General features: G+C 39.1%; 1 protein-coding gene and 2 pseudogenes across 1 annotated transcript; 2 read left to right on the forward strand and 1 right to left on the reverse strand.

Annotated features, from left to right (window-relative positions):
* The first annotated feature begins 12,308 nt into the window (after nucleotides 1–12,308).
* On the forward strand, nucleotides 12,309–14,253 carry LOC135702231 (uncharacterized; annotated as a pseudogene).
* Nucleotides 14,254–26,972: 12,719 nt separating this feature from the next.
* Nucleotides 26,973–28,154, reverse strand: LOC135702210 (uncharacterized; annotated as a pseudogene).
* A 16,750-nt stretch (nucleotides 28,155–44,904) lies between these two features.
* On the forward strand, nucleotides 44,905–45,324 carry LOC135702232 (uncharacterized). Its single transcript, XM_065223272.1, has one exon. The coding sequence runs from the start codon at nucleotides 44,905–44,907 to the stop codon at nucleotides 45,322–45,324; it is 420 nt and encodes a 139-aa protein (XP_065079344.1).
* The last annotated feature ends 10,668 nt before the right edge of the window (nucleotides 45,325–55,992 follow it).

Consider the following 55,992-nt stretch of genomic DNA (forward strand, 5'->3'; position numbering starts at 1 on the left):
GAGACTGCTCGCATATACTTCACGTCTGTGTGTGATACCATACACAAAGGCTGGTATTTTGATTGACAGGTACTCTTGGTCAAAGTTAACACCAGAATGGATATCTAACACAAAACAAATCGGATGACGTGTGAAATGATGATGATGGTGGGCATCGAGGGTAGAACAAGTTTTATTCCATTTTTTCACGAGCTAGGTATGTCATTCTAGCACATAAAAGCAACCATTTTGCGATGTTGAATGCAATTTTCTGGAGTTAGATGTTCAAATTGTGCTGTTCAATGATTCTTGTGAGCCTTATTGAATGGAATCCAATTGAATTATTCATGACTCAAATCAGGCGTGAGCCTTTTCTTAATCAAATATTAGGTTGAAGAAATTTTGCGAACTTTCACATAATTTAGTTTTAGTATTAATGTGGTTTTTGCATAATTGCCAGTTTCTAATTAAAATAAGGGTTCTGGCAGCACCGTACTCAGCTGGTGGCAAAGGGTGCAATTTCCTGGCAAAATCCTGACGGGTGCTTGTACGCTGTACCAAAACATCATCCTCTGTTCAAATGAAACCTCAGACCATTCAAATCGAAACATCGAAATCGGTTTTTCGAATGATAGTTGCAACCGAATTACGGTTGTTTTGTAATCAGATGATGCTCCTTTCGAATACAGGATGAACATACGAAAAACGAACGGACCTCAATTGAAATAAGTAATACTAGACTGATGCAAAATTTTAAATTTTCGCTCCACGGTGCTCAAATGGTTCCAAATTGGGCCCTGATTAGCCTCCCAAAATTTGAACTCATTTAGTGAGAAACTGACTTGGCACAAACCATTTGAAGTTTATATGGGAATTACTATGGAGAAACCATAATTCCGGTTCATATCTATCTCAAAATTCACCAGTTCACTCTACTTTAAAAAATGATAGCTGAGCTTGTTGAAAATTTTCTCAGCTACAACTTTGTTAAAGAACACTTTTCGATCAAATGTAAGGAACAAAAATTATTACTGATTCAAGTCACTGATGTCTTATGATTATGCTCAATCAACTGTTCAGCAAGCAACATTGGTATTTATGGCGCGTAGAATAGAGGACGAAAATCATGGCTACTATGTCACAGTGCATAATATAGTGTTGCCCACAATACAGTTGCATAATCTTGCCATAAGATTGTCAATCTCTCAAACAATTAATAACTATTTCATTTGACGTTTGGCTGAAAAACGAATTCCCATAAAAATAGCAATAGAATTTGTTAACAGTACATTATGTAAAAAGGCTATAAGACAATGAACAAAAAGTTTTGTTTTCCCATAGTAATTTCCATATAAACTTCAAATGGTTTGTGCCAAGTCAGTTTTTAATCAAATGAGTTTAAACTTTCTGAGTTTAATCAGGACCCGATTTGAAACCGTTTGAACACTGTGGAGCGAAAATTTCAAATTTTGCATCAGTCTAACGTAATGCATATGGTATTGGTTCAGCCCCATAATGCAAATAATTTGAACGTCATTTGCAGATCTGAGTTGACAATTGAGGTGAGAACATAGTAATCGCTATCAGAGGTGGTATGAACATTGGTAGAGTGTGGAAACCGGAGATTGTCTAGGAAGTTTTCTCCACCAACAAACGATTTTTGTATCCTTGTTGGAATGGCTGTTCATGGCTATTCAATACGAAACTTATTTAAAGCATTTGAAAGTCATCCTATTCTTAAATTGTTGTCCTCTGAGCGCTGTAAGCTGTACAGCAAATTTTCAAATAAATATCATATTATTTGCATGACAGTCATCAGATGATGACGAATTCAACCATAAAGCAATCATCCGAAATTCGAAATCATATTGTTAAAGGGCTCGAGCAACGCAATAATCATTCGAAATATTGCGGATGTTTTCGTTCAGTGTTATGAATGTTCAGAAGAGATTTTCTTAGGGTAAAGTGTAGTAATATGCGCCATGGAGTAACATTGGCGGAGCTAATGGAAGTGCCAAAGAGGCCAGGACATAATTATCTAGCTCACCCCCAAGGAATTTTGGGTGATTTTTTAATCCACCGGTATTTTGTCAAGCAGGTGCGAGGTTACTTTTTATTTTTATTGATTTTAAGAAAGATTACCTTTATTAATGTTCCAGACAAGAATTTATATTATAAAAACATTTAATCGATAACATAATAAGACGTCTTTAGGCTCTAAAAATTGACCAAGAGTTCGTGATTTTTCTTTAACCTCCGGGAACTTCATAAAACTTCAAGTTCAGGGAAAATCTTAAAAGATAACGAAACTTAGTAGAAATTCTGGGAACTTCAAAGAGCTTCAGAAACATTCGTAGAAACTCAGAGAGCTTTGGAAAAGTTCAGAAAACTGCGTAAAAGTGGAAACTCTATTTATGTTTTGGGATCTTCGTGGAAGTTAAATATTATTGAATTTCAGGGAACCTCTTTATTGTTAAGTGGAACAGTTCAGGAAATTCCGTACAAGTTTAAGAAATTTCATACATGGAACTCAACGAGAAACGTAGAAGTGTAGAAAACTTTGTAGAAGTTTTCCGAATTTCATAGCATTTTGAGGAGCTTCATAAAACTTCATATAAGAGCAGGAAATGTTGTTGAAGATGGAAACATAGATCAGCCCATAGGGCTGAAAGTATTCTTAATAAAGATATAAAACAAACCTTCTAAGAACTTCAGAAATTCTCGCTTCAGCTTAAAGAACTTCGTTGCAGTTTGTCAGAGATCTTTTTTCAAAAAAGCTCAATGAACTTTTTGGAGGTTTTGGGAATTTTGTTAAATTTCAAGGATCGTTGCAGATGTTCAAAAATATTTGTAGACGATGAAGATCTATCCATGCCCTGTAACGTGGGTAGATCACCTTTTCGTGGTACTTTACGGGATGTAAGATCTACCACCGATTACTAGTCCTGACTACTTCAAACATGGGGAACAGGATTTTTCAGTAATCAAAGGAACACATCTTAGTCCTTGTTTCTTTTTATGTCTTGTAGATAGTGACAAGACTCGGCTTTGTCCACCGATGATGATCTTGAAACAAGGAAAAAAATAATTAATTAGTCTTCATCTATGTGATTCCTATTCGTTGTTCCCTAGTTTGAAGTGGTTAATACTAGGGTTCTGGTGCATGGTCATTATCGGTGTCATTCCTTAATTTTGTTGCTAAGGAATCCAATTTTGACTGACAAAGAGGCGCGCCTTTGGAGGGTGTTCCAACACTCCACAGGGTATAAATAGCGCGACCTTTCAAGTAGTGAGCCAATTCAAAATAGTTAGTTTCCACCGGTTGATAATACCCCGTGGGACGAATTACCCCTCCTTACCCTAATTTGATAGATAATAGTTCGATAGATCGAGTTTGCTTTTCGAACTGTCACTTTGAAGCTGGATTACCTCGACGAACCGATATGATACAGGAACATAGGCATGAAAATCATTCAAGCATTTACTTGTTTTGTTTTCTTCTTAGGTTGGTGTTACTGAGAATATAGGGACCTCCCTTAGCTCAGTCGGTAAAGGCACAGCTACAAAGAAAAACCATGCCGAAGGTGGCTGTGGCTATATCATGCAGCTATGTCATACATTTGTTTTTTTTTTTTTTTAATTTTGATGGGTGGGTGGTAGTTCAATCCATCTTTCTAAGCAAGATAATTAAGTCCTGAATCAATAAAATGCATGAATAAAACAATTTTAGCCGTATGAAGCAAACTCTTTTATTCTTATGACCAAATCATACAATAAGAGCATCTGAATACGTCGTTTCTGTTTCCGTTCTACTTACGGGATTATCTAAAAATTTCTACTGAGAGTAAACGGAACCTTTCTATTTTTTAAATGAGATTCTCCGATTTCCTGTAATTTTCTTTACGTGCTTTTTGATTTTTTAGAACAGTGTTGGAAAAATATCAAAAAATCAAATCTCACCAATGCCTTGAAACAAACGTAGACAAAAATCAACAAGCAAACATTTGCGGTTGATTTTGCAAGCTGTGATATCGCAGCTCGGAATATCAAGCTAACAAAACTCACCAAATTGCAAATCTCACCAAACTGTGGTGAGATTGAGTTTATTGATTTTTGCTTTAAGCTGGGTTTAGACTAAGCAAGTCAAATGATCATCTCAGTTGAATTCAAGTGAGTTGATCAAGTCAGCTGAATGGCATGGTTTACACGTTCAATTCGCGTTCAAGTCAGTTGAATTCAACTGGCTTGATCAATTGACTTGCCCTGTCTAAACCCAGCTTTACACCCGAATGCAATCGAAACTTCCATAGCGGCTGGCAGCAGTCTCTTCGTGTCCGCCATCGGTGTAGAATAAAAAGATATTGCAAACTATACTTTCTCTTTCTAAGAAAACGATGTGGAACGGAATCATGTTTGTATCGACTCTGCCCTCAGCTTGATTTTTCACGTTGTGTCTCGCAATTTCAAAGTAGCTTTTAAAATCAATATCAATCATGATACTTTGTTCCAATATCACGCGTGATAGTGATAGCGTATGAGAGCGTAAAAATATTATTTGATTGATGATTTTGCCAACACTGGTTCAGAAAAGCTTTGTAAATTCACTAGTATTCTCTTTGAGTACTTCGGAAATTTAAATGCTGAGATTTTCCAAAATTTCTTCACGGGTTCTCCAAAATTCTAATTACATAATATTTATCGCATCAATTCCTCGTGGAACTCATCGGAATCCATTGTTATGTTCATCATCTCCTGTTAGCATTCAATGGAATTTCGATTGGGATTCTAGGGAATCTTCTCTGGTGTTATTTGGATTTCATGTCTGTTTGAGAATGACACTTGGAATACTCTAGAATTCCATTCGATTTTCTATACTATCGCACTTGAGGTTCTTGTTTTATTGTTGGAATTCTCTAGAATTCCGCTTTGATTCTCCATACTAACTCTGATGATTCACCGAACGCCTTCTGGGATTGATTGTGGATAATGATATGGCCAAGTGAGTGTCGATAGCTCTTAGCCTTGACTATAGAGTTGTCAGAGCTTCATTTTTCTAAGGAGGCTTTCTGGAAAATTCTATGACTTTTAACAAAGTTCTACAAAGTTATGTGAACTTCAGAAAAAAATCTGCAAGCCTCAGGGATAATTTGCAAAGATCTGGAAGCTTCAGGAAAACTATATGAACTTCTACCAACTTTCTGAGAAAACAGCTGTTCTTTGAGATTGGGGCTTTCTATTCAGCATCAGGATATTTTTGTGAACTTCAAAGAAATTCTGCAAACCTGACAGAACTTCTGAGAATACATGTAAATTCTATGAACTCCAGGTTGTGGTGATGGATATGACATCGCCGGAAGTCGAGAAGAACAGTGGAGACTAAGCAGCACTGCTGATAAACAGTAGCCACCTGTTTGCAAATGCAAAAATGATGCGTAATGGCCTGTTTACATATACGCTGGTTCACTAGCGCAACCAGTTCAACCAACTAGCATGAATTTCAGTTGTTCCTGAAATCTCATGCTGGTAGATGCTGACGCCCTGTTTACACTATGCTGACTACTGTTTAGTACAGTTATCACACCAGCACAAGTGTATACACCCCATTACTGCTACAAAATAGGTATAGTGGACTATACCGAGAAAAAGCGGTTAAAGGACACAGAGGAGGCCAAGTGGCGGACGCTGCTGTAGAAAAAACAGCTGGAAAAAGCAAGGGAGTTTAGGGGCACGGATGAAAACGGAAGCTAAATTCGCCTCGAAGGAAGAGTAAGAAGAACTCATAAACTGTGTCCCTTTTTATATGTTAATGCAATTATTAAATTATTTAAATGGCTTTCAGCTCCATGGATACCTTTTGTACATGTGAGTCAAACAAATAATCTATTTGAAAAAAAAGAACTTCAAATTTTAGAAAAAGTACAGCAAACTTTAAAGAAATACTGCGATCATGAGAAAAGTTCTTCGAATGTCTGGAAAATTAAGCCATCTTCAGGGACGTATTACGATCTTCAGGGACTGGAATAGTTAATACTCTTACCAATAGATGTCATCTTTCAATCATGTATGTTACTGTCATTTGTCCAGATTGCAATGTTATTGATACCATGTCCTATATACAATAAATAAACACACACAGTATTGTCTGCTCCGCCATGGCAGTACGGCCTAAGTCATCATTGTATTTTAATCTTTATAACACAACGTAGAAAATCGGGTCATACCGTGCGCGATCAGGGACGTTTTACGAGCTTCATTGTCCTCCTGGTAAGTTCTACGAGTTTCAATAAATTTCTGTAAATTCTAGCAAGTTCAGCGAACCACTGGGAAAATATAATAACGTTAGGAATGTCCTGTGAACTTTAAGAAATATGTATCTGATAATTTCTGAAAAAAATATTTCTAAATTCGAAAATGTTCTGTGAACTTCATAGAAGCTCCTAATACACCCGGAAAAATTGAGGAACCTCGTAGAATTTATACGAAATCAAGGTAACATCCATGAACAGGGATTTGAATTGACATGTAGTTTCTATAAGCTGTCTAGTCAGATCGTCGGTAGAACAACTCCCTCTCCATTCCAGAGAAATACTAGAGGAAAACGAGATAAGCACCTATCATTGTTGATCGATTCTCATTATCGACTTTCTCTTTCGTGAATAACGAAACTGCAAATGCATTTCCCACCGAGTGTGTTAGCTCTGACGTAAGCTAACATCATTTTCTGTCGATTTTTGCTGCAAACAAAGTGAGAAATTTGATTCTGTTGCTCTGTGGTAAACCAAAGAAAAACGTCGATGAAGAGAATCAACATGACCCTTCTCAAATGTTTTGAGAGAAAGAAGGGATGATAGTGAGAATTCGTTTGCCATAGGGTAGGTGTTCCAGTAACAGTGCAGTATGGAGGTTGTGCCGGAATAGTGAGCAGGATCCGGATAAGATTATTTTTCAGCGGTAGCTCTCCTAAAATAAAGCATGTTTGCATATTTCAAACTTAATATATGCCCAAAAGTGACGGAAAATAATTAATTTTCCTTAAGATTTTCACTCCTTTGCACCTATAGTTGCGGTAGTGTTCCTATAACAGTGGAACCCATAAGAAACCAACGCATTCCACTATTATAGGAACCAAAGTTAGCAACTACCACAACTAATGGCACAGTGTTCCTATTTATGAAGGACAATCTTTCTAAAATGTTATGCAATTTTATTGCAATGTAATATTTTTCTATCAAAAAAGAAGGTTGAAGGCTATAGATTGATGTGTAAAAATTGTGTGTACATCGTATATTTATTTTTTAATTGATAAATTGGCTTAGTACCTCCACTACTGGCTCACCCACCCTATATAGTTCTCTTTTTCGCAAACATCATGAAATGTAATGAGGGCATCGTGAAAATAAAATAATCAATTAATAACTGTGGAAATGCATCTAGAACAGTAAGTTGAGAACACACAATAAGCTAATATGCCATAAGCGATATTCTGTAAGTTTAGAGAACATCAGGGAACTGCGTAAAAGTTCTAAAAGAGCAGAAAATGTTGTAGAAATTCAACTAACTTTGAAGTAGCTCAAGGAACATTGTTGAATTTCAGTGGGCTTACCTAATTTTGCTGAAGTTCTGTGAATGTTGTAGAATTTCAACAAATTTGAAGAAGTTCAGTGAAACTTGTAAAACTTCATCGAACTTTGTAGAAATTTAGCGAACTTCAGGTATTTTTTTTTTTGTTCATTAATTTATTTGAGCCGAGGATTCTTGGTCACTATGCAATACATTTAAAATTATAGTCAAAAGGTACAACACAATAAACACTTTATCTTCAGCTATCCAAAAAGCCTCCTCGAACAGAACTGGAGCCGCGTCCAGTGGTTTCATTGTATGGCAGCTACGCCATCGTGGGGCAAAGCGCTTCCATTGCAGCAATGGACGCAAAACGTGATCAACACTCACACACTCATCACGAAACGGTTGATTTCCAAAGTCGACGACGCATCGATTGAAAGCAACCTGGTCTATACAAGGTGTGGAATTGATGGCCTGTGCGTATTGGTGCAGTTCGTTTTTCACTCGGCTTTCAGTCGGCTTCGCACGATTTGCTTCTTCCGTACGCTCAAACACGCTCGTAGTTACGTCATAACGTTTGTTTCAATCAGCGTTTGCATTGGAAATTGAATATGAATTATAGAATTTCTGTATGAAGCCAACATTTATGTTTTTTCCACTGAATGTTGAGATAATGTATTGATTATTTTATTAGCACACTGTATACCAGGAAAAAGCAGCCTCCTGGTCAGTTTTTGCCCGTTTTCAAGTAAGTAGCTGCTATAAAAATACAAAACGGCTGCTGATATTTCCCGGATACTTTACAAAATCATACAAGCAAGAGCAATCATCAAGCAAACATATCTAGAATTCGCTGTACCTCATATTTCACTAATTTGCTTTCGAGTGCTATGACGTCGTGGTCATCCTCTCCAGCAATGTTTACCTTTTTCCCTCTACCAACACATACGTGAGGGCTAGATCTCCAAACCATGTATAGACCAGGTTGGATTGAAAGAACTGCTGATGAAGAACAATGAGGAGGACCGCACAATGGTTGCTGCCGAGAAAACAGACGATCGCGTGGCACACATCGAGAGTCGCCTGCTTTTGACAGCCGAGTGAACACTGTCAGGTATTTTTTGTTTTTGTTTATTTTGTACTCTTGGAGAAGAACTAACCGAAGGCTAAAAATCTTCTTAATAAAGAATTTAAAAAAAAAGTTTATTTTGTACGAATTCTGGAAAATTCAGTGTAGTTTCTGAGAGCATCGTAGAAATTCAGGAAACTTTAGAAAACAAAAATCCAGGAACATTCGTAAATGCGGCAACTATGAAAAAGTTTGGAGAACAGCGTTGACATTAAGTGAACATTGTTTAGAGAGAAAGCTAGAGGACCTTCTATTAATTTCTGCGTACTTAGTTGAAAATTATGGAATTGATATAGGGAAAGTGTGCCAGTTATAGCACTAGTGCTGCCCTGCTTGGTCAAACGGCCTAAGTCATGTTCAAAATATGTTTTTCCAGATTTTTCAACGTAGGAATGCAGAACAGAATTGTGTCTAACATCCTGCGGAGGAAATTTTGAATTTTATGATAATTTTGAGCTTTTAGGCCATATGCCCTATTGGAGGACCAGTAGTGCATAACTGTTATAATTCCCCTAGGTCAGGAAATTCCTAACTAGTCCAAGAAACTTCGTGAGACATCCCAGAAAATGAACGAGAAACGTCGAAGTACAGCAAACGCACCACGAAAAAGTGATCTACCGGGTTTCGGGATATCCTTGGCAGATACAAATTCTTAAGTTTTTAGAAAGCTCATTAAATTTCTACTAAACTTAAACGAATTTAAACAATGTTTCCTGAACACCTGCAAAAATCATCAAGCTTCTGGAAATCTTTCTCGATTTTACCGGAGTTCTCTGAACTTATTCCTAGTCCCGTAATTATTATGTTTCAAGCTCTTTTAATTCCACCAAAAGCTCAGATCATCTATGAACTACTCCAAATATTTGCTACCTTTTCTACAAATAATCCTGAACATCTAAGAACTTCGCTGTTAATGAACAAAGTTCCTTAAACTTCCCGGAAGTTCAGCTTATTGAAGGAGAGATCTATGAAAAACTGCTGCAAAGTTCTTCAAACTGATACGAAGATTCCTGAAATACTATGAAGTTCAATGTGCATTTTTTGAGTCGCTACGAATAAAAATCAAATGACAGTCCCTCAGTTACTCTCGCTGGATGTCAGATTATCCAAAAAGATTTCATACGATCTGGGAAAGTATTCAGAATAGCTTTATCGAATACCACAAATCGATTCTATTTGTCAAGGATAAACAAGGTATTTGAATTAAAAGGAAATTATCAACCGTTCTCTCGTTCTTTAAGCGAAAATGACGACTTCGGCAAAACATTTAATTATATTACCGTCGGGGGTCAAATAATGTCCGTCAGTACGAAACGATGCTCTGGAATGAATATGATGGCAAGGACGACTGCCGCATACCCCACTCTAGTTGTTCTGGATTTGATTCCAGTCAAGGTTGAAGTTGATCACCTACCGTCATTGGCCAACACGAGATATGGAGAAATGGACATTTAATCACTCATGTAAAGTGCACTTCATCCATTCTGATAATGGAGTTTTTCTGCTTGAAAGTTACACATATTCGCTAAAATACACCACACAATCATCCGGAAAAAATCCTGGAATCTTTAAATTAGGCTAGCAAAGAAAACGCAACTGAATCAATGCAAACGATAATTGATATACTACGTACGTCACATTGATAAATGGTAGATTGTGGTGTAACGTACCTAAGTGGATTCCGACAGGGAAACGCTAAAAAAGCCCATTGGTGCTAATTCAATCTTCCAATTGACGAGTGCTCGTTCGCTTGAACGAGCTCTGATGGAAGCTTTCTGCAATCATACGCTATCAACATCGGCGTGTTTGCTTTTTATCCAACCAACGCCGAATCCATCTTCCCAACTCCAACTCCCAACGCCACCTCCCTCGTTGCGTGTAACGAGACAAGGAACGGTGGATTTGTGTATCATGTCGTTAATAAGAAAAACACATGTATGGATGATGTGGACCGGGAATGAGGATGACTGGTAGTTAACCGTGCTTGGTAGGAAAAACACGTCTGAAGCTCAAACAACAAGTTGCAGGTTGCGTAATTTGATTTACGAGATTGCGATTTCCTTGATTTGTTTTTGCCTCGCTGGCTGACATGATCCGATGAGATTATGTGTGTGTGTGTCAATAATTGCTTCAATAAGCATGTTCTTGTTACTGCACATTGAACTCATTTTTGCAATCCCAAGCTGAAGTTCCAATTTCCATGCAATTCTGCTAGACAATTCAACTACTCGAATGCATCCTCCCCTTCCCACAATAAATAGTTATGTAAATTTTCCCGAAGCGAAAATCAACTAGATTACAAAAGTTTTCTATCCGTCCATCAGCTCGTCCTTGCCCACAGCAATGGAGTAATTTCTCCATTGAAAGAGTCTCGCACGTAGGAACAAGCTCTGAACACCCACCTCTCCATTGATTCGATTATTGGCAAATAATGCGTAAAAAGTTTTTTCTCGCCCACTCACCATCCTCTATTGAACGGTATTTTCATTCATCCTTTGTCAAAAAATTCCTAACTCAATCGAACCGGAACTGTTCCTGAATGGACCAAGCGATTCAAGCGTTTCCGAACACAACAACGAGATGGAAAAAAAATAAGACAATCGTCTCGTTTCGGTCCTTGTGCACCCTCGTTTTGGTCTGTTTTCCATATCGAAAACCGTAACTCCCCCCCTCTTTGCAAGTTCCGCCTCCGTCGGTGGATTCGGGTGTTCAAGTGAACGAAATTGAACTTACAAGTCGAAGCAGTTGCTCAACGTTTCTCAATCTAGGGGCCGCGATCCACGCGGTGGGGTGTTGCCGTTAGCAAAGTCACAGAAATTCAAATGATTTTTTTTAATCGAAAAATAAAACTGTTTTTCCTATATTTCTTTCAACCACTTAATCGAATTTTTCATTCATATATATATTTTGTTGTTACAAAATCATTAAGAATTTACAATCCCACTTTTAAGATTAATGGGTCATTATGGCGTTTCAGGGTTGTTCTATCATTTTATTTCAGGACTATTTTGCCATTTCAGGCTATTTATGCGATTTAAGGCGATGCTGGCTTTTGGAAAGTGTTGGCCATTTTAGCTTTGTTTGTATCACTTTTTGAGTTTTCAAGACTATTATAATATTATAGGAAAAATGGATGTAATGTCATCCTAAATGCCCCTAATTTGGACCCATACATGAATTCAGCAATCGACTAAATTTTCAATGGTGACCAAAAATATCCATAAATACCGTCCCAATGACGCATTCATCTACATAAAATTGATAAATAGCAAATTTTTAGCGATGGGCCCAATCTTAGATCCATAGCTCTAATGTTGGCCTATGGATCTAAGATTGGGCCCGTCGCTAAAAATCTGCTATTTATCAATTTTATCTAGATGAACGCGTCATTGGGACGGTACTAATGGATATTTTTGGTCGCTATTGAAAATTTATTTCATTGCTGAATTTATGTATGGGCCCAAATAAGGGGTAATTAGGCCGACATTACATCCATTTCTCCTATCATGTATTGAGAATTCCCAGCCCAAAGCGCAAACCGGTTCGACATGAGTGTTTCCGATTTAAATGAAACATTACTCATATGTTCGCTGCTACCAATAAAAATAATAATAATAATAATAGAAGCAACACCAACATGGAGTTAAGAACAAGAAGATTAAGACCAATGCGATCGCCCGAGGAGGGAGCCCCTACTGGAGCTGGTCCTGGGACGGGGGACAGACCGAGCAGCCAGCGGCTGGAGGAAGATGAGGTGCAAGAGCGGCCCTTCAGTCAACGGGCTCAGCCCGTAACTCACACGCGAGACCGAACAGGCAGCAATAGACAACACCAAGGCAATGCTGCACCTGCTAATGATGCTGTGGTTGACCGGCGTCAATCGCTCACTTTATCAGGCCGCCAAAGGCAGCGAATCATGTGGACGTGGGAGATGAACCAGTACGTGATGTGCTGCTACTACGTTTGCACGAGGTTGGAGACGGATATGTCCGGCAGATCAAGGATGCTGGATATGTTCAATGAGTGGTTCCCTCGATTTGCCAACCAGCTTGACCGGAACAAGTTGTATATTAGGCAACGAGCAATCATGTCACACAACTTGCTCGCACCGGCCGAGGTAGAGTGCATCAAGCTGGAAGTGCGCAGGGAACGATAGAGGGAAGGGAATGGATCGAGCGATACGTCGAGAAGGAGTTCTGTTGGGCTGGATGCATCACTTGCGAGTGAGAGACGTGAGTCGACTGCAGCGGTAAACACGTCAACGGAGGAGCCAACCGCTCCTGGACAAGTAGTAGACCAGCAACGACAGCAACTACGACAGTTCCAAGGGACGGATACCAAAACTGCAGTATTCCTACCGACTAACGAGTGCAGCAAGCATTCACAACGATGATATTTTGCCACAGCACTTGGAAGGCGCTGAGAACCTTGAGGACATGCAGTTCATAGTGTAGTGTGCAGCTATGGCCGTGGTACAAACGTTGGGATTGCGGACGTACCCGCAAGGAAACGGCGAAAGTCGTACGCGTCCCAACGCACAAAAACCCGCGTGGATGCGACGCCTGGAGGGCCGAATCGTCGCACTTCGGACTAAGATTGGACGGTTGACACAGTACAAGAGGGGAAACCGATCATCGAGGCTAGTTCGTCACGTTGCTGAAATTGTCAAGCCCGCAGAGCTCCATGACCTCACTGAAGCTGATATTACTGAGGTGCTCGACACCCATGTACAGCGGTTGAGTGCTCTTAATGAACGGATGCGACGTTATGGAGAAAGTTCGAAGCGGAAGAAGGAAAATCGAATGTTCAGCACTAACGAAAGGGAGTTCTACAACCACTTCCGTAACAACAAAACCGACTATAGTGAAGGACTCCCAGAGATTGGCGATGTAACACAGTTTTGGGCCGATCTGAGGGAGAATCCTGCTCAACATAACAGTGATGGGATGTGCTTGGCAGAGGAAGAGGATAGGAGTAATGGAATTGTAAGTATGCCCACGGTCATTGTAACCGCTCAGGATATTCGGGAGGCTACCCGGTATACCAGGAATTGGGCTACACCTGGACCAGATTTTGTGCATAACTTCTGGTATAAAAAGTTCACCTTTATCCATGGGCGGATGGCGGAATGCTTCAATATGGTACTAGAAAACCCCCAACAGCTACCAGAATTCATTACCAGAGGGGTAACCTATCTTCTACCCAAGGACCAAAACACGGCTAATCCAGCCAAGTACAGGCCAATAACATGTCTCTTGAGCCTGTACAAAGTGCTCTCATCAGTAATAAATTGGAAGATACAGAACCATTGCAATGTAAACAACGTTATGGCCGAAGAACAGAAGGGCTGCCGGCAAAACACTCAAGGCTGCAAAGATCAGGTCATCATCGATGCAGTTATTGTCGGTCAGGCGAGCCAGAAAAAGAGAAGCCTGAGCATGGCGTACATCGACTACAAGAAGGCGTACGACTCAGTACCGCATTCGTACCTTCTCAAGGTATTGCAGTTGTACAAGGTGCACGATGGAGTCATCAGGCTTATGCAGCACGCAATGGGAATGTGGGAACACCTAGAATTTTGACTAGAATGGGGTACGTTAATTGTTTAATTGGGACTAATAGGCTAGTCAAGTAGTGAGCCAATTTAAAATCGATTGTTTCGTGCCTTAGGCTAGTTCATCTCTATAGTTTCGTATTGATTGTTGCTAGTTCCTCGCTGTTAAATTCAACGATGCGTGATAATCAATCCTCTGGGTCTGCACGGACACCACTGTTGGAACCTCGGACTTCAGTCGATGACTCGTTTACACAAGAACCGGACATACGGCAGCTAGTACTACCATACAGGGTTACTTCCACTCACTTGCTATAAAAAAATGTTTTTCAGAATTATGAAATCATGAGATGGTATAGTGATAATTAGTACTTGTAAGTTACAAGATGAGGACGTGATGTATGTGTGACACATAAAATCTGTCAATATTGCTTTCAGTGCGTCACAATCAGCAATTTTACGACTCGTGAGTGCTCACTCTGAGTGAACGCTCACGAATCATAAGATCGCTTATTGTGACGCTCTGAAAGCAAAATTGGCAGGTTTTATGAGTCAAACGCATACTTTAAACCCTCGTCTCGTCACTTAAGAGTACAGCATATCATTATATCATCTAATGATTGCATAATTCCGAAAAATATGCTTTTATAGCAAGTGAGTGGAAGCAACCCTGCTACCATAGAGGTAACTCTAAGACTAGAAGGTCCCGAAATAACGTGCTCAACTTTTTCGCTCAGCTCTGGTACTCTCTTCGGTCCCAAGCTAATCGATTCACCCCTCGAAACATAGGAAAAACTTTCATAGCGAATCAAAACAAACATTGCGTAGTACTAGAATTTTGACTAGAATGGGATACGTTAATCGTTTGCTTGGAACCAATATGCTAGTCAAGTAGTGAGCCAATTTAAAATCGTTAGTTTCGTATTGATTGTTGGTACTACCGCTGCATAAGAAGGTGAATGAGAATACCAGGCATGTTGAAGAGTCCAAGCTGGCTGGAAACAGAACCGTTGCGCTTCTCTCGCAAATAAATGCGAAACTTGATGTCTTCGCCTCTCAAGTCAACATTAAGGAAGGATTTATATTCTGATACACGTGTACTTTTCGTCTAAAATTTCGACTTTTTAGCGATTTTTTTTTTCATTCATGTTACGATTATTAAAAAAAAGTTAAATCGATTAATCAAATTAATTGTTGTCAACCGAATTATATTTAGTCTAAACACAGTAGAGGTAACTCTAAGACCAGAAGGTCCCGAAGAAACGTGTTCAACTCTGGTACTTTCTTCGGTCCCAAACTAATCGATGCACCCCTCATAGACATAGGAGAAGGCACCAGCGCCTTATTTTATTTGTCAAGCTTACATAGCGAATCAAAACAAACAGTGTGTAGTACTAGAATTTTGACTAGAATGGGGTACGTTAATCGATGTACTTGGCGTCGACAGGCTAGTTTAGTGTGAGCCTATTTAAAATCGTTAGTTATCACCGCTTGACATTAAGCTTTCAGTAATGCTAGTTTTTATTTATGCTTCTATGCATTAACAATGCTGATATGCGGCATGCATGCATTATTAATGCTTATATGCGGCATGTATGCTTTAACAAAGCCGGTTTTAGGCTTCATGACAATATAAATGTCGAATTAGTGCAAATATCGAGGGGGACGACTCTATCTACGATGCAGGAACTATTCTGTTTTGATGTGGCTAGCTGCGCGTACGCTGAGTAGATAGAATGAAGATTTATCACGATTTTGAAGATTTCCTGCAAAAAGATCATGCGCGATGCAAGTAGATGCAAGAAATGAAAGAAGATTTTTCGCAGATTTATTCGCTGGTGTGAGATTTTCTGACCATCTAGAATTGAGATTTAGATGTGTCGCCCCCCTCGGCAAATATAGGGTTAATGCTTGATACTTTTGGTTACTTGGGTGTTTTGCAGCTAGTAACCAGTTTACACTCTTGCCAAAATTTTAGGGCATTACATCAGCTTTCTTTATAAAAAAAAAGTACAAAAATTTAAGACACGGTGTTTTGAGAAAATCAACGTTTTATGATTTTTACTATGCATTTACTGAGTAGCAATTTAGTTCGGATCAATGATTTTCGTGTAATGATGTTTTGAAAAAATATAATATATTTGCTTAATACGCTCTTTTCAGAAGTTACTCTTCATTCAAATCGGAAGGGGTCGAGACAAAACTGACATTATTTTTTGCATTTGGGCTGGAAATGCTGTATTTTGACGTTTCAAGAATCTTATGAGAATTGTAGCAACTGGTGGAAACTAACGATTTTAAATTGGCTCACTACTTGACTAGCCTATTGGTCCCAAGCAAGCGATTAACGTACCCCATTCTAGTCGAAATTCTAGTACAACACTATGATTGTTTTGATTCGCTATGAAAGTTTGACAGATATGCGGGGTTCGTGGATTTTCCTAAGTTTCGAGGGGTGCATCGATTAGCTTGGCACTGAAGATAGTACCAGAGCTGAGCCAAAAAGTTGAGCACGTTTCTTCGGGACCTTCTGGTCTTAGAATTTCCTCTATGGTTGTAGCTTTCAACGTTTCTTTAAAAGATGTCAGGCCAATCTAACGATTTTAATTGAGATTTGGAAAATTTCGAACCTATTCTAGGCGATTTTACCAAAGATGTAAGTCTAAGATCAGAAGGTCCCGACGAATCGTGCTCAACTTTTTGGCTCATCTCTGGTACTCTCTTTGGTCTCAAGCTAATCGATACACCCCTCGAAACATAAGAGAAGCCACGAGTGCCTCATTTTACCTGTCAAACTTTCATAGCGAATCAAAACAAGCATAGTGTAGTACTACGATTTTGACTAGAATGGAGTACGTTAATCGATGTACTTGGCGTCGATAGGTGAGGTGTGAGCCAATTTAAAATCGTTAGTTTCCACCGGTTGACTCTGCACCCTATATGGCGGGAAATAAATTCCACTATCGGTGCCTCTGGATGTCGACAAAGTTCGGTTGTATATTGGGGTAATTCTTCAAGTAGATCGTAGTGGTGTGCTGGTGGTGGGGGGGGATGACCAGTAGCAATTCAAGCCTGCAGAACTGATAAAATGATCATACTGCGGAATTCGAGAAGAGAAAAGAAACGAACCGGGTAGGCACGCTTAAAAGGAGCCCACAAGAATGTTTGTAGACGGCTAGGTTTTCTATGCACAGATGAACGAACTGCTGCAGTTGGTACGCCAATGGAGGAGATAAAGAAGCTCCAACAAAACTAATAAACGAACGGGAAATAAAAACAAATGGCAAAAGTTACGATTTTGGCTCTGCCGTTCCGCTGGATGGTTTTGCCTTCCGCTGGAAGCTTGATTGTTATTGAGGTCATGTGGCGAAAACACGGTTGGATTGTCAAAAACATGTACTTTGACACTCAAATCTGTTTATGCTAGATTTTGCCCTGATGCATGATGCGTGCAGCAGTTTTAATACTACTATATTTTTCATTGATTTTTTTGTGATTTTTTGAAATATGTTACATAAAATTTGGTTGCAATTTGAGATAACACAATCAAAAATAGAGTATCCTCCAAAGCCCTCACATATTGGGTTTAAGGTTATATGTGAACACCCAATCAGCAAAGATTTATGATTAGATCTGACGTGAGGGTTTTTCCAATCCCGTAAACCGTTTTCCGGTAGGATTTTCGATTTGGAAAATGCAGATACTAATACAACTAGTATTGACAAAAGCAACGTCTGCTTATCCTGCTTCCTCACTCGGTAGCAAAATTATGTAAATAAAGCTAGCAGAAAAACCGAAACTCACTGAGTAGATCATAGTCTCGTTCAATCTTTAAATTTGCCCCAAATCTTTGCCGAAATCCAATTTTGGTTCAATATCATTACGATGAGTCGAGAGTTTCTGTTTGCGCTCAGCACATATTTTCCTCCTATTTCCTATACCTATACGAACGGTTACCTTCGTCGAATTTTTTGTTTTTCAATTTTGCCGAAAATCCTTTCGACTTGAACTAGGGCTACGTGAACAGAAATATTCATGTTGGCAAAGTTGGGCTAATGCAAATGAGCTAAAACCGGCTTGGGCTGCCATGTGTACGTACACGTGCATGTATGTATGATTCGCTTTCAGGTGTACCGGCGAGGGGCGGCGAAAATATAGAGACACGCGAAACGTGTACCGGATTAGTAAATATTTCCGTTTTTAATAATCCACGGTACGCTTTCGCCACACAAGTGCTCGGTCGTGGGGTTGTGCTTTAATATGTTGCTGCACGGTTGATCAGACCGACTCAAAACTAAGTTGAATTGCCCTGGCATTGCTAGGAAAAACCATTCTAATGGGCGTAAAATCGATAGAGGTTTGACTCACTCTGTTAGTAAACTCCTAGACGGAGTAAAATGTTCATGGATTTTCGTCATATTTGAGAAATTTTTCCTGTTTTTCTGCGACTTTTTCCAGGAAAATTTAACGAACTTTTAAGTAAATGACACGTTCTTCCAGGTTATTTGAAAGTGTTATACATTTCCTATTAGAATTGATCAAGAGATTAAGATTTGAGTAACTCATCTGGTGAACAACTATGTTGCGAGACGTAATAGCCTTATGCACTTTTCAACTACACTACTCAACATCTGCTCACCAAAACTTTTTGAGCTATCCAGATCATAAACTCTTGATCAATTCTTATAGGAAAAATAACGCACTTGAAAAATCTACAATAATATTTAGTGGTAACTTTTAATTTGTTTCCACTTTTGACGAATTGAGTAGACTCGACTCAATTTTGAGTCGGTCTGATTGACCGTGTAGTCTGGCGAGCTGAGCTCTGTATCCGCTGACATTGTAATGACTAAAGTGGTTTGGATGTTTATCGAAGTTTCGTCTGACACAGTTCGCAGTATTACAATATCGGCGGGTTTGATGATCGTGGTCCACTTGACTGTTACAGTAGGTTAGAATGTGTATTTTAATGAATTATCAGATTTCACGTTAGGTTTACCACGACATCATTTACATTATTGTGTCGGTAGCACTAAATTTAAATTCGTAACTGAGATACTCGTAAGCTATGCATTTTTCATGAAGTTGACTCCTTCTTTAAAACATGAGTAGTTCTTTGACAGCCATTAACTAATTACGGGACATGATTTTTTAACTCGTATTGCTCATCAATAACACAATATAAAATGAATGTATCTTGCATAGCTTGAAGGGCGCAGCTACAAAGCAAGACCATGCTGGAGGTGGCTGGGTTCAATTCCCGGTCCGGTCTAGGAATTTTTCGGGTTGGAAAATTTCTCGACTTCCCTGGGCATAGAAGTATGATTCGACTTGCCACACAATTATACCAATGCAAAAATGGTACAGGCATCGAAAGATCTCAATTAATAACTGTGGAAGTGCATCTAGAACACTAAGCACGCAATAAGCTAATATGCGATATGCGAAGAAGAAGAAGAAGAAGTTATTTATTGTTGTTATTTATCATCTCACATCGTAGTCTTAATAAAACATTCAATTAAATATATGCAGAGATCTTAAAAGTTGTTAAGAAGAGTTTGTAGACATATTTAAATAAAAAACATGATACCCTTCTTGAAACCGTCTGCTTACAAATAACAATAGCTGCAATTTCCAAACTTACGACTGGATGCCTTCCTTCAGATAACAACTGGAAAGCGGTAAGAATCGGTAGAACTGTTGCAAACACATCGTTGGTACTTGAGCGTGTCGGTGATCATCTCTTTTTACCAGTGGTGGCGGGGGGACACACCTCACCATCCCTCACCAACGGGGGAGTTTGGTAAAGAGAGATTATAAAACCGATTTGTACCTTCATTCATAAAAGTTGTCCTTGCTCGCTTTCTACTCTCTATATAAACAATTTCACAGTGCCGTACTCCAACGGAACTATCAATTCTATACTTTCATCTCCTCATCTATCGTATAAAAATTACCACTTTAGTCTGTTATTTGAAATTAGCATCTTCAACTAAGCATATCATTGTAATTTATTTTTTATTTTATTATAATATAATATGATATGTGGTTTTTAGAATTTCGATTACCCAGAGATTCAATTGGATATCATCATACATTAGGTCAATGTTTTTAAATTGTTTTACCTTTGCAGAGTTTTGCTATTTCAAGAATTATTCATAGATACTTGTTTGTATAACTCTTGTATGCTCAAATAACCTCGACTATTTAGCAAATTGATTCTTTACATAAATTGTCGATTCATTCATTAGGCAAAGTTGAGTTCAATCATACCATGCAATTAAAATATTCATATATAGCATGAGTTTAAAGAAATTGAGTGCCGAAGATCGGGTTGTTTGTATTTCGATATATATATTGACGTCTGTGTTTGAAGGAAATACCAGCGATGGGTCGAAAAAGTCTACGAGGAGGCCGGTTGCTGTTGGTGCAACTTCACTTGGTTATTTGGCTGAGATCATTCATTTTTATTTATTTATACAGTAACCCCTCCCTATCGTTCGGACATCAATTCAGCTTATCGTTTACCAAAACGAACCTTCCTGCAAACTCTACCCTCTTACCCAACATCCTAGTGACTCCTCGTGGAAGTGCAGAGGATTTCTCGGCTTCCATCAAAGCGAGTGTCACGTCAACATATTCCTAACCATTCCTTTCTTGACCTGCGTTCGGGCGCAGCCGGTTGTTGTTGTTGTTGTTGTTGTTGTTGTTCTTTATTAGCGACCGTTTAACCATTTGGCCATTCGGGTCGCTTTTGATAAATTACAGTTTAAAGCTTAAAAATTAGTATTTGAATTTATCACTTCTTAACCTATTTCCGGTTGCCTTCTTGGATCTGGTCATGGTCGGGTCTTCCTTAATTAAACGTTGAGGACTGCTACAGATTTGGCAGCTTTGAGTGCTGCTTTCTTCCATTGTTTTCTTAGTGTGTTGATGATACCGATGATTAGCTGGATTGACATTATGACGAGGATAAGTGAGAGCTTCCAGTTCTGGTCTTCTAGGTATCCCGTATGGACTTCTTGATTCTCGATTATGGTGACGTCCTGGTCACCGTTTTGGGTGGTATCTTTGCTGTCTGCGTTTCCCATTGTATGAGTGCTGGATGTATGGTTGTACTGTAGTTGAACCGTGGATGATTTGAATATGACTGTTGCTTGATTGCCATTTGTCGGCTTTATAAGTATTGCATTTTGCTGACAGGTCTCTTCGGTGGTGAATTTTGTTGCGTTCTTTTTGTGTTGAATCAGCATAGGTTCGATGTTGATTGTGTTTGTTTATATTAGCGTATGGATTTTGCTTTCCTTCAAGAACTTGATTGTTTTTTCTATGGAATTTGCATCGTCTCCTAGTATTTCATGTAAAGAGGAGCCCAGGTGATTGGTTTTTCTTTCTGCGTCGTAGCGGGGACAATCGATTAATATATGCTGAACGGTAATGATTTGATTGATTCTTCAAGCTTAGCTTCAAATATGTTCCAGTTTGCTTTGTGCATTTTCCACCTGGCTGGTCTTGATATTTTGGAAGATATGGTGGTATCAATTAGAATTGGAAAGTGGTCACTACCGTGTTGGTCCTCGTGGATTGACCAGTTAATTCTGTTATCAATTTCAGCTGAGCATCAGTCCGCATCGTGCTCTCTTGCCGTGCGGATCTATTTGCTTTTTGCTGAAGGAAGTGTTACTACTACCTAAAGCTACAACAAATTTAAACAGCACTTTTCAGTGCTCAACCTGTAAAAAATTTCTACCTTGTTCAACTCTTATTCCTCTTCGATCCTTGTTTGGACCCTACCCGAGGTAATCCTTCTTGGATATCGATTTGGAAAATTCCTCTTCGATCCTTCAGATTCTTATAGTAATCTGCTTGGAAGTCGATCTGGATAAAAATTTACTGCCGCCATGGCGCCTAAACGCAAAAGAAAGGGGCAAACTCTTGACCCCCCTTCTGATGAAATTAATTTGAGTAATCAATTTGATTTGCTCACGGATGATGAGAATGATCCATCATCTAAGAAAAATTCTAGTAAACTTTCCCGGCTTAATGCCAAGAAGGAAAAGATTCCCCCTATTGTGATAACCACTACCGATTTCCATGCTCTTCGCATGGAACTTTTGAATTTCGTGAAAGTTAAGTTTTCACTACAAATTGGACGTCGGGGTGAATGCCGTGTATTGGCTGAAACCTTGGACGGATTTAAATGTCTTCTCAAGTATCTTACTGAGAAGAAGCACAAATTTTTTACTTACGACACCAAAACTGAACGTGTGTTCAAGGTTGTCATGAAAGGACTGCCCAGTGGTGAATCCCTGGATCAGATCAAAGATGAACTGGCAAAATTACTTGGAGTTGTGCCACTCCAAGTAATCAAAATGAAAATGAAATCCCGTCCTGGCGATTCGCGCAACGGGATTTGTAATGATTTTTATTTAGTTCACTTCAAGTCTAGTGAACTAAACAACCTTAAGGCCTTAGAAAAAGCTAGCCTTATGCTCCATGTCCGAGTGAAGTGGGAACACTTCAGGAAGACTGGAGGAAATTTCCAAAACCTCACCCAGTGCCGTAAGTGCCAGGGATGGGGTCACGGAACTAAAAATTGCTACATGCCAGCTAAATGCATGAATTGTGGTGATTCCTCTCACGCAAAGGACGACTGTCCTGTGAAGGAAGATCCTAAGAAATTTAAATGTTCAAATTGTGGTGAAAACCACAAATCCAATTTTTGGGAATGTAAGACTCGCAAAGCGATCCTACAATCTCGTTCTAACCGACAGGTAAGAAACGCTCCACGTTTCCGACCAGGTACAAATTCCTCTGCTGTTAACAACGGTCAGCGAGGAACAAATTCTACATTCGTACCCGTAGGTACAAATATCACCCCTGCTTCAAATGTTTCATCTGTACCTACTCCCCTCGCTGCTAACAATGTTCAGCGAGTTAATGGAGCTACCTATGCTGCTATTGCAGCGGGTAGAAATCAAAATACTAACCAACGTTCTAACGGAAATTTTGACAATTTTGACTTAGGGAGCATTACTGCCCCCAAAATGGAATTTTTACAGAATTCATTAATTGACATGATTTCTGATATGCTTAAATCTAACTCCATGTTTGATGCTATTCAAACTGGAATAAAATTTGCTAATAATATTGTCATGACTTTAAAATTCAGTAATGGATTTTAAAGCATTAAACATTTTAAATTGGAATGCTCGATCTCTTAAAGATAATGAAGACGAGCTATTTAATTTTTTGAGAGTTCATAACGTGCATATTGCCGTTATAACTGAAACGTTCCTTAAACCTGACCATAAGGTTAAGAAGGACGCAAATTACTTGATTTATAGAAATGATCGTCTTGATGGACCCTGTGGTGGCGTTGCCATCATTATTCATAGACGAATCAAGCATAAAATTCTTTCTTCATTTGAAACCAAAGTTTTTGAAACTTTGGGAGTTTCTGTTGAAACAAAATTTGGACAACTTACGTTTATAGCTGCCTATTTGCCATTCCAATGCGTAGGCCAGCAAAAGAATTTTCTCAAGGGTGACCTCCAGAAACTTACCCGTCATAGGTCTAAATTCTTCATTATTGGTGATTTTAATGCAAAACACCGCTCATGGAATAATGCTCAAAGCAATTCCAATGGTAATATTCTGTTTGATGATTGTTCTGCAGGTTATTACACTATTCAATATCCAAACAGCCCAACATGCTTTTCTTCTGCAAGAAATCCCTCAACTATTGATTTGGTCTTAACTGATTCATGTCATCTTTGTAGCCAATTGGTTACCCATGCTGACTTCGGTTCTGATCACCTTCCAGTAACTTTTGAAATATCCCAAGAAATAATTTGTAATCCCAACAGCTCTACTTTCAATTACCATAGAGCTGATTGGGAGCAGTATCGAACATTTATGGAATATAACTTCGATCCAAACATTCCTTTGCAAACCAAAGATGAAATTAATTATGCTCTTGAATCTCTGACTACTTCTATAGTTGAAGCAAGAGCTGCCTCAGTACCAAAATGCGAGGTTAAATTCGATTCAATTATAATAGACGATGATCTTCAGCTCTTGATCCGTCTTAAAAATGTCCGTAGGAGACAATATCAAAGAACACGCGATCCTGCCATGAAAGTTATCTGGCGGGATTTGCAAAAACAAATTAAAAAGCGATTCTCTGCCCTGAGGAACAAAACTTTTGAAAATAATATTTCTAAATTAGACCCGAGTTCCAAACCCTTTTGGAAACTCACAAAAATTTTGAAAAAACCTCAAAAGCCTATTCCAGCGCTTAAAGAAGGTGGTAAAATTTTGATCACAAATTTGGAAAAAGCTCAGAAACTTGCTAAGCAATTCGAGAGTTCCCATAATTTCAGTTTGGGTCTTACTAGTCCTATTGAGAATCAGGTTGCTCGGGATTTTCTGAATATTTTCTCTCGGGAAAATATTTTTGATGATACCTGGGGGACTGATTTGGACGAAGTAAGGTCTATAACTAAAAAGTTTCAAAATATGAAAGCTCCAGGTGATGATGGAATTTTCTATATCCTCATCAAAAAACTCCCAGAGAGTACCTTGTCTTTCTTGGTAAAATTATTTAACAGATGTTTCCATTTGGCATACTTTCCTGATAAATGGAAAAATGCAAAAGTTGTTCCAATTTTGAAGCCGGATAAAAATCCAGCTGAAGCTTCTAGCTACCGTCCAATAAGTTTGCTTTCTTCAATAAGTAAACTTTTTGAAAAGATAATTTTGAATAGAATGATGCTTCACATCAATACGAACTCAATTTTTGCAGATGAGCAGTTTGGATTTCGCCATGGGCATTCAACTACTCATCAACTCTTAAGAGTTAACAATTTAATTCGTTCAAACAAATCTGAAGGCCACTCAACTGGAGTTGCTCTTCTAGACATAGAAAAAGCATTCGACAGTGTTTGGCATGAAGGTTTGATTGCTAAATTGAAAAAGTTTAATTTTCCACTTTATATTATGAAATTAGTTCAAAATTATTTAACTGACAGAACTCTTCAAGTAAATTATCAAAATTCCAAATCTAATCGGCTACCTGTTAGGGCAGGAGTTCCTCAGGGTAGCATTCTTGGGCCTATATTGTATAACATTTTCACTTCGGACCTCCCTGATTTGCCTCAGGGTTGCCACAAATCTTTGTTCGCTGATGACACAGGCATTTCCGCTAAAGGAAGAAGTCTTCGTGTTATTTGCAGCAGACTGCAGAAAAGTTTAGATATTTTCTCTTCTTATTTACAAAAATGGAAGATTTCTCCCAACGCTTCCAAAACTCAACTTATAATATTTCCACATAAGCCTAGAGCTTCGTTTTTGAAACCTAGTAATAGTCACATAGTCACTATGAACGGAGTTCCAATTTCCTGGTCAAACCAAGTGAAATATCTTGGATTAATACTTGACCAAAAATTAACTTTTAAAGATCACATTGAGGGCATTCAAGCCAAATGTAACAAATATATAAAATGTTTGTATCCTCTTATAAACAGGAAATCCAAACTTTGCCTGACGAATAAACTTCTAATATTTAAACAAGTTTTTAGACCGGCCATGCTTTACGCTGTGCCAATATGGTCTAGTTGCTGCACTACCAGGAAAAAAGCACTTCAAAGGATTCAGAACAAAATTCTGAAAATGATTTTGAAGTTGCCTCCCTGGTACAGTACAACCGAAGTACATAGAATTTCGAATGTTGAGACTTTAGCACAAATGTCCAACAAAATAATTAATAATTTCAGGCAAAAATCGTTGCAATCCTCAATTGCAACGATTAATTCCCTTTATACTTAGATAAGATTTAGTTTTAGTTTTTAGTTTTAAGATATCAATTGTTATACTGACATGCAGGTTAAAAAACCTGTTTAAAATACTGAATTGCCAAGACATGAACAATGTAAAAACACTTAGATATATATCATAACAATTAAGGCTGGTACGTTACTGCAGTAACTGGAGCACCTAGGTTAAAATGAAATGTAATTTATTTTGAATTTGGAACAAATAAAGAGTTAAAAAAAAATAAAAAAAAAAAAAAAAAAAAAAAAAAAAAAGCTGAGCATAGAGTAAGGTCAATACATGTCGATGCGTTTGTCGAATGTATGAAAGTTGGGCTGCCGTCATTCAGTAGCATAAGCTCTTGTTCCTGTATTATTTCGGCGATCATTTGTCCTCTGCAATCATCTCTATTTGATCCCCATAGACTATGGTGAGCGTTGAAGTCTCCCGATATAATAAATGGCTTGGGGATAAGGATTATTATCTTCTCAAGTTCTTTTTTGTTAACTATCTGATTTGGTGACAGATATATGCTGCAGAGAGTCATTTTTCGAGGTAGGTTGATTTTTATAGCTATTGCTTCAAGACTTGTGTTAAGTTGAATTTTTGAGTATTTTATTCCATGTTTGATTGCAATAACAACTCCACCTTGTCCTGAAGGACGGTGGCAGAATAAGGTATCGTAGCCAGGTATTGAGTGTTCGTTTGACCTGTTTGTTCTTGTTTCTTGTAGACTGATTAGAGATGGCTTGTACCCATTAATCAATATCCGTAATTCTGCGTCTTGGTTTCTGACGCCATTACAATTCCATTGAATAATTTCGGTTGATTTTCGGTTTACTGTTGGATCCATTCTAGTTGTTTTGATGACGATTATTGAGTTTAGGGTTGCATGTCATCATCGCCACCCTCTTGGGAGCTGACATCCGATTTTTAGTTAACGTACTCAACCGTTTCACATTTTTTCATCTTATCGTTACCCTTCTTTTTCCTTGGGGGAGATTCGATGTGATTGCCTTGGCTCCTGGTGTGTTTTCCTGATGGTTTGTATCCGTAGAGTTTCAGTGTGTTCTCCAGTTTGGAATAATTCTCTTTGAGAATATTGAGCTACTTTTCTGCCGTTTTTCTTTTTTGTTTTTCTTCTCTGTAGGCATTAACTGCCTGTTCAAACTGGTTTTGAATTTCCATGAGCTTATTTTCTATCTCCTTCATTTTTTGTTCGAACTGTTTTTGCAGATCTAACCTTAGTGCTTCCGCGTAGTATTTCTTTTCTTCATTTAATTGTTTGATCTTCTCATCAAATTGTTGGGTTAATGCACTTTTAATGGAATCTGAATACGTGATTTTATTTTCGCTTTCCACTATTTTTCTAGCTTCCCAAAAGTTAATATTTCTGTCCACTTTCACTTTAATGGTAGCTACTTCTTTCTTGAATGCTGGGCACCCTTTGAAGAATACTCCATGAGAATCACCACAGTTAACACATTTTTCTGCATTTTCACAGATTTCATGGAATGCCTCACCGCATTTGATACACTTTTTTTCACTGTTACAGTTTTTTCCGATATGCCCGAACTTATAGCACACGAAGCACCTCAAAGAGTTCGGATACCACGGTCTTGTTTCCAACAGAATGTACCCAATTTTTACTTCTTTAGGTGGAACCATACCCTTGACAGTGAGGACAAAAATTCCAGTCGGAGTTTTGTTCTCATCGCGTCCTTTCTTAATCTGCCGAATTTCAGTTATTCCTGTTTTCGATAGGTCTTCGAGTAAGTCTTGGTCACTGTCAAACTTTATGTCCTGGCAAAAAACCACTACTTTGCACGAGTTAAGAGTTTTGTGCCGTACACTTTGGTGGAAATTCCTTGAGCCAGCTTTTCGATTTTAGCCAGGTTTCTGGCCTGGCTTTCACTTTTAACGTGGACGAGAATTTTCCCGTCTTTCGTTTTTTTTTTGCGCTTGCTACTTCCCCGCAGTAAGCTTTAATTGTTTTGTCGACGAGAATCGGAGAGACTCCTTGGAAGGACCCTCCTCTCCCCTTTCCATAACTAAAATCTTTCCACCGCCTCCACCAGAGGTTTCCCCCAGCCGGGGGAAACTAGGATTATTCATCTGGTAAATTTAAACCTCTGGGTTAGGTGAACAAATTGCACACCGGGTTTATTGACACTCGCGATTTGATGACTTATCACTTTGGCCGTTCAACCGCGCGTGTAATGTGACACCACTCGAGGGTATTTAATTGAACACAAGCGAATTAAAAACAGCGACTGTACTGAACCATGGTCAAGCTAATACTGGGCTCGGCCGTTGCTGGTATTGCCTAGTTTGAGATCACCAATTTTACACATTAAGGATGATTGCTAGTCCCAAGCATCGTCTATTGGTTCTCTGTGTAATTACAGCTGATCTGGTAATAACAGAGTAGCAACCATGGGCGGTCAATCATGCTCATGCTCATGCTCAGCCCGGACAAATTTACGTTGCACACATTTGATCCAGGAGATTCACCCACAGAAAAAATTCTTAATTTTAACTTTCGCCTAAAATCTCCCTTCGTTCAATTTCGAGCTATAGTTGGCATAAACAACGATATCGTTTACAAGCTTGCATACAATTGTGCTAATTTATGCGATATTGCGCTTTTATTTACACGAAATATTGCATAAATTTACACCAAGTCTAGCGTTAATTTTATGAAATTGCCATGAATTTTTCAAACGGTGCAGCTTCATACGATGGCCAAAGAACTGATGCCAACTCTAGTATTGCCCGGTAAAAAATAACCATACAATTACCATAAAATAAAAAAAACAATTACAAGCAATTTTATTGCCAACAATCGATCTAGTTGTGGGTATGTAATACACGAAATTTTAACATATTGTTATTACAATAGATGTACAATACGTCCCATATAGTAAGAGTTTTCAACAATAGAACTACAATACAATTAATGGTAAATGGCTCAAGGTTGTTCGGGAAACCGTGATTTTTGACCCCCTTGTTCTATTATATATTTCACCATTTACCATAGATTCTATTGTAGAAACAATACATTATATTGTAATTTTATCGTTGTGGAGAATACGATTTATTGTAAATACAATAAACTCTATTGTATGGTTACAATACATTTCATTGTACCTCTACGGTTTTTTTTTACGGGTAATCTAACTACACAGATAAAAATTCTGAATTTTAATAGTGATGTAGCGTTCATTCACGTAAACTTGTATTTCATTTCACGCAACCGAGCTTTTGAATACAATAAATGCTACATTGCATGAAATGTCTCAGAACTTTACATGATATATAATGTAAACTTATATTATATGTGACGCGCCATTTATGTGCATCATCCTGAGCAGAAATTTACACTACTTTTTCGAACTGTGTAGAGAGCACTAAAGAGCATGTAAGCAAATTGGATCCATCGATCGTATAGTTGTACAGAATAGGCTTTTTGCGACGCTGGTACCTGAAGATGCAACACTTAGATACATTCACTTTGAGGAAGCTGGAGTTGCACCAATTTCGTACTACGAGATAAATTTTCAGTCTAGTCGAAGTAGTTTGGCAAGAAGAATATCGTGGTTCACGGTGTCAAAAGCAGCCTTTATGTCGGTATATACAGCATCAACCTGAGCTCCATTGTTCCGATGTAAAAAGACGAAAATTCACTCAGATTGCTGTCCACCGATCGTTTGGGGTAGAATCCGTGTTGAGAGGCACTGATGTAGTTCCTGCAAGAGCTGAACAGTACTTTTTTTTTTCCTTGATTTGTTTTCCGTCGATCTTGTTTTCCGTGCTGAGCACCAATGCTACCGACGCCAGAGAGACAGCTCCCACACCTGGACCCTACCTATCGACCCATCAACTCATGAACCGGGGACCAACGGCTTTACTTCCCTTTCGATGGAAGGCGTGATCAGAGATGTTATGCCTCAGAACATCCCGGCGGCGCCAACTGGGATTGAACCCAGGCCTGCTTGGGTGAGAGGTAATCACGCTTACCACTACACCACCGGCGCCGCTCTGAACAGTACTTCATTGACGATGTTTTCGAGGCACTTAGATCAAGCTGACAAGGAAGTTATCCCACGATAGATAGAAATATCTGACTTTTCGCCTTTCTTGTGCACTGGAAGCATATGGGAGGTCTTCTTCCAATAAGAAGGAAACCATTGTTGCTGCAATTATTGGTTGAAAATTGCTTGAAAAAAAGCAACCAAAAGTTCACTAAACTTTTGCAATACACACGAAGGAATGCCATCCGGGCCAGGTTGATAAGACTGCTTGAGTTTCTATAGAGCTGATTCAACCGTCGCGGATTGCATACTGAGATGCACTTAGGAGGGGCATTTTCATACAACCAGGCGGTCAAAAATATTTCTATCATTTTTTCACAATTTCTGCTATTATTCTTGCTTTGTTTCATCAATATAAGGTGTGCGTTATCACTTTTCAACATTTTCACGACCAACTTTTGAAAAGGGCCTAGCTTTTGATTAATTAAAATTTAATTTTTACGATTTTATAACGGTTACAGTTTTAAGCTTGTTTTCAGAGAATAAAATCTATTGAACAAAGACAACCTACCATGGTTTTATTGGGGGAAACACCGTAAAAAATAAAAAATAAACTTTTTTTGGAAATATGTTTATTTTTTTTCAACAAATCTTCACTGTAAAAAAAAATAAAAAAAAAGCCATGATACAATAATCCAAATCAAATATGTTTCAACGAATTTCTTTTTATTCCTCTGTTACAATATCATCATGAACAAATTCTTCTTCAATTTCATCGACTGCTTTCATAAGTTCCTCGAAGGCATTGAAGTTATTAGTATCGACTACTGAATCACTTACAGAATTTTCAAATATCATGAAACTTTTCACGATGTTGGGATAATCCAGGGATACTTTTTTCTGTCGTCTTTTTGCCATCCAAATGGAACTGATCAGTGGGTCCGATTCATTAATGGCACGAATAAAGACATCATGTAAATTTTCTACTCTTGATCGTTTTCTTGCATGATGGGTTCGATATTTTTTCAATTGTTTATGTTGACTTTCTGCTGCCTCTTCCGCTAATGAACCAAGTGGTGCTGAATGTATGATTATTTCTCCGGCATGAGCGAGAACTTTATGCACGGTTGCAGGAATTTTGTACCAATCATACAATTTAATATAGAGCCTATATGTTTCCTTGCAATATGCATCAAATTTTTCCGAGTTGATTGGCTCTTGGCAGTTAATAGCAATTAATATATTCCGGAATCTGAAAATTAACTCTTGATCAATGTTCAGCACGGAGCTTAAAAGCTTGGGATTTCCAAATGCTCTTCGACAAACGTTTCCTGTAGTACTGGTACCTGCTCCACCCGATCGTGGTTGATCTACTCTTACTCCAAATTTTTCGTAAAGCTGTGTCGTCACATGTTTTTTTCTTTGTTCATATAGTTCTTGGAACGGTTTCGTTACCTTCCATTTTTTTATATCCATTCTGTATGCAATATGCAAAAGGCATTCGAAAAATCTTATCCAAGCATGAAGTGGAGATATGCCGTAATGCAAGGCTTCTTCGTTTGATATAAATCCTTCCTCGAATTTCTCTGCATCATTTATTACATTTGGTGTTGCCCCACATATTGGACAATTCTGCATCGACGAATTTCCAGTGATATAAGTTAAGACTTTTCCGTCTATCATACTGAGGACAAAATCAAAATCAACAAGTATAAACTTGTCGTTTGAGAGTTCAATTTTCACTGGCGTTAGTTCACTCATTTCTTTTTCTACATCCTGTTTTGTAGCCAGAATAACGTCTTTACTCTCTTTAATGAATTCAAGGATGAATGGCCTACAAAATCGAATACTTTGAGGCATGGGATTAAACCACATAATTTCCTTTCGATCATTGTACATGAACAACTGAATTGGTGTTAAAGTGGACGAAAATACATCTGAATCGTCCTGACATCCTTGATGATATTGCGAATATCCAGTTGATCCGTCCATACCCCAGCTTCATAGAAGAACCAGTTCCGTAGAAACTAGATCGTTGCTATCCATATACTCGTTGAGCTCTGCAAACGATTCGTTTCACTGTATTTTCCATCAGCGCCTGCAGTTTCACTCTTATTTTCAATGCACTTTCTTCGATGAATTCACTAGGAGGGGCGCATATTTTTTTTACTGCTCCTATCACATGGTAAGGTGGAAATCTTAAAGGTGATTCACTATGTATTACTTCGTATTAAAATCTACTCAACCCAGCCTCGATAAGTACACTAAAAGCCTCTTCTGGTGACATCATTCCTCGTTGATCAGTTGAGCCAGCATGGTTTTAGAGCTTTTTTGGTTTTTTTAAAATATGCCCAATAACTTTAACTAAATTAAAATCCTTTCGATTATAAGCGGTCCGTCTTGCAAATAACAAAGCTTTCTCGATGGTATCGAATTTTGGATCAACTGCTTCTTTATCGATGACGCGACGTTTTCCTCTTTTACTCAAATCCAAGAAAGGTTTTGAAGGTCGTCCACGTTTTGTTCCCGAGGCCGAGGTTGAGGCAACACATTGCTCCTGTCAATGAATTCCTCGATGCTAAATTCTCCATCAAGCCAATTCCGAAAATACGACTCAAATCGCTCTTTCGTGCGATTAGCTTCATGTCATTTGTTGATGTATTTATTTAGTAACGATTTTATGGATCTTTTCATCGAGACGTTTACGTTTTTCCACCGAGATGTTATAATTTTCACAAATGAATTCAATGGCTCTGTGAACATTGTCACTATGGCTTAATTTTGCGTCTAATAGATTAATAATGGTTCTATTATCCATGCTCACACTTGGTCTCAACCGTAAATTTGAATTACACTGTAGTAGTTTAAATAAAAGCTACACAAAATACACTATGGCTTCAAATTGACACTACAGTAGGTTAAGTACAGACTTAGGTATAAATTAAACTCATCCGCGCATATGCGTAGGTACATACTTACGCATATGTTTCTATAATCGTCATAACCCAGGTACTTACTTTAGAATAAAGCATAAACGAATGTAGTTTTACGTTCATCCACCAGTGAACTTTATGATAATGATGACTTCTTTTTGTACAAAAGCTTAAGCCCTTTTTAAAAGTTGGTCATGAAATATTAGAAAATGTTCTTTAACAATATATTTCAACTAAACCAACCGAATATAACTCCAAAAGTTGCAAAATAATTGTTGAAAAAGTTTGTTTCCAAGCCGGCTCTTGTACAATTTGAAATCTCCTATAATAATCGAAAATTTTCAAATCGCTTATATTTCCAATGGGGCAGGTTGCGGCAGGCAAACTCTTCAGTACTTGTTAGAGTACACTCAAAACTTCATCCAGAGCTGAGAGTTAGCCTGGGAATGTGCGAAAGTTTGTGATCAATAAAGTTAAATTTTCATTAATTTTCAATTATTTTTTTTTTTCTATTTTTATTTTTTATTTCTTTTGTCTCCATCAAATTTCCAAATGGATTTTATTTTCGGAAAGCTTATTAAATTACCTTTCCAACCAATATGATAAATAGTGTATGAAATTTTATTTGAATGGTAGTGTATTTTTGCGGCAAAATGTGTACTTTTCTTACTCTTTTTTGACTTCGACATCCGATATCTCAGAAACTAAAACTGCTAGAAGCTTGAAACTTTCAGATTCTCTTAGTTGAAATGTTTACTATCGACCAAAAATAACGAAATAAGGATTAGTGAAAGTCGATTTTTTTGATTTTTGACCGCCTGATATCTGATAGTGGCATTGCAGTCTGCCATCCACTCTCCTTACGTTTTGACTTTACAAAGCTCCAAGACCGTTTCGGGCTTCGCCGAAGATCATCTTGTCTCCATCTAACGTACATTTGGTACAAAAAACGATTGTTTATTAATTTATTTGATAAGGCTCAACCGAATTAACTTTACAGAGCCGAGGATTCTTGGTCACTATACAATACATCTTAAAACTATAGTCAAAAGGTACAACACAATAAACACTTTATCTTCCGCTATCCAAAAAGCCTCCTCCATCAGAACTGGAGCCGCTTCCGGTAGTTTCATTGTATGGCAAATTGTTGTACGCCAACTAGGGTCAGAGCGCGTCCATTGCAGCAATGGACGCAAAACGTGGTCAGCACTCACACACTCATCACGAAACGGTTGCTTTCCAAAGTCGACGACGCATCGACCGAAAGAACTGCTGATGAAGAACAATGAGGAGGACCACACAATGGTTGCTGCCGAGAAAACAGACGATCGCGTAGCACACATCGAGAGTGGCCTGCTTTTGTCGACACCCGAGTGAACACTGAAAAAAAAAAAAAAAAAAAAAAACGATTGTTTCCACAATAGATTTGACTAGCTTCGTCAAACTGGTACTTTAGATAGAAACATCGTTGACGTCAATATCGCTGCAGTAACTTGGCGTTCCGTCGACGCAGGATGCGAAGATGCGGATTGGACCAAGCAAGATTCCTTGAGAGCCTTTTTAGCGATACAGTTTGAATGATGCAATTGTGCAGAATACGATTGGAGGAGCTGAAGGTGCTATCGACGTCATGGCTTTGGTATACTTGCGTACGTATCAACCTGCGACATTTGGTATAAAAACGTTTGTTTCATCCAGTTATTTAACTATGAAGGCACAATTTGTCCACAATTGTATGCTGCACAGAAAAAAAAACTCTGAGTTTAACTGAAATGTCGTGTCATCTTACGTCAAACCTAGCGTTACCTACATATGCGCTGTGTATCGCAGAAATGCACATGATTTTTTCTAGCTCTGCCCGCAGTACCTATAGTAAGTTGATCTGCAAATAGAATGCTATTAATAAATCTGGAAATTATCTTATTCTATTTTCCCCCAGAGAACGTCAAAATCAATAACATAATCGCGAACTACTCTCTCGGTGGAAACGTCTCTGCTTTGCGGATAACAAGAAATAATGCCCAAAAAGAAAGCAGCATTGGTGCCAGAGTCGGCATCCAACAAATCGTTTTTATGTTCCGGATCGACATTTTTTTTTTTTTCTTTTTTGCGCCTAACGGCTATTTTGCTTTCTGTGCTCTGTGTCGTGTGTATTAAAGACCGCCCGTGTCCTTGTTCCATAGACCGACAATTTCGCGGGGGGAGATTTGCTCTGGTAGCCGCGAGTCTAGCTAAATCTCCAAACAAGTTGGAAAGAATCATTTCTCAATACAATAAATATGCCGCATGGAGCGCGGCTGGAATGGGAAGTCGCAGAGACAGAACGAATGGATTTGTTGTTTAGAAATACGATGGCACCGAGCGGAGATGAATACTGAGCTATTTGTGCAAACCTTCGTTAAATGGAAGAGAAGCACAACAGTGCCAGCCAGTTGGTTGAAGGATACTGATAAGGAATATGGTTTATATTAAAAAGATGACACGTGGCCCTGATTTCAAATTATCAAATATTATTCAAATATATATTATATTATTATATATTATTTCAATCACTAAAAATCATATTTACTGAACCGTTGCAAAGCGATGATTGTATCAATATATTCAAAAGTGTTAACATTACACAATTACAGTCAATTTTAATTAAAACATATTAATTCGATCTTCGTCTAATGACTTCGTAGCCGAAATATGACCCATCAATTTATTTACTTCAGTGAAAAACCTATTCATTATTGATCAAAACTAGTTTTAACCAGCTTCCTTATATATCAGCTAATTTTCAAAGAGGTGACAAGGTAAAATGAACTTCAGCGCCGGTGATAAGCGTGATTGCCTCTCACTCCAAAGGGCCTGGGTTCAATCCTAGTCGGCGCCGCTTGGATTTCTGAGGCACAACATCTCTTCCTTCGCAAGGGAACTAAAGCCGTTGGTCCCTGATTCATAAGTTGATGGGTCGATAGGAAGGGTCCAGGTGTGAGAGCTACCTCCCTGGCATCGGTACCATTGGTACTCAGTACGGAAAACAAATCAAGGAAAAAATGTGAACTTCGTTTCCACTCATCAAGAGTTCACTGTAAATGGTATTTAAACTTGTCAGTCAAATTGACTAAGGATATATAAATTTTTAAATCACAGATGCTGCGTTTAAATCCTACAGTCTATACTATCTTTTGGGTTGGAAATTTTCTCGACTTCCCAGGGCATACGGTAGTATTGCGCTTGTCACAGAATATATTAATTCATGCATTGGTTAACGTAGACAGCTCTCAATTAGTGACTGTGGGAGTGATTTAAGGAACACTAAGTTAAGAACAGGCGCAAGCTCGAGTAAGAGCGCAAATTAAGAAAGAAAAAGAAAATATTTAAATCTTATATGTTTAATGGTGCCACACAAAGAACTGTAGTGCCACATGCAAATATGCAAAACAAAACCAGAAGTGAAAATCACCAACAGTATACATCTACGGAATTGCGGAGCTTATCTCTCCATTTTTATATCGTGTCATAAAACAGCTAACATCTACCCCCCTACCAACCCTTATCCATAACAACATACAACAAAAGCAGACAACAGAAAGCTACTTAACCAACAGCCCCTATTTTACGCCAGTGGATATCATCCGCATCAGCTTTGCCTGAGTATCAAATACTCAAAGTATCGAATTAGCAACCAAGGCAGCGATAGCCCACGACCAACAACACGAGAAGCAGAGCTTGAACCAGAATAAACCCTTCACTAGAGTCAAGAGAGTATACTAATTTCGCTAACACACAACCCCGGAATCGTTTGATTGTTTCAGAAGCACACACACACACACACACACACACACACTGGAACGTGGAACGATTAGTTTGAGCCCGAGCATTTTGTTTCTCTCTATCTGCCGTGCTGTGAATCCAAAAAACTGCACATGGCAAATGTGGTCATGCAGGAGATGTGGGTGTCCGTCTGCAGCTTCTGCTGCTAATTCAGCTTGTTCGGCTAATGGAGTGCCCTCTTGTTGGATTCCCAAAGCTTCAATTACACATTTAACAGTCTGAACCGTTAGCACCATTATGTAGGTAATTCAATCCAAAACGGTATCAAATGGTAAGTGAGAGCTTACGATATACTCTCTCCTACTTGGTAGGAAAAGCCAAACAAACACATTACGCAATATTCCGGAAAATGATAAGCGCACATACCACAAACAATGGTGAGCTATGTGCTGGAGGGTTTGCAAAAACATTCAACTTTATGATCTATCGCGTGTAGGTTAACAGCCGTTGGGGACCCCTACTTGACATTTATTTTCATTGAAACTTGCATAACAACTGTCCAAATTTAACGGCGCCGGTGGTGTAGTGGTAAGCGTGATTACCTCTCACCCCAGTCAATCTCAGTCGGCGCCGCCGGGAGGTTCTGAGGCATAACATCTCTGATCAAGCCTTCCTTCGGAAGGGAAGTAAAACCGTACATTAGGTATAGACAAATGTTTTTGGTGGTCACTACTACAGCGTTGAGCATTGGACTTATTATCGTTAAGGTCACTGATACGGATCGAAATTTAAGGTATAAGTTGAATATTCATCAGAGATAATTTTCATTTCAATTTAATAACGGGTTCCCGACTACTTTTCCAATAGGCCTGCGTAGAAAGGCGATAATGAAACCTAATCTAATATGATCTAACACCAACACAGCCAGTTCTTGAAAGCATCCTGGGAAATGATGAATATACCTACATCATTTTTCTTGTCTATATCAATGTTTCACATCAGAGATGCGTGTCACAATTATCAAAACGGCCAGGCCTACTGTGCAGCATTTAAGGGGCAAGATGATTCACAAAACATCGGGCCTGTTTAAATCGAAACGTGGACATCTCGTACCATACGTTCCTATTTTGGTAATTATATGATTGGATGGTCGTTGGAAACATCAAAGCTAGAAAGGTTAAGTGATGCTCCATTTTCTTCTGACAGTTGGGACATGAGCACTAACTCTTGTCCTAGCCTTTTATGACTTATGGCTATAGCGCCATTACTCGCTTTCTGAAAAGAGAAGAGGACAAGGAAAAGGAGAAGGACAAAGGGAAAAGGATTATGTAAACTCTATGAACATAAACAATATTTTTGATTTGAAATATACAGTATAGAAATGCATACCGGTGCGGTGGTCACTACCCTTGGCTTTGTCAATATTATCAAGTCATAAAAAGTAACAAGGACTAAAATGTAATCCTTTGATTACTGGAATATATTGATTCCCTAGGTTGAAGTTGTCTCGACTAGGGTTCGGTGGCACATCTTATACCAGTAACGCAAAAATTTACAAAATGGAACGAACTCACCAAGTTTAGCCAATTGAACCTGAAGGCTGCCTGACATGTGTTGTTGGAGAAGTCCAAATTGTAGACGAAGCTTGACGAAGATCAATATGAACTAGTCCGGTTTATGGTAGTTGCGTGGAATGTCTTCCTTCGATTTGAAATAAACAAATGTTCGGATGCATGTAGTCGATTTTTGATGTGCAAGCCTTTTCGTGGCCAATAGTCAGATTCAACGCTTCGACTCAACGAATGATGGAACTAATGATGGGACGCCTCGTGGAGGTTCAACTTGGCTTCGGAAAAGCTTATCAGCAGCAAATAATAGGGACCCAGAACGAGGAACTAGAAATTGTCTCCTGGGCCTGGTTATGGCCAGATCAGCAAAAATAAACTCCACTGAAAAAATAAACGTCAGGTTCGAACACACGCACAGCCTACTCTCTGTGTAGAAAGGCGATAATGAAATGAATATAAATACATTGCAAAAACAACTTGTTTGATTTTTATGCTGTGTGAGGAATGTAGTGCAAAATTAAGATGCAGTTATTAATATTAATATTTTTTTTTATTTGAATGGAATGCTCCTATAAGTGGACTATTCCAAATAGTTAACACTTTTTTTTGCAATACATAACATGTCTTCTTGATTATTTTTCAAACTTACGTGCTAGTAACGATGCAGAAAACTAATATTTTCCTGTTTACTAGGGACCAGTAACCAATACCGCATGTTCCGCACACTGATTCCAGTGGCGTAAGTAACATTCAAAATATCACACATTTTTAAGTTCTGTTGAAAACCTACACGGATAGAAATCTCCTTATACCTTTTGGCAAATTTCCATTGCTGATTATTCATAAAATGTATAAGTCAACTAATAAGCAGACGCCTTGCAAAAAGTTAATAAAGATCATGTGTCAAATGAAATGTATAAGCGGTCACACATACCTTTTATACATTCTAATAGGACCTATGTGGTTTGTTTTATGGAATGTATAAGGCTGATGCTTTGGCAAAAATGTATAAGTGAAACACATGAATTAAATAATTGATTTTCGTTTCGTGTATCGAATTTGAAAAAAGATATCAAGAGTCAGTTTTTAAATATTGAATTGAAACCCATACTTTTCTTGGCACATCGTAAAAACCACTTGTATGTTTTTTTGTTTCGTTCAATTTTAAGTGAATCTCAGCACACGCTATTTCAAAAATACCCAAATTTGGGTAGAATCCACCCAGATCGGTCAAAATTGAACCTACCCAAAAATGGTTAAACATGCATTTACCCAAATCTCAGATGTTGACATTTGATAACAGGGTAAACTTTACCAATTTTAATAAAAATTAGTTGATATGACCGCTGCAATAGCTCTATCAAACATAACCTCACCCGCCTAGAGATTTTATTTTAAATGAGGTCTATAAATAAGGAACAACATCAAACATTGGGCACCAAAAAGCGTCGCAGAATATCTCGGTGATGTTCAAGGTCCAGAAACTAATAATATACTTACTAACTATAGCTGCTGGTAGCATTTACCATGAAACAGTTCCATATTTGTAATTTTTTTAGCATCAGATATCAGATATTTTAAGCATTAAAGCTGCTGTGTGAGGAACGGAAAGGCGAGAGTACTGTAGCACCGGTTAAAGAAGTAGCGGCAGCATATCTATGCAAGCTCTTCGAAATCATCGTGATGTCATGGATTTCTTTGCAACATATCGGGTGTAATCTTTCCTTTATTTTTCTTACTGACTACGGAAGGGCATACCAGAGCACCCAATTCAAGCAAAATGGATATGGAGAGTGGAAATGCCAACTCCCTGTCATTAACATTTCGTGAAAAAAGGGCAGGCTCTTCTCCCCGCTCATTTTTATTTCCATTTCCATTTCCATTTTGGGACATCCTCCTGTTGGATGGCCTGTTTTTTGACCCGTTGTATGATCCTGTTGTTGGAAGGAGATTCTCATTTATCCCGTGGATGCACGTGTGCGATGTTGCCGACGAATTCACATATATCGTTTTTGGCCCTTCATATAATGGCAGGTTGAGTACAATTAGACGTTATTAAACTTGATCAAGTCGAACAGCGAGGATAGTCCACAGTCTGCCGACTGTGATTGGTAGTTTCATATCATATCATCAGATCATCATCATCATTATCATATCACCATATTCTTCGGAAGCATTGCTACTCAGTAGTACGGAAAGAAGTGCAAGTAAGTGTGTAGAATCTTTCGGTGAAAACCGGCACACTATTTCCTTTCAAACGACAAGTGACCATACCTGCAACGCCCTGTTGCTTCTAGTGGAAATCACTTTCAGTTTTCACCCTGCTACTGACGGCCCCCCATAGGTCGTTGGACAATATGCCACCGAAGATTTCCCGGACAATTTAATCGACTATCACGGGAAAGCCCACCTGAAACTGGACGTCTACATGGATCTGGAGACGGTCCAGTAACTTACCAATGCCAGCCGGGGAACGGACCACAAAAAGTGTGCTGCAGATGCAAACTTCGCAAATGTCCGATAAGGATCCCAGTAAGTGAACCCCCCATTTCCCCCTGCTTGGGCTAGATTCATTCATGTAACCCTCGTCTTTGCACTCAGTCCGTCGTAGATATTTTTCTATATTATAAATTATATAAATCATTTCAGATGTATATGGCTGTCAAGCCGCTTGTTCGTTCCCTCCCTAGTAGCACGCTTGTCACAAATCAATTGTAGAAACTTATATACGACTTATTTTAGTCATAAACAAGTTGCTGTAACTTATTTTGAAGAAAGTGTGCTACTCGGGGCTTGTACCGGACCGCAAAAAGCAAGGCTCAAATCTCGTTAATCCACATCTAAATATTGTACTCGAAAAAAAATGCAACACTTTTTTATGTGTATAACTTTTTATTGCATGAGTAGAAATTGATACAATTTTGTTAAAGACTAGTTTAGAGTGTAATTTTCACATGTGCACAATCTCGTCACAATCTGTCGAGTGGTTATTATGATGGGTCATCATGATCATTTTTTCAGAACAATGTTTTTTTTTTGGTTCCATTTCGGGTCTCAAACAACTGTGCAAAATTTGGGGACGATTGGTTGTAAGCCGGCTTTCCGCTTCTTCTTCTTCTTGTTCGCATTTCAAGCTTATTGCTTAGCGCATATTAGCTTATTGCGTGCTCTCAACTTAGTGTTCTAAATGCACTTCCACAGTTATTAATTGAGAGCTTTCGATGCCAATACCAATGCATGAATTTGTATATTGTGTGGCAAGCACAATGATACTCTATGCCCAGGGAAGTCGAGAAAATTTTCAACCCGAAAGATTCCCTCGACCGGACTGGGAATCGAACCCGCCGCCTCCGGCTTGGTAATACCGTGCCTTTACTGACTAGGCTATGAGGCCCGGCTTTCCGCATTGCGTTTGAAATTTAAATGGCAATTAGTATAGGAAAACCTACTTTTTTGCATCTTTATTACTAAGGACCAGAATTTTGTACAAATCACGCATATAAATACGTTAAAGTATAGCACTGGAAGTGCCTAACAACTTTTCTAAAGGATGTATGGTGCTAGAATGTATCTAAAAAAAAGTTATAGCTGTTCAAAAAACAATGGTTCGAATTAAATGCCAAAAATCCCTTTTTCTGCCAACACTGCCGGTGTACCAATGAATGTCAGACTCCAAACTGAAATAACTTCGGAGTTTCTTATCTTATCGATTTGGTATGTTCTAATGAATTATTCAAAAACAATTGTTCAATCTCATAGGCATATTAAGAGATGAGGGGGGCTAACTATACCCCCGCCCCCTCACTCATTTAAACGGAAGTAAAGCTTCAAACTGCAATAATTCGGTGTTTCTGTACTCCATTTAATAGGTGTAGATAGATATGGCGGGCTTACTGTATGCTTCCCGGCCCTCACTTATATCAATGAAAGTAAAGATAAATACTAGAATAACTTCGGAGTTTCCCATCTCTCGAGTTGTTCGGATGGGTTATTCAAAAACATTTGCTTAATCTCATAAGAGCAGTTGTAAAGCGAGTACTACCATTTTCTTCCCTACTCTTTAGGTGCAATATACAATTTCAGATATATTCACACAAATGTCATGGATTTTAATGATTATCTTTCATTTCAATATATTCTACGATTTTTCAGGGTACTCTTTTCGATGCTGTTCTATCCCTTGAAGCAAATATTGCTGTTGAACTAGGTCTCGGGTGGATTTCTTGATAAGTCAGAAATTAGCTTCACCCCTCATTCAGCCATATCGTTGACAACCATCAAGGAAGCAACTCGTTGTATCGCATTGAAATAATCCGTAACATTAATCCACTCGTTTGCCGGTTTTTGCATGAAGCAGGTCGAAATTTCGAATAGGAATCAACACTGTTAGAAGTGATGTTTGGCTTGGGAGCCCAACTGAAACTTAGCCCACTTAAAGTTAGCCCAACAAGCGAAATCCGACTGTACCTGTGCCTGAGACGAAACTGGTGAAGACAGTTTTCGTTTTCTCCTGTTTTTGATTTTTGACGTACGACTACTTCTGTGTTTTCTATATGCGGGTGGCCCTGATGGCAGTTTAATATTTCAAATAAAAGCTTTGTATAAAAATTTATACTTATCCAACTGTTAATAATTCAAACAATATCTCCTCACTTACAAATGAACGGACATGTGGATATTAAATAGTTACACTATCGTTAGTGAGGCAACACCCCCCCCCCCCCCCCGCCCCCGCTTTCTAACTACGCTTATGAGATTTAGCAAATGGTTTTGAATAATTCATCTCAACATACCGAATCGGCAAGATTAGAAACTCCGAAAATATTTCAGTTTGGAATCTGACTCCCATTGGTACACCGGCAGTGTTGACAGAAAAAAGGGATTTTTGGTGTTTAATTCATACTATAAATATTTGAACAGCTATAACTTTTTAAAGATAGATTCTAGCATCGTAATTTTGTTTTAGCGAAGTTGTTAGGCACTTTCTGTACTATATTTGTTCATACTTAGTTGCATGGTTCATGCAAAATTATGGTCTCTAAGGATAAAAATGCAAAAAAGTTGCTAAAGGGTGTCCACGATGAAATTGCCACACACAAAATTGATTCGCAAAATTCGAGTTTTCATCCGATTGCCATCAAATTTTCAGGGATTGAGAAATAACTATTAAACTTCATTTTACCATTTTACTCGCATTTTATTTACAGTCCATACGCAAATGCCCGCACCTTGGCCTTAACCCCGGCCATAAGATTCTGCACAACCTGTGAATCAACCGTTTTTTGCATGTAAACCCATACTTTCTTCAGTTCCTCGACTGTCTTCACTACCTTAGGTCGTTTAAGAAGGTGCTGCTTCATAATCGCCCAGTACTTCTCGATGGGGCGGAGCTCCGGAGTGTTGGGAGGGTTGAACATTTTCGGCACGAAATTGACCTTATTGTCCGCATACCACTTCAGCACGTCCTTGGAGTAGTGGCATGAGGCCAAATCCGGCAAGAAGATTGTTGGGACGTTGTGGGCCTTCAGGAGAGGAAGCAGCCGCTTCTGGAGGCACTCTTTTATGTACACCTGTCCGTTCATCGTGTCCTGGGTCACGAAAGGTGCACTCCGCTTCCCGCACGTGCAGATGGCTTACCAAACCAGGAATTTCTTCGCAAATTTGGACATCTTCTGAGTGCGGACATGCTCCGGAACGCTGAACTTATCCTTGGCCGTGAAAAACAGGTTGCCGGGGATCTGTTTGAAGTCGGCCTTCACATATGTTTCGTCGTCCATGATGCAGCATTCAACTTTCGTCAGCATGTTGAGGTACAACTTCCTGGCACGGGTTTTGGCGGACTTGTTCTGCTTCTCGTCGCGATTAGGGGCCTTTTGTACCTTGAACGTTCGAAGCCCAGCCTTAGTTTTGGCCTTCTGGACAAAACTTCGGCTTAGGTGCAGCTTCTTAGCCACATCCCTAACGGAGGCGTTCGGATTTCGGTTGAAGGCCCCAACTACGCGGTTGTGATTTTTGGTGTAGTACGGAATACTTTTTCCTTCACTTCTGGGCTTCCGATCGGTGGTCAACCGTTCCTCGAACCGCTTAATCACTCGCGACACCGTGGAATTCGCGATTCCCAACGTTTTAGCGATGGAACGATGCGAGAGATCCTTGTTCTCGTGATGAATGCGCAAGATTTTATCACGCACGAACTGTTCTTTCGACTCCATTTCCGCGAGTTTTGATCACAGGACTTTAAAACTTGCAGGATGTAAATTATGCACTATGAACTAAATCCACCCAAATTTTCATTAAATTCTACCCAACGGTTAAAAAGTTAGAGCAATTTCATAGTGTGGCAATTTCATCGTGGACACCCTTTATTAGTATACTATTTTCCATACAAATTTCAAACGCAATGCGGAAAGCCGAGTTACAACCAATCATCCCCAAATTTTGCACAGTTGTTTGGGACTTTAAAAAAGAGTTGTTCTCGATTGGTGATGTAAAGTTTGCGTTTTTCCATAAAACGATGACCCACTCTAGTGGTTATTGAGATGGCTTCCAAGTGATTCGATAAAAAATTATGGGAGTGTTCGTGGAAAATTCAGGCCAATCCCACAGGTGCATCGCGAAACAATTTGGAATCGACAATTGGACCGTGTCCCGTGTGGTAAAATCGTTCAAGGAGACCCAGACGATCCAGCGACGAGCTGGCAGCGGAAGAAAAACGAAGACGACCGACCCCGTGAACGCAAGGAAGGCGAGGGATTGCTTCAAGCGCAATCTAAACCTTCCGATTCGAGACGTGGCTAAGAAGGTCAATTCTTCCGTCTGGTTCGTCCAGCAAACAATTAAGTGGGCTGGACTTCATGTCTTCAAGGTAAGGAAGACACCCAACCGAACTGATAAACAGAAAACGGTGGCCAAATCCCGTGCCCAGAAGCTGTACCGCGAGTGGTTGGTTGGTGCAGAGACGTACTACATTAAAGTGGACGCCAAGTAGATCCCCGGCCTGAAGCTTTTCGGCGGGAAGTCCCACCTGGATGTTCCGGAGAAGTTCCGGAAGAAGAATTTAGATAAAATTACCAAGAAGTACTTAGTGTAGCAGGCGATCTGTGGGTGCGGTAAAATCAGCAAGCCGTACATAACAACCGGTACCATATACGGCCAAATATATAGAAGAATGCCTCCAGAAGCGCCTGCTTCCTCAGGTCCCACGAAGGTGACACTCTATCTTGGCCGGATCAGGCACCGTGCCATTACGCGAAACCGGTGATGGAGTGGTACGAAGCTAACGATGTTGTTTTTGTGCCGAAGGAGGCAAATCAGCTAAACTCGCCAGAACTTCGCCCAATAGAAAAATTCTGGGCGATTATGAAGGGCAAGCTCCGGGAAACAGAGAAGGTCTTCGAAAACGACAAGGATTTGAAGAAAGAGGGGATGAAGGTGTGTAAGAAAGATGGCGCAAGTGTTGCATAGGATCTGATGGGTAGCGTTAAGTTCCAGGTGCGGGCATTTAGCCTAGGAGAGGAGGTTGAATAAACCAACTTTGCAAAAACATAGTTCATATGTGTTTCTGAGAGTTCCAAAATATCCGACTTGAAATGAATTTTTGGTGATCATTTTTTTCTGTTGCATTTTTTTCGAGCACAGTCTTTATCAGTAGCAGTGGGTCAATGCAAAGTAGTGCTTCCTGAATGCCATCTTGGCCAATCCGAACCACATGGACGCGTTGCGAACTAGAGAGCATGGGAAGAGACACCCAGCAGTCAGGATCAGTTACCCGAGATTGTGATCGTTAGTGCCATGTTCTTGTTGATTATAAAAAAATACTGTATATTAAAACTTAAATATATTTTTTGGAACTTTCAATTGAATCCCAAAAATTAAAGATTTGATAATTAATAGAATTCAATTATTATTTAAAAATCATGCAATATCTTTTGGGTAAAAAAAACTCTCCAGAATTCTCAGCCAAAAAAAAATTCCAGAAGCAGCCGGAGGAAAAATTGTTGGTAGATCAGAAAAATTCGAGGATGTAAAAATATTTAAATTAAGTGAACCATTGATTAAACTATGATCTATATAAAAAATCGCTACAGAAGTAAAAATAAGCATAGTGTAGAATAAATGCCACGAATTTAACTTATTATTTTTCTGGACTTTGAACGAAAATATTTTCCGTTTTCTGGAAATTTCCGGGAAGAGCCATCAGCTGTTACCCATTTCTCGAGAAGCTGAAAATGGCCGGAAAATGGAAACAGAAAGTTCAACCGAAACGTAAATGTAAATTTCAACTTTTTTACATTACTTATAGCAAGGGATGCACTTGCATGCTTCTCATCCGTAATAATAAAATGCAAACATTCAGTGAAAAATCAATTTTCAGAAATTTTAAATATGTTGGTAGCTTTAGAAAATTGAAAATCTGGTAAACTTAAAGATATAACAAACAAATGAAATCTCTAAGTTCAGAAAATTGTTTCAACTTCAAGATTTATTTTTTTCTAAATCTCACAGTCTTAAAAGATTTTGGGGAGCAAAACTCTTCCAGAACTTACATGGAAATTCATCTAAATCAAGCAAAAATTGCTAACAAAAACTATATAGGTATATTTTTCCTATGGAAACAATAATTTTTCCCATAAAAAAATATTTTTTCTCTAAAACTTTGTTTCCTTGCGATCAGATATGCCGTTTCCGTGCATAATTTTATTATTAAATTAAAGAAAACGCTATTTTTAAAATTTGACAAGGTCCAAACTGCCAAATTTTAGCTAAATGTGAATCATTGCTCAAAAAAAACAACTATGCAATGTTTCATGAAAATCTGAGAAGTTCGAAAATTTTCCAGCGTAATAATAAATTCCATGAGAATTCCGGATTTTTTTCAGGAAAAATTAACTTCCTTGGGAATTCCCGGGTTTCCAATTTGAAGACACACTGTTATATCCCTTATCAATCCCGATACCCCAAATGCCCGATTATCGATGTATTAGTAATAGGAGACTATTCAAATAATTACGTTGATACTAGTATAAATAATATAAATTAATATGTAGATTTGTCATTGGTAAATACGAATCGAAAATCAAGATTAACAAGTTACAAATAACAAATGATGATGCGGTTGCTTCAACTGCAAAAGTTCCTGCTACTGTGAGGTGTATTTTTTTTCCCATGATTTGTTTTCCGTCAATCTTGTTTTCCGTGCTGAGCACCAATGCTACCGACGCCAGGGAGGCGTTCCCATACCTAGAACCCTACCTATCAACCCATCAACTCATGAACCGGGGACCAACGGCATATTACTTCCCTTCCGACCAACGGCTTTACTCCGAGATCAGAGATGTTATGCCTCCGAACATCCCGGCAGCGCCGACTGGGATTGAACCCAGACCTGCTGAGGTGAGAGGCAATCACGCTTACCATTGCACCACCGGCGCCGCTACTGTGTGGTGTTGATTCGAATCAGCAGTGCTCTCTCAAAGTTGATCCTCCCATCATCGTCGTCATCAACGCCATCATCTTCATCGTCTTTGTCGTAACCGTGCTGCTGCTCTTTTTGTCGCTCCTGTAAGCCACTTCCGGAATAAAGCAGCCGGTGGTGTTCAATGTCTCGCAGTTGCAAAAGGTTGCGATAATCTGCAAAGAATTTCCAACAATTTAATACAATTTAAGCTCACTTAAAAGATTGTTTTTTTTTTTATTTTATTTTTTTTTTTCGAGCATCCCCAGTCGATGGCGTCTGTAACAGAAGATGCAACTTGTTTTTTGCTTCGGATTTTGTTCTCCTTTCTTCTTTACCCAGAACAATGTGCCATCAGACGGTGCCACCAGTCGGTGCTACTACTTACACCCCTTTAGATGAATCCCGGGTTTTTGAGAAAAGTGAAAATCACCGCCGCCGCCACCCCACCATCACCTATGAACGGTGGAAAATTACACAGTGATAAGTGTAATGGCATCGTAAAATAAAGCTGAATCTTTTAAATCCAGTACATTGTTAGTCGGGAGAACGGTGATGGGTTCGGTGAAAGTCAGCATGCTGCGAAGTGAAAAGCTTGAACTTACGTACGGTGCAGCTTTTTCTTCGAATGGATGGGATCTCAAGATTACTCAAGCCATGGAGATGTAGTTAATCAAAGATTCAGAATTCAAAATCCTTCTTCGGGCTTCCATTGTTGGGTTTTCTATCGGATTGAATACCGTTCTTTGCAAAAATCAACAAAGCACCAATACGCAAATTCATGAAACAACATTGAACATGTGGAAAGAGTAGACAAGCAAAACTGCAGAACTATGGTTTAAACATAGTTACAGAAAATTTAATCAAATAAAAATTAGACAACGAAAAATCTTTAGACAAAGGAAGAAACAACAAAGCAACACAACATAACAACATCCTTTCAAACATTAGAAAATGATGCATGGTAAGTGGGAAAACTCTATAATTGTATTATTTCTTTGCAACCACTCTACACCTTCCGTGCACTCTTCAACCGTCTCATTGTTAAATCGAGTTCTAGTTGTTTGAAAAGAGGTAAAACATCCTAATGAACTTATCCACGAAGAATGACACCTAAGAAAACGCCCCTAGGGAGGGAGGCAGGTGGGAGCATTGTTGCAGATCTTTCATCCCCCTCCGGTGCTCAATTCACACCGAACGAAACACATCCAATCTAGTAAGCGTTCCACTGCAGCAGTAGGTGCCAACATCCGGAACGTCTTATTTCCTCACAAGTTTCTGCTGCAAAGTTGAGTTATGCAAATATGGGATAACTCAAAAAGAAATCGCGTAGGCTTTTGTAGTATGATTGCCCTCGGGGCGTTCTCGACTCCCGGCACACCCCGACTGGATCTTTGCTTCCGCTTTCATTCTCACAACTCAGCGGTGGTGGCGATGGGGATGGTAGTGGGACGGAATAAGGAATGATGATAAGCTCGAAGCCCTATGTCTATCTAACCGTAATACCATGCACGCCGACTTGGGTCGAAGGGTGCGTGCGTGTGTCTCGGTTGGTACCTACCAGATCTCGATTAGAATAAATTGAGCTTTTTTTTTATGAGCCCGACATTGGATTACATTCCGTTGGTCCCCCGACAGGGGGTTATTCAACGGTGGCAGACCTTTAGATCAATTCAATCGTTTTTGCATCTTTCCGTCTCCGACCGTAACGGATAGATTTTTTCTTTCGCTCTATTTTGAGCACCGGTTTTGCGTTCACCATAATAGGGTAAGTGGTCCAGTAAGAGTGGTGTACCTATGGTTGCGGTATGGGGTTCGGTGCTGTCATGGTAGATTTAGAGCTGGTTACTCATAGATTTTCCATATGTGCGCCCCCATCCACTTCAAATGCATGCGCCTCTTCAAGGAGATCCAAATAATTGTACCTTATTAATGTAAGGCCTGTACTCGAAAAAAATGCACCAGAAAAAAGTGTTCGCCAAAAATTTATTTTAAGTCGGATTTTCTTGAAACTTTCAGGGAATGAACTAATACATATGGATTATGTTTTGGCATAATTACTTTATTCAATTTCCTTTCCATCGCTGGAAGCCCGCACCTTTCCCTTAAGCCCCCTCATTACATTTTGTGCAATGGTGGAGCCGACCTTTTTGGTCACTTTCATGCATTCTTTCTTCAACTCCAGCTCGTTCTTAAACACCTTGGACGATTTTCGAACTTTGGCCTTCATTATGGCTCAAAATCTTTCCACCGGACGAATCTCTGGTGAATTTGGGGGGTTGGCGTTATTGTCTCTGTACCAATCCAACGTCGATCGCGCGTAATGGCATGACGCCAGGTCCGGCCAAAATAATGTCTCGCCTCCGTGGGACCGCAGGAAGGGCAACAGACGCTTCTGGAGGCACTCGGTGCGGTAAATTTCGCTGTTGATGGTACCCATTGTGATGTACGGTTTACTCAGTTTACCGCATTGGCATATCGCCTGCCAGAGCATGTATTTTTTGGCGAATTTGTCCACTTTCTTCTTCCTTATGTCTTCCGGAACATCAAACCGTGATTTGGCAACGTAGAACTCCAGCCCCGGTATCTGCTTTGCGTCTGCCTTGATGTAGGTTTCGTCATCCATAACCACACACATCGGTTTCGTTAACCACTCTCGATACAGCTTCCTTGCGCGGGATTTGGCCGCCGTGTTTTGTTGATCACGCCGGTTCGGTGCCTTCCGGACCTTGAATACACGAAGCCCAGCTCGTTTCATGGTTTGCTGAACGAACCAGGTGGAACACTTTGCCTTCAGAGCCGCGTCGCGAATCGAAAGGTTCGGATTACGCTTGAAATAATCCAACACCTTTCTGGCCTTCACAGGGTCAGCTGTCTTCGATTTTCTTCCACTTCTAGCCCGCCGCTCGGTCGTCTGGGACTCCTTAAACGATTTTACCACCCGAGACACAGTTATATGGGTGATTCCCAGTTGTCTTCCGATCCATCTCATGGTCGCAGTTGGATTTTCCATGACGGCGCGCAAATTTCACCGGCGATTTTCTTCTTGTTTCGATGACATCTCAATAACCACTGAAACGATTGTTATGAAATTTTGTACATGTAAACAATTTTTTCCAAACTAGTTATACCCAGATTTTCATCAATTTTTACCCACGGATAAAAAAGTTACACACGGATAAAAATTGTGCATTTTTTTCGAGTACAAGCCTTACACACAATTTAGTTCCTTTTAGTAAAACGGGTAAAGCTTGTCTGCAATCAGCTTGTCATAAAACTTTAAAATACGAATTTGTATGGATATTGACTTTTCAGTTTAACTGTGGATCAAAACATTATAGTCCTGTATGTTCTAAGTTTCGGTCTTTAGACTTGACCCTATTCAGGGTATATTAAGTAACGCCATCTTTCTTTTATCAGTAATAGCTTTATGATCCAAAACTATAGCTTTCCTGATGGAGATCTCAACCGCTAGCTCAAAACGTTGACGCTGGTAAAAGAGTAATTAGCAGTCTGAAAAACTGAATCAAATTTGCTAATCCTTCAAGATCTTTATTTTTCTCACATTTTCGGGGCTTCAGTTATATGAACTGTTCAAAAGAGGGCTGTTGTTTGCCGAAGGACGTTACGCCAAAGGACGTTTCGCCAAAGGACGTTTCGCCAAAGGACGTTTCGCCAAAGGACGTTTCGCCAAAGGACGTTTCGCCAAAGGACGTTTCGCCAAAGGACGTTTCGCCAAAGGACGTTTCGCCGAAGCACGTTTCGCCAAAGGACGTTTCGCCGAAGCACGTTTCGCCGAATGGGTCATTTCGTCGAATTTCAATCATGAATCAAACTGAAAGAACTGGTAATGTTTAAACAAGCTTGCAAATACTCATTTCAGCTAAAAAAATGTATTTTTTTAATAATGAAATAATTAGATGCTATGATCATATTTTGAAAAGGTAAGATACAAGAAGAGGTTGCAAAGAATGTGTTTGACATATTAAATCTGTTTATTTCACTTCACGAGAGTCACAATCAGCGATTTTTCACACACTCACTCACTCACTCAGCGATCAGCAAATCGCTGATTGTGACTCATAGAAAGCAAAATTTACAGGTTTTATGTTTCAAACGCATACTTTGTAACCTCTTCTTGTAAGTTACAAGTAAAACATGTCATCATACCATCTTTTGGTTTTCTTATTCCAAAAAACATTATTTTAGCTGAAATGAGTATTTGCAACCTTAGTTTAAAAGAAGGAATCATTCCTATAAATCAAAAATATTGATCATTAAGAAAATAACAAAATCAGTACAACTCGAAAGAACTGCTCATGTTCAAAAGAAGGAAGCGTTCCTATAAATCAAAGATAGGGTTAACTACCCCATTTCTGGCCCCTTAAGCACAACCCACACTTAGTCTTTCTTAATCTAGCGCAATTTAGCAACAAACGGAATGTTATAATTACTGATGGCTTCAAAATTTAATTACCTTTCCGTACGTACCGTAAGATTTGATAAAGAGAATCCAATCGTTGAGATATTGTCAAAAGTCTAGCACTGCTTTTTGACGCCAAAATCGGCCTACGGATTCTAAACACGGCCTAAAGCATTGAAACGCCATTGAAACGCCAATGAATTCACTTCGGCCTATCGGATGAAGATAAAAATTGATTCGGTCGGAGCGCTTCTTTTGTTTTTGGGAATAATGGGTGCAAACCTTCATATCACGCGTTCTAATTGACTTCGTTTGGTAGCTTATTAAGTAAAGTATCGTACCAAACGCATAATTGATTTGCTTACTCTGAAATCATGGATTTATTTGAAGTTTCCTGCTCGATAGGCCCAAAATGGGCGATTAGGCCGAAGTAGTTCTCTACCCTATCTATTATTTGAAAATTACTGAAATCAGTACAACTCAAAAGAACTGCTCTTGTTCAAAAGAAGGATGCATTACATTTTAATAGCTTGCCAGGTTGAAAACATCGAACCATCCAAATCCTTTTTTTTTTTTCTAGACTGATTTAAAAATTTACGGAATTTTGAGAAAAGTTCAAAACCGTAGAAAATGACTTGCTCTTATGCGAAATGACCCATTCGGCGAAATAACCCATTCGGTGAAATGACCTTCGGTGAAACGTCCTTTGAAAAAATATTTTGCTCCCGTTCTAAAGATCTTGAACTTCAATTAAATGCTCCAAACTTCTCTGAATTTCTGAGAATTTTTGAAAACTGTCTAGAACTTTTTTGATTTATTCTGAAACTCCAGTAAATTTCCAGCAGTTTTTGATATTTCGTTGAAGCTCATGGAACTTCCTTTCAAATCTCTAAACTTTCCTGAGGTTGATTTGCCTGATGTTTCCACTCCATCATGAAGTTGTTCAAGTTTTCAAAAAGTTCTCGGAATGTCTCTTGCGTTCCAACATTTTTCCTGATGTTCACGAAACTTTCCTGAAGGTCGTTTTCCAAACATTTTTGGATCGTTTCCGAAGTTCTTGGAGTATTTAATAATTCCTCGGCACTTTGAACTTTCACGAAAATGAAACTATCTAAAAATATAGTAACTTCTCTGAAATTATTTGCTGAAGTTTTCACAGAAAGTTCCCAAAACATGGTTGAATTTTTTAACTTTTCAGAAGTTCTCTGGACTTTCCTGAAATTCCCGGAACTTCTTGAAGATTCTAATAAAATATCCTGAAACTCATGGTGCATTCTTGAATTTATAACAAAACTAACCATTACAGATCCTTAAATTTTCGAGAAATTCTGAACTTTCTTGAAGTAATTGAGCCTGCCTTTAAGATCTCTCAACTTCGCTGAAGATATCTAGACCGTTTATATTTATTAACCCTCCGTTACTCGCGCTGTTGTACTTAGTACAACACACATGAGTTTTCCTTTGCCATTTTGTTGCTGAGCTACCAATCGATCTGAAACCAACGAGTATTCCTCAAAAAACTTGTTTTGATCTGATCAAGCTAAACTTTGATTACAGTAAACACCTAAAAATGCGGCTAATAGGGAAAATGTAAATGGAAACCGCGTAAACTGTGAGCATACTACGTGGGATTTGACTTAATTGATTACAACATGGAATATATCCAGATCCTGCCCAGATAGAAAGTTACTGTCTACGACAAATTTGTTCAGGAGATCATAGCCTTGTTGCTGGTGGATGGAAGTTTAGAATTTTCTCACTAAAGGGTGATACGGTCAAAATTTGGTCAATATCAACTTGACGTATTTCTTTAAATTTTCCTTTAAAAAAACCTGAACACCCCTCATTTTGAAGGTGTGTGTGTGTAGAATGTTGCTCCTATTTTGATTTTGGAATTCACTCTTCAGTTGTCAAAATGCCGTCCAAGCAAGAAGAGCAGCGTATCAAAATTTTGCTCGCGCATCGCGAAAATCCGAGCTACTCGCACGCAAAGTTGGCAAAATCGCTAAAAGTTGCCAAATCAACCGTTACAAATGTAATTAAAGTGTTTGGGGAACGTTTGTCGACAGCCAGGAAGTCTGGATCGGAGGGAAATCGAAAACCGGAAGCCGCTGAGACGACAAAGAGAGTTGCCGGTAGTTTCAAGCGAAACCCTAACCTCTCTCTCCGAGATGCCGCAAATAAGCTGGGTGTATCGTCTACAACCGTGCATCGAGCCAAAAAACGAGCCGGACTATCGACTTACAAGAAGGTAGTGACTCCAAATCGCGATGATAAACAAAATACGACGGCCAAAGCGCGATCCCGGAGGCTGTACACGACGATGCTGACGAAGTTTGACTGCGTGGTAATGGACGACGAAACCTACGTCAAAGCCGACTACAAGCAGCTTCCGGGACAGGAGTTTTATACGGCAAAAGGAAGGGGAAAGGTAGCAGATATTTTCAAGCACATGAAACTGTCAAAGTTCGCAAAGAAATATCTGGTTTGGCAAGCCATCTGTACCTGTGGCTTGAAAAGCAGCATTTTCATAGCTTCCGGGACTGTCAACCAAGAAATTTACGTGAAAGAGTGTTTGAATAAATGTCTGCTGCCTTTCCTGAAGAAACACGGTTGTTCCGTACTGTTTTGGCCGGATTTGGCATCTTGCCATTACGGTAAAAAGGCCATGGAGTGGTACGCCACCAACAACGTGCAGGTGGTTCCCAAGGACAAGAACCCTCCCAACACGCCAGAGCTCCGCCCAATTGAGAAATACTGGGCTATTGTCAAGCGGAACCTAAAGAAGACCAAAAAACTGCTAAGGGCGAGCAGCAGTTCAAGGCAAACTGGCTTTCTGCGGCGAAGAAGGTGGACAAGGTGGCTGTACAAAATCTGATGGCAGGGGTCAAGCGTAAGGCCCGGCAATTCGGATTTGGAAAAGCGGAAGCCTAACTGAATATTTTTCCTGAATTTTATACTAATTGAACTTGAAAAAGAAATTTAATTTGATTTTTTAAATAAACGATTTCACTGATTTACACGCGTTTTCCCTTGACCAAATTTTGACCGTATCACCCTTTACGTAGCGCTAGTATACATGTGAAATTCTTGCATGTGATATATCTCGAAATCCTGACCAGATAGAAAGTTATTGTCTTCCACAAAGTTTTTCAGGAGGTCAAAGCCTATTGCTTGGTGCTCAATAGCTCAGAATTTGTTCACTACGCGACGCTAGTATACACGTGAAATTCTCATATAAAATATCTCGAGTTCCCAATCAGATAGAAAGGTACTGTCTTCGGCATAGTTGTTCAGGAGGTCAAGTCCTTTTCGCAGGTGGATAGTTGTTCAGAGTTTTCTCACTTCGCGGCGCTACTATACATGTAAAATTCTCGCATATAAAATATCTCTAGATCCTGACCAGATATAAAGTAAATATCCGGCAAAGTTTTTCAGGAAGTCAGGATCTTTTTGTTGGGTGACAATAGTTCAGAATTTTCTCACTATGCAGCGCTAGTATATACATGCCTTTCACGCATATTCAGCTCGAGATCTTGATCAGCTAGAAAGTTGCTGTCTTCGGCAAAGTTGTTTAGGGGGTCAAGACTTTTTGGCTGGTAGACAGTTGTTAAGAATTTTCTCACCACGAGGCAAGTTTTTCGCTGAGATCCAGCAAAATAAAATACCGAGCTGCTCGGTGGTGCCCATCTTGGTAAAACATTCTAAGGGTGTAGGTACACCCAAAGTCATAAACAAAAGGCCTGATAATATGAAATTATCATCTCTTTCATTATACC

The sequence above is a fragment of the Ochlerotatus camptorhynchus genome, unplaced genomic scaffold, assembly GCF_037179485.1.
Source record: "Ochlerotatus camptorhynchus isolate MF236.1 unplaced genomic scaffold, CSIRO-AGI_Acam_v1.1 ptg000188l, whole genome shotgun sequence".
Taxonomy (NCBI): Eukaryota; Metazoa; Arthropoda; class Insecta; order Diptera; family Culicidae; genus Ochlerotatus; species Ochlerotatus camptorhynchus.

What these genes read in the sequence shown, in the direction of transcription:
- LOC135702232 (XM_065223272.1), top strand. Translation starts at nt 44,905, where the DNA reads ATGGGAGTGTTCGTGGAAAATTCAGGCCAATCCCACAGGTGCATCGCG.